Source organism: Aegilops tauschii, chromosome 1, assembly GCF_002575655.3.
Source record: "Aegilops tauschii subsp. strangulata cultivar AL8/78 chromosome 1, Aet v6.0, whole genome shotgun sequence".
Taxonomy (NCBI): domain Eukaryota; kingdom Viridiplantae; phylum Streptophyta; class Magnoliopsida; order Poales; family Poaceae; genus Aegilops; species Aegilops tauschii.
Window position 1 is genome coordinate 334044442 of NC_053035.3, and position 71192 is coordinate 334115633.

General features: G+C 45.9%; 5 protein-coding genes across 6 annotated transcripts; 3 read left to right on the forward strand and 2 right to left on the reverse strand.

The window, feature by feature from the left end:
* Positions 1-3561: 3561 nt before the first annotated feature.
* On the forward strand, positions 3562-4860 carry LOC109746762 (uncharacterized). The gene has a single exon (XM_020305871.4). The coding sequence runs from the start codon at positions 3964-3966 to the stop codon at positions 4633-4635; it is 672 nt and encodes a 223-aa protein (XP_020161460.2). The 5' UTR covers positions 3562-3963; the 3' UTR covers positions 4636-4860.
* A 4919-nt stretch (positions 4861-9779) lies between these two features.
* Positions 9780-11261, forward strand: LOC109746757 (small ribosomal subunit protein eS4-like). The gene is made up of 3 exons (XM_045232219.2): positions 9780-9954; positions 10067-10164; positions 10650-11261. Exons 1-3 carry the CDS (start codon positions 9831-9833, stop codon positions 11067-11069), a joined length of 642 nt encoding a protein of 213 aa, XP_045088154.2. The 5' UTR covers positions 9780-9830; the 3' UTR covers positions 11070-11261.
* An 8374-nt stretch (positions 11262-19635) lies between these two features.
* LOC109746761 (uncharacterized) lies at positions 19636-21160 on the reverse strand. Its single transcript, XM_020305870.4, has 3 exons — positions 20992-21160; positions 20824-20899; positions 19636-20708 (listed from the first exon to the last, which is right to left on the reverse strand). The coding sequence occupies exons 1-3, from the start codon at positions 21016-21018 to the stop codon at positions 19882-19884; spliced, it is 930 nt and encodes a 309-aa protein (XP_020161459.1). The 5' UTR covers positions 21019-21160; the 3' UTR covers positions 19636-19881.
* Positions 21161-24268: 3108 nt separating this feature from the next.
* On the forward strand, positions 24269-27981 carry LOC109746760 (protein FLX-like 3). 2 transcript variants are annotated; one of them, XM_020305868.4, is made up of 4 exons: positions 24269-24670; positions 26713-27238; positions 27379-27512; positions 27590-27981. In XM_020305868.4, the coding sequence occupies exons 2-4, from the start codon at positions 26721-26723 to the stop codon at positions 27730-27732; spliced, it is 795 nt and encodes a 264-aa protein (XP_020161457.1). In that variant the 5' UTR covers positions 24269-24670; positions 26713-26720; the 3' UTR covers positions 27733-27981. The 2 variants fall into 2 exon arrangements, with proteins under 2 accessions (XP_020161457.1, XP_020161458.1); XM_020305869.4 differs by having other exon boundaries at positions 27597-27981.
* Positions 27982-30420: 2439 nt separating this feature from the next.
* On the reverse strand, positions 30421-30843 carry LOC109746754 (uncharacterized mitochondrial protein AtMg00820-like). Its single transcript, XM_020305862.1, has one exon. It carries the CDS (start codon positions 30841-30843, stop codon positions 30421-30423), a length of 423 nt encoding a protein of 140 aa, XP_020161451.1.
* Positions 30844-71192: the final 40349 nt, after the last annotated feature.

Below are 71192 nucleotides of genomic sequence, written 5' to 3' on the forward strand. Positions count from 1 at the left end.
AGACCACGGCTATCTTCTTGGGACTCGACTCATTAACGACCTCCGCCAACGTTTGGAAAAATATCTTCCGCTAGCACTATTGGGGTTGTTGGCACCAGTGGCCAGACCAAGTTAACCAAACGGTCCAAACCCACTGAAGAAGCTGGCGACCTGCCTGCCCCAGACCCTCAAGTGGCCTCGCCATTGCAGTGTGATGCACGCCGGCAAGGCATGGTACCCTACCCACGCACTCACAAAGTCACAAGTGTATGTGTTAGAGTTAAATACATTGTGGGTGCCTAAACTTGTCTTGTGCGGTCAGTTTAGTATCTAAAGTTATAAAATACACGAAAGTGGTGCTCAAACTTGTCCTGTCGTGCAAATACGGTGCCTCCTACCGTATCTGGGCATTAAGAATGCCCACGTGGCGTGCCAGCATGGCAGCGGCCCGCATGTAAGTGACTAGGAGCAATTTTTTACAGCCAACCCCCTCAGATTTTATTTAACTACACATAATTGTATCGCATACGGATGTGGGTCTTAGCATGTCAACGCAGGCGAGCGGATGAAAAGATAAGAAAGAAAAAAAACATGCCTATAGGGATTGGAGCACTGGACCACACGAGCACACACGCATCATATTTACCACCTCATCAACAACGGCCGTATGTGTAAATAACAGATACAACTCATTTTATAATAATAATACTGTGTGAAATAATAAAGACATAATAATAAGAAAGAAGAAGGAAATTAGAAGTTCGCAGGAGCTCATGTGCCAGCCTTTTAAGCTGGCCAGTAAACCAATCAAGGTTTTTTTTTTGACAAATTTAGAGAAACGCCATCCTGTATACAATATGAATTACCAATTTTTTTGTGGTGTATATAAACATTTGTACTATTGTTTTTCTCAATACTGAATCTGGTGTGTGTGTGGTATGCATCTGTGCATACGTCAATAACACTTTATTTGTTTGGTGCACCTAAATTCTTCACTTGTTACCGTATGTAACAATCTCATTAACGTATAAACCATATTTACCCCATTAGAGCATCTATAGTTGGAATTGTCCTACGGTTTTTGTACCATTGATTTTTTCCCTTAGGTTTGTCCAGGTGAGACCTTGGAAGGTCGTGGTTCGAACAATACTGTTCACCCGAGGACCTCTTGGTGCTACCAACGCGTGTGTGTGAGCTAACCAACAGATAAGACACCACTTGATGCCTTAATGAGATAATTTAATGAGGGATATTTAGAAAATATGCCGTTGCATCTCAAAAAAAAATGTTCAAGATGTTTTTGAAAAAATGTTTCACATTTATTATAAATTTGTAAACATGTTTTTGAAAGACTTTTGACATGCATTCAAAAAATTGACAACAAAAAATTTCAACGTGTATTGAAAAAATTATTGTGTACAACTATTTTTACATTTCTACAAACACTTTTAACATGTTTTAGTACATTTCTAGAATTACTATTATTACACAATAATTTTTAATACACATTGAACAGTTATATTGTCAATTTTTTGTGATTGTGTGTTTTAAAAATACAATGAAGATAGGCAATAATTGTCCGTGCTTGTGGTCTTGCATGAAGATACATAAATCAACACAAAAAAATAATATACATTGAACAGTAAATCCACATAAATTGTAGAAAAAATTCATTTTTACCTCTTCAAACTACACAATAATGAAAATAGAATAGATTATCAAAAAAGGAATATAGAATAAAGAATTTTTTTTAATATAGAATATTGAATTAAAATACACAATATTTGCCTACTGATAATTATTGTATTTTTATATGGTAAAATTTCCATATCATGAAAACTAAGCAGGAACTTGAAAAAAGAACATGAAGAAAATGTGTCCAGGGATTGCATGCACAACGATATGCGGAATTGGTCTATATATGTTTCTGGCTAATACTACGATGCATTTTTTAGATTGGCCTGGTGGCCATCTCGTGCCTACGTTATGCCCTAAGCAGTAGTTCCAGGATCCCCGTCCCTGCAATTTATTTTAGTGATTTCTCACTCTTTCATACTGGCACATGGGACTCGCATTTCTAATTTGAGAAGCCTTACTATGTATTCAAATAAAACATGAGGTGTTTTCCGTAAAAACAAAGTCAATCGTCTACTTGCATACGGTAGCCCATACGGCCGCATACGGGCGGAGGCACCGTATATGCGCAGGAGGACAAGTTACAGCACCACTTTTTTGTATTATGCAAGTTTAGATACCAAACTAACGGCGACGGACAAGTTAAGGCACCAGTGTGCCCTCCATTCTAAAATATAGTGCGCCCGCGCTTCCCGAGGTCGAACTTTGACCATAAATTTAACGAACGAGACCGACTGCGGCGGGTGAAAAAATTACATAATTAAAAACTTCTTTCGAATACGGTTTCACTGATATAATTTTTGCTTCCGCCGCAATCGGTCTTGGTAGTTAAATTTACAGTCAAAGTTGAAGCACGGAGATAGAGGAAGCACTACATTGTGAAATGGAGGGAGTACTACCCTACAAAACGGAGCAAACAACTCCACTTCTTGCAAGTCGTCATCTGCTCTTGCGGTGCTGACATCATTGCCAAACCGTCAGCAGGAGCATTATTCGTTAGCACTGGAAGTAATATAATTGTTCCAATATTCGTGTCGCCCGCTCCATCGGGTCGCGACGGAGACAGGCCGGAGAGGCGTTGCGTGCGTCATCTTGCGTCGTCTGCAGCTACGTCATGGATGATGGCGCCCGATGAGCTCGTCGGACCTTTCGAGTGATCCCCGCTTTGCCCCACCACCGACCGGCGCTGCCTTTGCACTGTGTGACCAGGCCACCAGGGCCATCCAAGCAGGGGTACTTTCGTAAGGTGGCGGCGATCACTAATCACTAAAGAACACAAGATTAGAAGAGGACCTCAATCTCAATGAGTCGCCGCGGTGTCTGGTTCTTAAACAGAGAGCACTTGATGACGTGCGATGCCCTTGGCCATAATTAATCCACTAGATTACATTAGAGAACTCGAGGAGTACTAGTGGCATGGCCATTATTTTAATTTTTTGAATAATAGTATAGGACGGTGCTGCAGCTAGTGCTGGCAGGGCGCACGTCCTCGTCCCTCCATTATTTCAGGAAGACCCAGGCTACCTGGTCAGGGCCCAACACATAAAGTTTTAACAGTGTTACACTTTGACCACGGTTACTCGGTATCCATAAACCTGTCAGACACCACAGTGGATCGAATTTTTCATTGCCTAGATACTAGAGTAGAAAACTTGCGCTCTGCGGCTCTGCTCTATTCCTGTTTTGTTTATTCTGATGATGCGTTTTCTCTTCGTCCATGATTTGTAAGGACGTTGCTGATGCTTTACGTATGCGTCGTGGCAGTGCAATGAATCACAAAAGGTCGAAGTGCATCATTGCCCCAAGGCTTCAATTTTAAGATCGCAATCTAACATAAATGCCACGCGTAGTATTGAAGACAGAAGCAATGATCGCAATCTAACATAAATGCCACGCAATCTAACATAAGGTTTCGTTACTCAGTTCGATAATTCTGAGTAATCTGAAATTCTATAAACCGAGCTGTGGTGTTGCCTAAAATGCAGCATAAAATGTGCACATTTTTTTCTCGAGTTAAAATGTGCACATTTTAGCACGTACTACTACAGTACAGTATATGTGTGTCATCCCGAATTGTCTGACGAGCTCACGGACGAAGCAAACAGAATACATAATTTTGAATGATTATGCCCCCCATCTCGCAAAAAAAAATGATTATGCCCCGCAAAAAGAAAAAGAAAAACTTTGAATGATTACGACCATGTGTTCAGAATCTGAACGCTTGCGCTCCAAAATTCCGTTTACATAAGGTAAATACCGGCATTTAGACATAATCAAAAAACTTGTATAAATATGGAGTATTGACAATTTTTAGCACGAATCACGGCAACCCCTATAAATTCACTCGCCATGCCTCAGACGTTACTCCGCAGCATCAAGCAGCTAGCCATATCTCGTCTCTCTCGTCTCACTCCTCTGTTTCTTTCCCGTCGACCACAGAGTGACATTGAGGTTGCAATCCAGCTAGAAGGCCATCCTACAGTCTGCAGCATTGCCATGGACGCCACAAAGACAGCAGCCAAGGCTGTGGCGGCAGGAAACGGCGACGGAGACGCCGCTCCGTCCGCCGCACCGAAGCCGGTGCCTCGGCAGGAGGAGCCGCTGCCAGGAGACGCGGCCGACCCGGCGCCTGCGAAGGCAACGACGAGCGCTACTGTCGCGGAGAGCGGCGTGGAGGACGAGCAGGTGGAGAGGTTCTACGCGCTGCTGGCCAACATCCGGGCCATGAGGGGCATGAACGAGAGCGGGAGCGACGATGCCGGCGCGAGCTCGGAGGGTGCCAGCGAGGTCTGCGGCGGCGGGAGGAAGCGCGCGCGCTGGGCAGAGCCGCCTTGGAGGCCGGCGTTCAGGATGGAGGACTTCGAGGACGCCAGCGCGTCCAAGAAGGACATGAAGGACGACGGTGCCGCCAGCCATCGGCGCCCGGGCAAGGAGACCAAGGACGAGGATGGCGGGAAGGAGGACGACGTGGCACGGAATGGCCGTGGAGTCGTCACGCCGTCCCCAGAGAGGAAAGTTTGACTCTCTATCGCCTTGTCGCTGATACTGGCTGCGCGCGAAACACGTGTGGTCACGTGTTCTCCGTGGGCGCGTCGTCGGTGGGTCACGGAGGAAAGCTCCATATGCTTGCGCTTATGCCATGTCCAGCGACACATTTTAAGCGTCTTACCTGCTGTTGAAAATAATTTTATAAATGTTCAAGCCCACGGGTACATGGACACATGTGCGTTTCTTCCCGGAATAAAACTTGCCCTGGTTCATCAGCAAAGCTAAAATCTTTATACTGCACGCAGAAAAGATGTACCCACGCTAAGGAATCCGATGCCACTGCAGGGCAATGCCGCTAGAGGTTATATCTGCGGTCTTTCTTCACTGGATCAGAGTGTAATTCGTTTTCGTGTACCTGACGAATCGTATGAATATCATGGCTTCGGCGAGTTAGATGCTATGATGATACGAACTTTTGGACGGTTGGATCTCTGATCCTATGGCATCTGTGCAATTTTTGTATTTATGCGTAATTTCCAAACTCTCTGAAGGCTTTTCTGTAAAAAAAACGACATTCTGGGGGCCGTTGGATCTAAGATCTAGGAGGTCATATGACCGTATCATCTATGGTGCGGGAAGTAACGGATCATCGCAAGTGGCACCGCTCGGTACAGCATCTCCAAACGCAATCACCAAACGGACGCCCCAAACGTCCACGGACATCTAGCCAAGCGAAGGCCATCCAACCGTGTTTTACAACTTTCCTACTTTCAAATGATGAAAACACAAATTGTGAATGAAATTTAAGCTAAGTATGATATATTACATTACATGCAAACTAACAAAATTAATGAGTTTGATATATATTACATGCAAACTATCCAAAATTAAACTAAACTAAACTAATTTGAAACTAAGTAGCGGGCAGTGACCTATTAGACATGGCATCCGAGGCCACATGGACCGTCAGCGCCGCCGTCGTTGTCATTGTTGCTGTTGACGCCCAGGATGCCACAGGTACGCACTCACGCGTCAGGCTCCAGCCTCTGTGTTGCTTCTCGTGTCCACCGCCGCCTTGCGCAGCCCCTGCTCCTTCGGAGCTCACGCTCTGACTAGACGCCGCCAAGGAGGAGGACGCATGCGCTGATCCGCAGTTGCGTGCATTGGTCTCCTTGGTGGTCTTGGACCGATCCAAGGCCCACGCCACCACGAGCCCCTCGTCGGAGAGAACTCAGGGGTGGGGCCATTGGGTCTTGGCGAAGGAGGTCGAGCGCACTGTAGGCGCTGCTCCGTTGGAGTGAGGGCTTTGGAGCCCCCGGACAATGAGAGGGATGTGTCGCGTGACCAGCCGCAGCCAATGTAGTACTCGAGGCGGGTGCGCGAATTCGGTGGGGATAGTGGCTCCTCCTTCCAGACGATGGGTTAAGCGTTGCTTGGTGCCTGGCTAGCGACGCTGCAGGGACGACAACTCCTCTAGATGCAGCATCCGGTCGGGATGTCGTGGTTCGACGGTGGGGGCGTTGGCAGCTAGCTCGGAGCGTTGCGGATAGCTGCCAAGCATAAGCACAAAGGAGCATGAAAGCATAAGCACAAAGGAGCATGAGGATGGCGTCACGCCACGTCCTAAGGGACCTGGGCTCCACGACGACGACCCATGAGGGTAATGACACAAAGTGCCACTGCCGCTAAGTCCGAATGGACGAACATCGGTTTTCACCTGGAGCCTTGGCATGGGGAGGAGAATCGCGACGACGTCCTTAAGAGGACGACAACACACGCGACCGTCACCGCCAAAGTGAAGAGCTTTGGCTCTATAACTTTCCCGTGCCAATGCGAAGCACCTAGGTCATCGATCCCTACTAGACGCCACCCTGATATCCAGGACGCCAACTTGCTCACCACCGCCAACTGCCGACCCACGATCATTGCAAGAGATGCCCAAACCTGGTGGAGGGACAACCCAACCTTAGGCCATAGGCACAACCGGTCTGGCCAGGCCTTGGACCGTTGCCGGTCCCCATATGACCATGCTGGGTCAAGAGAACGAACCTCTAGCCTCTTTGAAATAATACATGCCTATTTAAACCAAGATAAAATCACAAGTTTCGGAAACTAAAACTCAAAACTTGGTGTGCCCTCATGCGGAATCCGACAATTTTGTGGATCACTAAGCAATCATATGGTCGGAGAGGGCTGGGTAGGTGCGTGCCCCTGCGAATTTCCAATCCAAAGATGCACCTTTTAGCCCTTTCCTCATGCCATCAACCTTGGTGAATTCTTCAAAAAACCGAGGAAACGGTCGTGTGGGCCATAATTCACTCCCTACTTATGAAATATACGCACTGAGTTAAATAGCCTTCGAGGACAATATTACATACTATTGAAATTTAAGCACAAATGTATTAGATCAAGCACTTGTGATGAGCTTTAACACTACTCTTTACTAGCAAAATGCCCATGTGTTGCAACTGAATCAACTTTATTCTAGTGATTCACTATACGCCCTCCATTTTTATATACAAGACCACAAACTCATATTACAGGTACCAAGGTAAAATTTAATGCATACTTTGCAAGTCAATCTTTTTTTCGTTTATTGGAATCATTAATACGCAACATGCATGCAAGAAAACTGAGTGGAGGGACTAGCTAGTGTCATTATGACGGCATGCATACAAGTATTAAACAAGTTGCTAGTACGAGGAAATATCATTAATTTCTTTCCTCGATTACTGTTTGTGGCCTTGTATAGATGCAAAACGTATATCCCATAGTGGCCTTCTATAAGTAAATGGAGGAAGTAAGAGAATTTTGTTTCTTTTTTTTGCGGGGATTTTTATTCGGTTGAGATTGAGATATGTTGTGGGAGGGAATCCATAGGCAAAGGTAAGGATTATATGATGTGATTGAGATTGTGTATGCACAACTATGTGAGTTGACTTTGTTGTTTGTTTGCAAGGGATTTCTTGCTATTGATGATTTATCTAATTTATGTTGATATCTTTGCAAGGGATTTCTTTCCCCACAAACAAGGTGGTGTGTGGTCGGTTTAAAAAAAATAAGTTAATGGGTTTACAGCGTTGTTTGAAAAAAAACTGAGGGAGGAGGCATGTATCAATGGGAGTTGTGGGGACAATGGAAGCGAAACCAACAAACTCCCTTTAATAGTAGATACTATCATCTTCAGTGCACTTCCCATCATAAATAAATGTTTTATTATATCCAGATCAAGCAAATATTTATCACAAATTTTTAAAACCATTCAAATTATGTATACAACTCATTCATTATACATTGGGGGAAAGCTTAAAAAGTCCATTCATTGATCATAATTTTTTTCTTGGTAGCTTACCAAGTAGACAACCAGTTTCTCAAATCTCAAAAAAAAAGAGAGAGCGGACAACCTGATTGAAAGATCTACTCAAATGATAAGTGATACACGTGTGGCATAAAGTAACATCACCCTAACATTTTTTACACTAAAGTTGTCATTCGGAAAAAATAAAAACTAAAACTTGTCATCCAAACAGAAAGTTGTCATGTTTCATAACTAAACTTGTCATCCTCGGGCAACTAAGCTTGTCATAAAAAAATGTCAAGGCGGAATTGCTTCGCGCCACACGTGTGTATCATACAGCGAAATCTGCTATAGCGGGCTGATTAGGACTCGTTGTACTTACACTGACTAACTGTTCAGATTCAGGATTCTTAGAAAAAAAATAGGTGCTCAGTTTCATTGGGCTGCGACCCAGCCAACAGCCCAAAAGCTCCGGATCCTAATTTGCAGTCGCCCCACTAGCAACGCATCCGACGGCAGCCACGTTCGAGCGAGGCCATAAAACCCCCTGGCCAGTTCGGCTGCCGCCATCGCATTTTCTAGGGTATATCTCCGCCTCGATCGCTCCTCCGCCACCTCGGCGCTCCGTCGTCTTCTCACGTGAGCGTGCGAGAAGCCACAGGAACCGAGAAAAATGGTCAGACCCTAACTCCGATTCGTCTATGTGCTCTCCAATTGGTAGTGAAAATTTGTCTTTGGTGCTTTGCTCTGCATGGCCTCTGTTCTTGTTCGATTAGCCTAGTTGACCTGCAATATGTAATTTGCATTGCCCATGTCTTGATCCGATCGGTTGCTTATTTTTTGTTTGAGGCTGTAGAGCACACCTTCGTTTTTAACTAAGGTGGCATTCTTCTTGAGACAAATCTTCCTGTCATTTTGATCTGCATGTAGAGTGAAGTGCGGTCATTCCTGTCAACACGATACGTCGATCGACGACCACTTGGTGTAGTGCATTTTATACGCATGGTTCTTGTGATGAGGTGTTATTTATGTGTTCTCGCACCATCATAGCCATTTTTAATTCAAAACGTTAATTGTGTGATACACAAGACTAGTCACTGGATCATATTTTTGTTTTTGCTAGGGAGCTATCTTAATGTAGCTCTAGAAACAGCGCGTACCGCATAGTGGAATATCCTTTTTGTCGATTTCTAGTTATGACGGATGCAAGTTGGATGAGTATTGAGATTTATTTGTTTCTGCTTGTCCATGCCAATGGGCACTGTTTTTCTTCTTCTGAAAGTTTGATTGCTCTAGTAAATTGCTAAAGGAATTTAGCCAATTAGGATGTTGGGATGGTTTAACAGCCATTTTCGTTCAGTTTCTGTATTATTAATGTGACGCTTCCACGCTATCGGGAATAATACACCACTGCTCTAGAGGTAAAGCTTACATCATTTGTGAAGTTATCGCCCATTCTGTTGTCCAATCTCTGGTATGGTCTGTAGAAGTAGGACAAAGGTATTAAGTTTTTTTTCAGTAAAGCAAAACCTTTATTAGCTAGATTGTTCTACTTGTGCTGATGGTTTTCTATGCCATTGAGTCACATAATGAAATAATTAGTCCACACATAGATAGAAGCACAAGGAAGTAAGGATCAATTTGTAAAGAAATCACTGGGTATACATTTTCCTTTTCTTTCTGTCGACAGGCGAGGGGTCTGAAGAAGCATGTGAAGAGGCTCAATGCCCCTAAACATTGGATGGTTGAAAAGCTTGGTGGAGCATTTGTAAGCATATTTGATAACTCTAAATATGCTGTTCAAATTTTAAAGAATAACGGGATATGCACGTGCTATATTTGCTCAGTACTTATGATAATTTCTTTTGAGCAGGCACCTAAGCCGTCTTCTGGTCCCCACAAAGCTAGGGAGTGCTTGCCATTGATCCTTATGCTCAGGAACAGGCTGAAGTATGCTCTGACCTATAGTGAAGTTGTTTCGATCATGATGCAGCGACATATTATGGTTGATGGGAAGGTTAGGACTGACAAGACATATCCTGCTGGATTCATGGGTAATTTTTCTTGCTTGCTTGTGATTGATCCAGATTTTCAATACGCACTAGTAATTCATTTCTTGTTTATGAGATGTTGCATACTCTGTTATTAACTTACTCTGTTCTGCAGATGTTGTGTCAATTCCGAAGACAGGGGAGAACTTCCGCCTTCTTTACGACACCAAGGGTCGCTTCCGTCTCCACAGCATCAAGGATGAGGAGGCTAAGGTAAAAGCACCTGTACAATTGTTCAGAATACGAGCTGTTCTTGCTCTGTATGCTTCTCTGTGATATGGTATTTTTACATCAATCGGTATGCTTGTGTGATATGCTAAATTCACCACCGTAATTTTTCATGTTCTGTGTGTTTCTTTGATGCAACTAAGGAACTTGAAGCCAGATTGTTAGAAGTCCAACCCATTCAAAAAAATCAAAAGACTTGTATACCGATTAAGTTGCTTCCCTAAAGCCCACTCTCGTTTTGATTTTTCTAGTTACTTGTTCGTACTGTTTTCTGTCCAAAATTCCCAATGCAGTTACATATGTACACTTTGCTCAGGTTGTTTTCTGTTTTGCTTTTCAAAAACTAAACTCATTAAATGGTAAAAAGAACATATTCCTAGTGATGATTATCTTGTGGCTTGAGAATTACTCCGTATATCACTTTTTGCCGGAACCCTTTTCTGTTGTTGAGTTTGTAATCTGTTTTGCAGTTCAAGCTCTGCAAGGTTAGGACTGTGCAATGTGGGCAGAAGGGTGTCCCTTCCCTCAACACCTACGACGGCCGCACCATCCGCTACCCTGACCCTGCCATCAAACCCAACGACACCATCAAGATTGACCTGGAGACCAATAAGATTGTGGATTTCATCAAGTTTGAGGTCGGGAATTTTGTGATGGTGACCGGAGGCAGGAACACCGGGCGCATCGGGGTGATCAAGAGCAGGGAGAGGCACGAGGGCAGCTTCGAGACCATCCACGTCGAGGATGCCCTCGGCCATCAGTTCGCCACCCGCCTGGCCAACGTCTTCAGCATTGGCAAGGATAGGAAGTCGTGGGTCTCTCTTCCCAAGGGCAAGGGCATCAAGCTCACCATCATTGAAGAGGCAAGGAAGCGCATTGCTGCGGCTTGATTTCAGAACCCTCCTGGAATAAATAAATGGATTAGTTGTGACTTGTGAGGAGTCATTTAGAATGTTAGATGTTCCTATTGGAGACGAGCCATGTTTTAGTTCTGCGTTTGACATTCGTTGAACTGTTCTAGTTGTTGCGTTACTTTGAGCACTGAAAGTAATTGATAAAAATAAATTGTTTTGCCGATCTTTTAGCAAATGAGGCTATGTTTTAATTAGTTCTCGCGCAGGAAATCTAAGATACCTTGCAATGTTTTTTTATCTACATTATAAGAACATTTGCTGTACCATTCCATTTGCATGTGGACTTCGAGGTGGTACTTATTTTTTGTTGCACATAGTCCTATAGAGGCGACAAGACATGCTTGACATGCTTGTTGTTGTTGGATTGACGGTGGTGCGACAGTGACGGGAGGTGATGCGGTATTGGACGTCTTTGTCTTTCAGTATCTCCTTCAGCAGTATTCGGCTACCAAGAGTCGGTAGGGAATGATGATCGTGTCCTTGCCGAAGGTGGTGGATCAAAACTCGATTTTGGGAATGAAAATCCCGAGACCGGCCTATGGCTGGACTCCTCACCACCGGCGCATGTGCGGTGTTTCCTTCTTGAAGGCTTAGCCTAGGGGTTGCGTACTTTTTGTCTTTACCTAGGTGAAGCTACGAACGTGAGGCATGTGGGTTTTCTTTTTTGGGTCGAATTTGTTCTGAAATTTATTTCTTAAATAATACTAATAGAATACCTGTGCGTTGCCACGGGCCTTCTAATATTTTTGTTGGTTGCATATTGAAGCATAATGCATTTCAAATTTCACATGCGTAGAAAAGATTTCCAGTAACAGTCGACAATTATACTTGATGCAATGTATTTTCATTTTCCCACTTCACTTGCATCTCCATTATTTCTTTTTAGTTGCAATGTATTAGAAATGTAATTTGACAACATATACATGAAGAGCATAAAATCATATACTTCCTCCATTCCTAAATATAAGTTTTTTTAGAGATTCCAATACGGACTATATGCGGAGCATAATGAGCGAATCTACACTCTAAAATATGTCTATATTAGGGATGAAAACGGCGCGAAAACGGATGGAACTGGGTGCTACCATATTTGTTTTCATATTTTTTTGCAGAAGCGGAAACGAATACAGAAACCTCGGAAATGAATACAGAAACAGATACTACCGGAAACAAACACGGAGCGAATACAGAGCGGACACGGAAACAAAACGGTGTGTTGACCGGAACTTAAAGCCCCCTTAAATCATGGAGAAATACAGACAAAAAAAAACTAAATGATGGAATTGTTAACACGGCTACAAAATAATATGGTTAAGTTGGTAACATAGGCTAGTATTGTAGTAGTACATGAAAAATTTCATATAGGGTCTAGCTGAGTATGTGTGTGGTAGTAAAAGTTGGTACTCTAATCATACATTCTACTCATTGTGTCATTGCGTGTTGTTTGATAGTTGGGCTGCAAAGCAGTCATGGGCCTATAGTTGAAACAGAAATTCCATATTAACGAAAACGGAAAGTTCCATTTCCACGTGGGTTCCGCCGGAAAACATCATTTCGTTTTTGTTTTCGTTTCCGCATAAAAAATTTCATTTCCATTTTCATTTTGCAAATTTCCATTTCCATTTTCATATTTTCTCTCCGCTTCCATTTTTCCTCTGGAAAAGCGGAAACTTTCCACTCCATTTTCATCCCTAGTATATATACATCCGTATGTAGTTCGTATAGAAATCTCTATAAAGACTTATATTTAGAAACGAAGGGAGTACAAAATAACCCAACACACTCTTGTAACGAATAAATTATTGTTATCTAGAATATAAATATAATGATGATAAAATAATTGCATGTATCTTGAATATGAAAATAAAATAGATAAATATACTTGTCTGTGCTCGTGTGCATCTTTTGATGCATAGACCAGGGTTATACTCCTTTTCGAAAAAAAGAAAAAGAGGTTAAGTACTGAAAAAGACGCAACGTTCATTATGTGGAAGTTTCACATACCTTATGTTATGTAGTTCTCCCGCATAAAATCTATGCTACCCACCAATGTTTGTTGATCCACATTATTTAGAACATTTGCTATACCATTCCATTGACATGTGGACTTTGAGGCGGGAATTTTATTTTAGCCCATATACGTGATCTTATTGATAGAAGATTTGGAAGTGATTATGAACTACATATATGTAATGTTTTGTGCTTGAGTTTAGGTACGTGTGCATCTTTACAACATCTAAAAAATTATAGCAATGTTATAACATGTGATGTTGTGCAACTTCTAAGCATCATGCAAAAAATATGAAAAGGGGTCAAATGTATCTGGATAAGAAGTGAAAATATTCAACTTAACTTTTTAACATGACATATTTTCTCCTATTTTTGGGTGATTTATTATGGACCGTTATTTGTTTTGAGATTTTTCTCACAAGTATATAGACCATAGATTCAACAATCCACTCTTGCACGCACATTTTCTTTTCCATCTGTAAAGTCCTCTTTCGTTCCCAATATTCCAAAACCACCTCAATTAGTATGAAAAATGTAGGATTAGTTTGTCATGACATATTGAATCCTATAAAAACTTAAAAAAAAAATACATGAATCTATAAAAAAATGGTTGCATCGTAGGTTAACGCAATTCCTATATCAAATTTCTTTGAACCAAAGGCTCTAAATTTCCTACATGGCAAACAAATGCATAAGCCAATGTAACCCCTTTCTATCTATTTTTTGTGGGTGGGTTGTTGCTACATGTGTTCATTACTAAAACTGAGAAAAGAAAACCTCCCAGAATCACCCAATATTCCAACAATTTGAGTTGTTGCCGTATACGATACGATCGAGGGTGGTAACAAGTGTCCACCCCCCCCCCCCCCGCGTCGTCTCCTCCGAGGAGACCCGAGGGAAACCCTAACCGCCGCCCCCTCCTTCCCTTCCGCCGGCTCCAGAGGTGTGCGTCGATGTGCGCTCGACACCGAGGAATGTGGCGGCGGGGGATCCGGCGGCTCCATGTACCGTGGAGGGCCTCGGCATCCGGGGCGGCGGCCCCGGGTGGACAGCGCGGGGTGGCCCTTGCGACGGGCCATTCCTGCTGGAGCTGGTGAAGCGCCTCCCTCGGTCTCGAGGGTGACGAGGAGGCGTCGGCCCCCGGTCACTGGTGTGCAGCCTTCCCCTCGCGGTTGCCACCGCCAGATGCAACCCACCCTCTCTGCCCCGATCTGCTCCTTCCATTGCCGGTTTCGGGTCCCAGTGGCTTAGGCCGTTCTTCCCGAGCGCCGGTAGCGCGGATCTCGTCGAGCGGGGTTGGATCCGGGGAAAACCCTGGCCGGCGCTGCAGCCACACCATAGGCGACGCCCTGGGCGCCATTGAAAGAACATGCGGTGCCCCCATGTTTGGTTTTGGTAATTGATGACAATCTCTATGGACTAATGGTTGCCTTGAGTTATATTTGAAGGATTTGTCCATAGGCATTTCTTGAAGTCCATGTGTTGGTTTCAAGGAGTTTATGTGGTGACCAAGGTGTTATTAAGGAATTATCCAAAGATTGGTCATGTGAGAGTTGAGCTTATTGCAAGCATGTCTTGAAGAAGAAGATTGTGTGATCATTCATGTTTACCTTCAAGACATCATCCAAATGAAGAGAGTTGGAAAGAGTCAAGGTTGATCAAGACTAAGTCAAGAGTGAATCAAGTTGATCAACACACAAAGCGCACAAGATGTACCGAGGGATCAAGCGATCCCATGGTATGGTAAGCATTGTCAATTACGCTTTGTGTACTAACCCATGGTCTTAGTGAGAGTTCTTTGTGGGGTTACGTTGCGGTGTGCAAGTTCAAGTGAAGCGGGCAAGTTCAAGTAAAGCATCACGAAGAGATCAAATGCTTGAAGCCATTGTGGTGAAAATGTACTTGTGAAGATGTGCGGAAGGGTGGCTCACCCATAGTGGAGTATGGGGGAGCAATCAACTAGTCTTCATCGAGCCAACGCAATCAAGAAAGGTGGTCCATCTTTAGGGAATCAAGATCGTCATCATCTAGCTCAAGTGGACCATGTGCAAGGCAAAGGTTTGCTCTTGATAGGTTTTCTATTTTTACCGGTCTCATGATGGTAGTTGGGAGACCGGGTTATAGGATCGATTGCCGTACTATCAAGGGGGGCTCTCGATGAGTAGCTTGATTGTATCGTTCATAGAGAGCTCAAACCATTGCATCCTTGCATCATCTTTATTGGTTCTTGTTTGGTTCTTCTCTTTGTGAGTTTTGGAGCTTATGGTCATCTTGATGACAAGCTCGAGTTCATCGAAAACGGAGTTCACTCACATCTTCTATGATGTTTTCGATGTTGGAGGTTATGTCGGTTCTTCTCGGTTGGAGGTTTCACTCCTCTATTTGTTGGCATACCTCCCCTGCCTCTTCTTACTATAACCAGTCGTTGTTTTGATGCTACTCGTCTTCCTCTATCCAATAAGCTTGAGTTTGCTCAATTCGGAGCTCATATGAAGAAGTTTTGGCAGTTCTGTTTTTCTCCCTGCGGTAGTACCGCGGTGGCAGCGGTGGTACCGCTTGTAGCGTCAAGCGGTAGTACCGCTCCAGTACCGCTCTACTACCGCCTCGATTTTGGGTCTGCTCTTTTCGTGTCGGGTTCAGCGGTAGTCGCGCTGCAGTAAGGCACGGTAGTTCCGCCTATAAGCGGTAGTACCGCTCCGGTCGAGCGGTAGTACCGCTGGGGTGAGCGGTAGTACCGCCCCAAGGTTCATGTTTTGTTGATCCGTTTCCCTGCTTCTTCCGCCCGAGTTGTAGTACCGCTCGTGTGCGGGCTGAGCACATAACGGTTGGATTTTCCCCCTCCTATAAAAGGGGGTCTTCTTCCCCAATGAACCTTATCCTTTGAGCTCGTGTTCTTCCCCCATTGTTGACCTTCTTCGAGCTTGCTAACTCTCAATCCCTCCATGGATTCTTGCTAGTTTTTGAGGGAAAAGAGAGAGGAGATCTAGATCCACATTTCCACCAATCACTTTCTCCTCTATGTGAGGGGAACCCCTTGGATCTAGATCTTGGAGTTCTTGGTGTTCTCCTTCTTGTTCTTCCTCTCTTTTTCCTCCCTAGCATTAGTTGCTTCGGTGGGATTTGAGAGAGAAGGACTTGGGCACTCCGTGTGCCCTTGCCATTGCATTTGGTGCATCGGTTTGAGTTCTCCACGGTGATACGTGGAAGTTACAAGTTGAGGAGCTTATTACTCTTGGGTGCTTGGTGCCCTTGAGCTTGTTCCTCTTGGGTGCTTGGGCGCCCTAGACGGTTGGTGGTGTTTGGAGCTCAATCATTGTGGTGTAAGGCTCCGGGCAAGCGTCGGGGTCTCCAATTAGGTTGTGGAGATCGCCCCGAGCAATTTGATGGGTTCCGGTGACCGCCCCCAAGGGTTGCCAAAGTGTACGGGTTCGGTGACCGCCCCCAAGGGTTGCCATTTGTACGGGTTCGGTGACCGCCCTCAAGGGTCCCTTAGTGGAATCACGGCATCTTGCATTGTGCGAGGGCGTGAGGAGATTACGGTGGCCCTAGTGGCTTCTTGGGGAGCATTGTGCCTCCACACCGCTCCAAACGGAGATTAGCATCCGCAAGGGTGTGAACTTCGGGATACATCGTCGTCTCCGCGTGCCTCGGTTATCTCTTACCCGAGCCCTTTACTTATGCACTTTACCTTGTGATAGCCATATTGTTTCTTGTCATATATCTTGCTATCACCTAAGTAGTTTTTCTTGCTTAGCATAAGTTGTTGGTGCACATAGGTGAGCCTAGTTGTTGTAGGTTTTGTGCTTGACAAATTAACCGCTAGGTTTATTCCGCATTTGTTCAAGCCTCAACCGTAATTATTTTAAAGCGCCTATTCACCCCCCCTCTAGGCGACATTCACGATCTTTCAGCCGTTCCCCTGCTTGGAGGCCGTGGTGTGGATCCTTCTCCCCCTCCTTCCGTCCCCTGTTAGGTGAAAGCCTAGGTCCCATGATTCGGGCGGCGATGACACATCCGTGTCGTGTTCCTTCTTGGAGGCGCAGTCCGGGGATCGCAGTGGCGGCGAAAGAGTCTGGTTGTGGATGTGATGGTGGCGGGTGACAGCTAGGCTCTGCGCTTCAATACCTTTTCTTCAGTTGCTCATCGTTGTTACCCTTGTTTGCTGTGACTGTGGCCGACAGCTCTTGCCCTTCGGTGTGGCTTAACCGCGGACGATGACGGTGCTCGGAGTGGTGTGTTCTGAGCTTGCGGGTCTGCTCCTAGTTTCTTCTCCATACGCAGCTTGGACGTCTTCCATCTGGGTTCTAGGGTGAACCGAGTTGCCGGCTGCCGGTGCGGCATCCTTCGAACCAGGATGAGAGGGCAGGGGTCCTTTGCAGTGGCAGTTCCAGAGGAGGTTCGGTCCATTACTGTCTTTGAGTTTGGCTACGATCACGAAGCTTGCGCGGTGGTGCATCCTCTCGAGTCCGTAGTTAGTCCTGTTGGTGTAGGTCGTCCTGTAGGGTGATGGCCGCAGCATGGCGTGGCCTCTGCTTGCTATTGCTGCCGCCTTTGAGTGTGTTTCGCTTTGCTCCTTGTATCATCCGCTTTGCTTCTATTTGCTTTTTCTTGTAAGTTGGTGATCTTGTAATCCTGGCCGGTTGATAGCTTTGTTAATTCAAAGCCGGGCTCTTCTTGAGCCTTGGTTCTAAAAAAAAAAGTCACCCAATTATGTGTACATCCTGAATCTCAGATCCAACGGTCAGTATGGGAACATGTGAGCTGCCGAAGCACTTGATACTGGCTAGGTCCACTCTATTTTCTGCTTTGGACGTGTCTTCTCGTGGGCTCAGCATAAATGCATAGTAGCTTCTACTACTCGGTAGGAGGCTTGGCTTCCTGCCGAGAGAGCCGCTACGGCTACCTGTTGTCCATGGGTGACCATACATGCGCTGACCTGCGCCGCTGCCCGGCCCTGATTCCTCTTCCGTTAGCCGGCTGTAGCAATGCCATGCCGCTGGGCTGATAGCCTAGCCTGCCATCGGCTTGACATGACAAGACTCCTGTAAGCTAAGCAGCCGGCCATAGCTGCACTTGCTCGCGCGATTGGAGGAGCAATGTCTCTCCCTCCCCTGTGGGCTATGGCCGGCCCTACCGTGCTACACGATCGTAGGTGATGTATCGATTCCAGGAGGGTGAAATGAAATCACGGGAGTGATTATCCGCTGAAATCACGATCTGGTGAGGCTTAATTCAGGTTGTGACAGACAGTCGCTTGTTGAAGCTAACACCATTTCCCAGTCTTCCTTAAGATCCCTCTAACTCCAAGGCTCTATCATGAGGAAAAAGGAGTAGCAAACAGACCTGTTGCCTGATCTTATAGGAGCTCAGTGAAACAGGCATGCCCCTACTATGTCCAGGATTAGGCATTCAGACTATGACAACTCCTAGTTTCGATCTAACATTTCTTTCGAGAAAGCAAAGGCTGAATTTCTGAGCTCTACAGTCCTACTCCATTTACTCGCTTCCCAGTTCTGTTCATGTGGACCCACCATTAAACTCACTGCCGTCTCACCACAGCCTCGGATCCCCCATGTCCTTGAGACGCCACCATTATAACTGTCAGAGTGTGCAGCCCATACCATGCTGCTAGTTCTACTGCCTGTTTGTTACCACAAGAGACAAAGCTCATGCTCGGCTGCTCAAGCTGCTTGTTGCACTTTGCTCGAACATGGATTTCTCACATTTGTCGCCTCTATCCTAACAAGCTGTACTAGCAGCAGTAGATGTCTTGAGCTGTGGATGCAAAATCTCTGCTTGAGCATGGTGGCCTTTGGGCTCTGGTGGTCATGGTCGTCGTGCTGCACCATGCCCCAGGCCAAAGCTGGTCTTCCCATGCACTGCCCTCTGCAGCATTATAAATGCACTTTGCCATGTTGGCTTCAGCATATCCTGCCGTGCCAAAAGGTGAATCTAGTGTTGCTTTTGCTGGGTGGTTGCTCTGGTGAGGCCATTCAATGAGGAAGAGGACACTGTCAACTCTAGCCTTCTCTTGTTGCCCTTTTCTGAAGTCATGAAAAATGTATTAAGAAGGGACAAGTCAGGGTAAATCACAAATGGTGAAATTTTATGATTATGATCAGGTTAATGCATGGAAAGTATTGTCTCGATTCGGTGGCAATCAGAAGCAACATGTTCACTACGGTCTTTCCAGTCCTGTCAATCCACATCATGCAGGTTTCTTACGTGACATAAAACACTGATTCAGTTAAGTCAGTCTCTTTTTCTTTTTGGAGTTGGCAGTTAAGTCGGTCTTGACATGAACATGTTGTTGACCAAAACTGTGATTGCCAAATCATCACATTCCAACCAACCCTCATGCAATCGGATCACGGAGCTCATGACAAACTACCCTTCCTTGAACGGACTTGTTGGCAGTATTTAATTTTTTGGCAAGTTTGGGAGAAATTCAGGATTCATGCCAAGGCAGTCATCTCACTACAATTGGCAAATAATTTACATCTAGATGCAACAAGGAAATGAGAAGAGGAAAAGAGAAACCTGATTAATTAAAGGCACTGATGGCCAGGTTGCCTTGACAATTTTACAAAGTTGGGTCATCACAAGCACAAGAAATGTCACCTTACAAACTGCTTCGAGCCTGGACGTGTGATGAACATCAGAACCTCGTGATGTTTCTACTAGTAGTAGCACAATCTACTAACTATCCTTAGATAGACTCGACTAACTGCAATTAACTTGACGGTAAATTAAGGTTAAGCCAATTCTTACAGCTCCCTCACATCACGCGGCAGGAGTTGGCATTGTCGTCGCTGAAAAGATCGGCGTAGGAGTAGCGCGCCGGCGATGCCGCACCCGTCTGCGGCGCCCAAGGCGACGGCTGTGAGTAGTGGCAGCACGGCGGGTACGTGTACGGGAGCTCCTGCGGCGGCAGGGACCTCGCGCCTGGCGCTGCCGTCGCCGGCGCGGCGGCGTAGTAAGCCGCGCTCGCGCTCGGCCGCGCCATGCTGTAGCTCAGGACGTGCACCGGGGGCGGCTGCTGCTGCTGCAGGTGTGGTGGTGAGTGGCAAGTGTGGCTGCCTTGGTCCGATGCTGCCGCCACCACCACCGTGGCGATGGCATCTACCGGTTTCTCCTCCTGCCGCAGCTGCTTCCGCTTCCTCTCGGGGCCGTTGGATTGCTCCGCCGTGGGCTCCTTGCTGCGATGGCTGACAGCGTCGTTGCCGTCGGCGTCCGCATTGGTGCTCGCCGGGTCGTCTTGAGCCGGCTTCGCGGTCTCGCGGACGACTTTGTTGGGATCTTCTTCATGGGTGGCCTTGGAGTTGCTCTTGTCTGCGGCGTTTGTCCCCTCGTCGCCGGACGCCGGCTTGTGGGCGGTGCCAGTGCCACCGGGCTTGTCTGGCTGGATGGCGTCGTTCTTGGTTTCTCCGTGTCTCTGGGTTCCTACGGCCAGTTGCTGCTGCTGCTGCTGCTGCTGCTCCGGCCACAGCTGGGCGTTCTTGCCCGACCTGCGGAGCCTCTTCAGCAGGGCGTCGGCGCTGACGTTGCCGGTGACGGCGACCGTCACCTTGTTGCTCCGGGCGTCGATGTCGCATCTGTACACGCCTTCAGAAAAAGGCGAATCTATGGAATGAGAGGAAAATCCCTTTCACAGGAGCAAGCAAAATAGATGGACAAGTGAAGACAGCAGAGTGAAAATGTTGGAGAACCGACGACACACCATCGACGCCCTGCAGCACTTTCTTCACCTTCTTCTTGCATCCCTCGCAGTGGATGGACACCCGGAGCACCAGAGTCTGCACGCCAAGAAATCAAGGAGGCCTGGAGGGTAAGACTCGAGTAACAGCACGGCGAGCGAGAGTGACAGTGCTGGGTTTGGGGGAGGTACCTTGCACTGCAGAGGTTCTGTTGCCATGAGGAGGACGGTCTGTTCGGTGAGGAGCGAAGGAAGGTGGAGGGGAAGAGGGAGAAAGGGGAAGTAACGCCGGATTGTTGGGAGTGAGGGTTTGATTGATGCTGCCTCTGCGGTTGGGTTCGGGAGATATATCGGCCGTGTTTGGTCACTTGCAGATGGAGTGAAATGCATGAACGGAAGAACCCATCACATATGACAGGTGGGGCCCGCTCGTTGTGCGTTGACTAGTCCTCCGCCATCACCACCATCCCTCCCCTCGGGCAGCCATCCCATCCTCTCTCTCACTTCCCCGCCGCGCTCCCTCCTCCTCGACTCCCGTCATGGCTTCGTCTCCGTCGTGACGCCCTGCTGCCATGTCCCGCACGGCCCGCCGCTCGCTAGCACCCCATCCGCCTTGCCCCACTCTATAGGGATCAGGGCTCAAGCCAGGCACGCACCGCGAGCCCTTGCGGCCGGCCGACCAGCAAGCCGCACCAGAGCGAGCACTGCGACTCGTGCACCGCGCATCGGAACCGGATCCTCTAACATTCACAAAAAAAGTCACCATGCTACAGTGCTAGTCTAGTGTAAATTCAAGAAGAAAAGTTAGGGACTGTTAGCAGATTGTTTACTGTTGATACGTATAATAGATGTTTGTATGTAGTTACTATAAATGTACATAGTAGATCATCAATTTATAAATTAATTTAAGTAATTTTAGCTTAATCATACGGATAGAAAGAAGTTATGGTATTGTAACTTCTCTAACATTCCTTGTGAATGTTAGAGGATCCGGTTCCCCGCGCATCGCCACTTCTCGGCCGCCTCTTACTTGACGGCTTCGACCACACATCTTTGCGGCAACCGGTACCAATCCGTGTGCAAGAACCGGCTTCGACCACAAATCCTGTGACGCGTGCAGGAGCTACGGCAGTGGGCAAGCCATGGAAGGCTAGGGCGAAGTCGCGGGGGGCTCGTGTGCGGCGGAGGAATCGCTGCTCTGGACACCGTGGTGAGCTCCTGCCGGTGTGCGTGAGTGACGTGTGCTTGTGTGCGCGCTGCCTTCCTGTGCTCTATTCGTGTTTTTGGGGTGCATGCTGTGATGGGTATGGGGAGGCGACGAGCTGCTCGTCTGTGGTAGCTCGGTGACATGGTGACGGAAGCTAGCTGTGCGGCTCGGCACGGAACCAGAAGTGCGGTCGGGCCCGACGGGAGCTGATACATCCCTGGAGGACAAGATGAAGTGCGGGAGCCTCGCCTCAACTCGCCATTGAAGCTCGCTCTAGCGGCAGAACTTCAACGTCTCCCTGTCTGTCGACCTCTAGCGGCAAGCTTTTGTCGACGGAAGGTGACGAGGAGGACGCGCTCGCGTGCATGCCGTGTTAGTCTAAGAGGAAGCTCTAGGTGCTCGGGCGGCTCCATAAGGAACACTGCCGGACTCTGGCGAAGGCCGCCGCCCCCAACTGCCCCTCCCAACGCACACAAAATTGTATGTAACACATTAATGCATAACAGAGGAGCACACACACATGGCGTTTTTTGCCAAGTCAACTCTTGACAAGTGGGACCCACCTGTCAAAGTGTTCAAAGCGCTCTAATTCGTCGGTTAGTGGTTTATGCAAAAAAATACTTATCATAAACATTGTGTTTTTTGCGAAAAAAGAGTCATAGAACTATTCTTTCTACGAATCTGTCCCTCCAAGTGGCCGCGCGGGGCCCATAGGGCATGTCTCCGCCTCTCTCTGGCACTCTTGGTCCTATATTACCCTAAAACTTCTAAAAATAATTGATTTTTCGCTGCCATCTTCGAGGAAGAAACAAAGAGGGGTACTTTTCACTCTCGTATGGCTAATCTGTCGGGATGCTTCCCCTCCGGGTGGGGGAAATCAAAGCCATCGACATCACTAGCACTCCGTTCATGGGGAACATCATCGCCGAACACCATCTCCATCATCGCCTCCATACACCCCTACTTCCCAATCTATAAAACCATTACCTCGGATTTGTTGTTGAGATCACTTCCTTGTGTTATTTGATGTTTGGTTGTTGATGCTTAGTGATTTATTGGTGAAAATTTGCATGTTTATATTGTTATTCATATCATTACCCCACTGATCATGATCAAATATGATGTGTTGTTGAGTTGTTCGTGGCATTCTTGAGGACTTGGGAGAAACTTTGTTACTTGTAACATATCACATTAAGTAAAGTTCAATGTTGTGGTATTATGTTGTGGTGTAATTCTTCACTGGTGATGTGCAAACATCTATCGCATGTCAAGTCACCTTTATGGGCCTTAGGAGAGCATTATGTGATATGTTTTCTTAGGATGAGTGGTTGGTGGGACAAATATTATCATGTCCTGAGTTTGTGAACTGTTACATGCTCCCTCATCCCAAAATAAGTGTTGGTGATTTAGTACAACTTTGTACTAAAATTATACTACATCAGCAACACTTATTTTGAGACAGATGGGGTATGTATTTTGTTGAAGTGAAAAAGTGCAATTATGCCCTTAATTATATTTTGATGTTGATGACAATATACATATAGAGGACTAGCAACTTCAGATTGCGATCATGGCTCACTTTCGCGCGGTAGGGATCGTAGCATTTTTGGTCATGAAACCAATCATGCACACTTTGTCAAAATGGCGTGCCCTTTCCTCCGCGCCATGAAACAGATCCATACTAGTGACCAACCATGCTTCACATATCAATTCATCTTCCTTGTTCGAATAGGCGGTTCCTCTCTTATTCTTTAGACCGACACCCTGCGGCCAGTCGTTGTCCGACTCAAAATATGGCTGCTTAGTGTACACCTGCGGAGTGTCCGACAGCTGGGTGCCCAGTGGTGACTCTTGCTTTGGTTGTGAGTCATGCACTTGACCATCTTCATTCTCGCCTTTATTGTGGATAATGTTCATCATCACCTTGTCATTTTTCGTTGATTTTGTATGGATCTAGGGGATGAAATATGAAAGACTCAGATGCAGAGAAGGAAATTTTGAGATGTGAGCTGTTACTGTTGGACGCATCCGCGAGCATTTAAGGGATTTTGATTTGCCGAATCCGACTGTATATGCTCTTAGATGGCTAAGAGTGTTCTTACCACCCTGAACATTTAAGTACAATCGATTTGGGTGATCCCGTTGGAGTTGGCTTTAAAATCGAGCCGAGCTGAACGGGCTGGTGGCTCTGTTCGGCCCCGCTCCTCAAAATCGAGCCGAGCCTGACTCAACTTTAAAGAAAACGAGAACGGAAAGGAAAGCGAGCCTCGGGCTCGGGTCGCTCTGAGCTCGTGCTCGGCTCGGCCAGCTCACATGCCTAGCCACAAAACAAGCCGAATGCAGCCCCCAACGCGTTTCTCTCTCTCTCATACTCTGCGCCCGTCCCTATCCCGACCCCCGCCGCCGCGCCCGCGCGCCCTTGCGCGGCTTCCGGCCGCCGCCGTTTCTGCCACTTCGCGGTCCTCCGCCGCTCCATCGCAGGGCGGGCGCGACTTCCCCTGCTAGCCACCGCTTCCCGACTGCTCCTCCCCTCTGATCCTCCACCGACAGCCGCTGGTAACGTTGCCGCTGGGGGTGCCGCAGCCACCGGCGTCTCGCTCCAGGCGATCGATTAAGCTCGGGTTCTGCTGGTTGCCATACTACTCTCCCTACGGCAGATATAGCGTAAGTTGTTTCCCGTAAGTTGCTGTTTTGTGATGATGCAGTGCTACGCTCTGTATCAATTTGGTTGATGGTAAATAGTAGTACAAGTAGTTTTTGTTCAGCGATAATTAAAATTCTGCAAGAAAACAATTGTGTACTCTAGTCTTGATATGTTTGATATCTTGTAGCGGTCAGGTTGTTGCAGTCCAGAACCTTAACTTTATGTTATAGAGATAACATGTACAGAGATCAACAAGGCCAGAACATACAAGGATCATAGACTAATCTAAGGTGGGAGAAAAGCAATCCACCTGAGCAACCTGTCTATGAACCTAAGCTTAGCCCTATGCACCACGAGAGATATGTCATGGACAAAATTGCAATGCGAAGTTGCCAAAGACGCCTGAATATGTTTGTAGATCTTGGCATTGTGGATTAGCCAAATATGCCAGCATGCAAGGAAAAGCCTGTTTCTGTTGTGATAAGAGAACTCCATGTGGTTTTTGATATCTTTAGAGAATCATAGTGGTTTGGTGATAAACTGATAACCAATGCTAATCATGCGTATTGCTTTGTTGTGATAATTGGTTGATGTTCTTTAGCAATCTGCTCTTGCGATGCTGTGATAATTATGTATTAGGGTCACTTGTTTTGGGGCTTTGCCAAGAGAGCTCAAACCCCCCAAAATGCAGAGCCTCTTATCATTAGAAAATATTTTCCCCACCACCCAGAAAATTGTTGAAACCAGGAAACTGCTCGGACCCAGTCTTCCAAGCTTCTCGCCTCATCAATTGAAATTACCTCCGTGGCTCCGTATGCCACCGTGTGCCTCCCTGTTCCCAAAACCCGACCCTGCATGGTTATCTCGTTGTTCTCTCACAACATCATGGGTCTCCTACGCTAGGAGATCGACGCTGCCAAATGCATCCACCTCGTCTCGCTACAGGCTAGCTCGACGTCGACCCATGTGTTGCCGCTTTCCAGCTCGTCCTCCACCTCCAGTTAGGTGCTGCTTAGCTCGACCTCGGCCTCTAGCTCACTGCCGACCAGCTCGACCGCAGGAAAAAGTTGGTCGAGGGCATGTCTTCTCCTTTATAGCATTACATGATTGTTTTTGTACCTGGGAATCGTACTCATGCTCGAGTTAAGCTATTTTTGTTAGAACTTACAAGAATGGCTGTCATCTACTTTTTTTTTGCATTCGTTCATTTAATTATAGTTTGAAGTCATCTGAATTTGAATTTGGGGGATGTGCCATCACTGCCATGTGATGTATCTGATTCGCATATGACTGTTAATGCAGCCTATTGTGCAATCGAAAAGCATGTGTGATGCGCGCAACTTATTGCTTATGTCAAAATAGGACACAACTGAAATTCTGTTATGTTGAAATTTTATTTTATTTTGCTTCTGCGGTTAAATAATGGAAAAAACGAAATTATCTAACAAAAAGATGTGATTAAAGTTCAGGGACATTGTAGACTTTACATTAGTTAACACAGAAAAGAAGCCTGAATTCTGTAAGCCGAAAAGAAAATGAAAAACAGTTTTTCAGAGCTTCCCCCTACTGGAGCTTATTTCCACCACAATCCATAAGCCTGTTTCTGGAGATGCTTAAGCTCAAAAGAAGTAATCAATGCTGTTCTTCTGAGGTTGTGTGCAATGAGGGTTATGTTTCCTTAAATGTTTACTAATGATGCATTCTTCATAGGCAAAGGCTAACCGTCTTGTACATAGATGCTAAAATATCAATGAAGTTAATGGCAATCTTACTACCAAGTTGACAACGATTCATAATTTGAAACTGAGACAGGCGCTGGCTGAGCGACTGTGTGTGTCAGTTGTCTCATTTATGGCAACACACTTGTGTGTCCCATGTTGTTTTTGGAAAAATAAATAAATCAGGAAACAAATATAGGACAAATACATAGTGGCACACGTCATGTTTCAACAATCGCCAAACAAAACAATGAGGAAACCAACCACTTATGTGGTTCTAAAAGTCATTTCTGACACGTGAGTTTCTTATTCTCTTGTCTTAACATTCCGGTTATTCTTTACAGGGCTATAAATGGCAGGGAAGCACCGCATAAGTCGCCAGTACTATGAGGAACCACGAGGATTTTGTGATGGTCCTCCTCGACTTGCACGAGAAAGGTCTATCTCACCACGTCGCTTTGAGGGAGAGCTGTCTAGCCGCCGTGATGAGATACGCAGAATCCGTGATGACAACCAACATCTGGTGGATGAAATTGTTGGACTCAGGCAAGCAATGTCTCATTTGAAAGAAGATCTCTATTCCTCAAGTCAGGCTATACCTAAGCTCCGCGCAGAGAAAGAACTTGAATCGAGGGAGCTGACTCAGAGGAACCTGAAGCTGGAAGCTGAGCTACGCTCTTTAGAACCCCATAGGCAACATGCCTTGCAGCTACGATCTGAAGCAGGCACGCTGCAGTCTTTGAGGCAAGAGTTGACTGAAAAGGTGCAGGGTCTAACAAAGGAGGTTGAGCATCAGAACTCTGAAAAGCAGCGCATACCTGCCATGGTAGCTGAACGAGATGGTCTGCGACAGGAACTAATTCGTACCAGGTATTGAACCATTCTGGTTTGAGTTTCTGGTTTAGTAGATGCAGCCTGCTGTTTTTTTGTCAATCTAAGTTGGTGGCTCAGATGAGGAATTTAATTTTGTATTTTAGTGTAAGAGTAGCTAATTATTAATATCACTGCAGGGCCGCTCTTGATTATGAAAAGAATGCAAAGGCAGAGCTGATGGCACAGGTGCAGGCAGTGGAAAAGGACCTTGTAACTATGGCTCAGGAGTCTGAGAAGCTTAGGGCTGAGATTGAGAAGAGAAGGCCTCCTGGTAGGTTTTGTTTCCTCACTTGCATCCAAGTCATCGAAATCTGTTGTGGTTAACCTATATCATACTCATAATATTAGGTTTCAGCGGCCATGGAGCTTACGGACCACCTATGACAACTCCTGGGATGGGCTTGCAAGACATCTACGACAGCGGCTATTCTTACAGAGAGAAACGCTACGGTGCTGGGCCATGGGACCCCCCTGGCTATCCGCACCCATGATTTGGGCTTTTGATCCTTGTCAGAGTTCATCACCGTCAGTACTTGCGACAAAGTTCCTATCTTAGCACTGAAACTTGTGGTGACTGGTGTTTTCGTGGCGGATTTGAGTTTTGCTATAGCTTTGTTGGCAAATGCCACAGCATTGTACCAGCGCTGCTTATATTGCACCATTCTTCAGAAAATCATAACCGTTGTAGAAGGCAATTGATCACATCATAGAAGGGAATATATAATTTGAACTCTAGAAAATTGCAACAGGGTGTGAAGCCTTCTGAAGGCAGATTGCTCTTTCTTGACCGGTTTGATGCGGTTGCTACTCTTTTGGTTTGGGTCGAGCTCTTGCAAGCTTCTATTGCATGAGGTGAAATATTATCACCTGCCAAAAATGAGGACTGATGCCTAGTCGTGCTTCCTGCATTGCTGCTTTGCTCATGTTGAAGGTGGTGAAAAGAATAACAGCAACCCCCTTTGTCATGTCCCGTCTTATTTTTGAATTTTTATTTTATTTTGAGTAGTACTCCAGCCATCCCAATTTACATGTCATTTTTGTATTTCGTGATTTTTAATTGACCATTTTGACCGAACTATGAATGTCATGTGTTATAAAAATGTTTCCATTAGGCATTTTTGTGGTACATAACTCATGTTTTATTGGTCGAATTGATTGTCAAACTTGAACCGGAACACGAACCCATATAAACTTCCGACGGAAGTAGTGCAGAGCAACATTATGTTCTAACATAAAAGCAGTTAAGTACTTCCTCCGTAAAGAAATATAAGAGAAGTGATCAGAGGGAGTACTCGTCAACTAGTCAGCCTGTGCGGATCAACATTCTGTTCTAACATAAAAGTGTCATTTTATTTGAATGCTAAGTTTGAGAGTTTTTATCTATTTTTTTGCCTGGGTGTGTTCCCTAAAAGAGTGGAGATGGGGATACTGTGCTTTTGACGTTTCTTATATGTCAAAATCTGAATTATATTACACATGTACATGTAAATTTTCATGCAAAAAAGGATAAATTGTGTGGCTTGTGTGGGGAAAATGACGCCTCGAAAATTGCCTTTTTAGAGCACTGAGCCAAAATGCTGCCTCTCCCATTGCTCGGGGGGTTGAGGATTTCATGATTTGAATTCAAGAACTGTACCAAGTAAGTGTGTAGCGCAGCGCAACTTTATTATTATTTTTGTGTACGAAGTTTTTATTAGGCTTGACACTAACATGTCCTTTTTGGACATGGAGTTTCTGCGTGTAGAATTTCATGATGAAATAATGTTCGTGGAGCTCAGGGCAAAAATAACAAAATCGATGCTCTAGGAAGTCTTGGTTGCACAACTTTTTTTTTAAAGCTTGATGCGCACTATGACTGTTTCTTTCTGTTAGTTGGAAGGAGGAGATTGCATGCATCAATAGTTCATTGATCGTGTGCATGACGCACATATATAGGTACAGGGTGGACCGGCCTCTACTTGTCTCCCAAGATGTACAAATATACGAGGGGGAGACAGAGAGATACAACAGTATAAATACAGACCCAAGTCCTATACACATGCGGTGGACAACGTACGCTCAACACCCCCTCGCAGTCGAAGCGTCGCCGGAGACACAGAGACTGGACCGAAACTCCTCAAAGACTGGGGTTGGTAGTCCCTTAGTCATAACATCGGCAAATTGCTGAGTGGTAGGAACGTGCAAAACACGAACCTTCCCAAAGGGCCACCTGCTCGCAAACGAAGTGAATATCGAGCTCAATATGCTTCGTACGGCGATGATGGACGGGGTTGGCGGAGAGGTAGACGGCGGAGACGTTGTCGCAGTAGACGATCGTGGCCTTAGGGACCACACAAAGCAACTCCTGGAGCAGCTGACGGAGCCAAGAGCACTCAGCAACGGCATTAGCTACTGCCCGATACTCCGCCTCGGTACTCGAGCGGGAGACTGAGGGCCAGTCGGCGTCGGAGTAGGCGACCATGTCGATAAAGGAGGATGCCGTCAGAGTGAGTCCCAGGGTCATAGTGTCGCGTATGTACCGAATAATACGCTTCACCAGAGTCCAGTGGGAGTCACGCGGGGGGTGCATGTGAAGGCACACCTGCTGGACTGCATACTGCAAGTTAGGCCGAGTGAGGGTGAGGTACTGCAGGGCGCCGACCATGGAGCGGTAGAACGCGGCCTCAGGCGCAGGGGAACCCTCCAAAGCAGAGACCTTCGGCGTGGGGCGGGCTTGCAGTTAAGCATACCCGCACGGTCAAGAAGCTCATGAGCGTACTTCTGCTAATGCAGAAAGAACCCATCGGCACGACGAACAACCTCAATGCCAAGGAAGTAGTGCAGCGCTCCTAGATCCTTGAGGCCAAACTCATCACGAAGATGAGTCGTGAGCTGCTGAAGAAGCCCAGGCGAGGATGCCGTGAGGATGATGTCATCAACATAGAGCAGCAGGTACGCAGTAGCAGTGCCCCGATGATAGATGAAGAGAGAAGCGTCGGAGCGGGTGGTGCGGAACCCAAGTTGCTGCAAGAACCCAGCCATACGCTGTTACCACGCTCGGGGGGCCTGCTTCAGTCCATAGAGAGACCGAGAGAGCAAGCACACGTGGTCGGGATGCTCGGCGTCACGAAGCCGGTCGGCTGCTCACAGAAGACCCGTTCCGTGAGGTGGCCGTGCAGAAAGGCGTTGGAAACGTCCAACTAATGCACGGGCCAGGCACGGGAGATCGCCAGCTGCAACACCGTGCAGATCGTGCCTGGTTTAACGACCGGGGCGAAGGTGTCGGTGAAGTCCATGCCGGCGCGCTGGCGGAAGCCGCGCACCACCCAGCGAGCCTTGTAGCGCTCGGGAGAACCGTCGGCGTGGGTCTTGTGGCAAAACACCCATTTTCCACTGATGACGTTGGCACGAGGGGGCCACGGAACAAGATGCCACGTGCGGTTGCGCTGCAACGCATTGAACTCCTCGCGCATCGCGGCGAGCCAATGTGGATCACAAAGGGCCGCGCGTGCGGACGAGGGGATGGGTGACGATGGAGAGGACGAGGTCGACACCACGCGCGCATACTCGTCGGCGGCGTAGTGCGTGCTGTGTCGGTGGATACCGGCGCGAGATCGAGTCATCATGCCAGCAGGGGACGGGTCGACCGCGGCGGGGGCGGGTCGACCACGGTGGGAGCAACGGACGAGGGTGGTGAAGGGTCCGTCACGGCCGGTGCAGCGCCCGCCGCAGGAGGAGCCGGGTCCCCCGAGAAACCGCCCAAGGGGCCGGGGGCAGGGCGGCCGCGCCCATAGGGGCCGCTCCCGTGGAGGCCGACGCAGAGGGGCCCGCGCCTGCGCCCGTGGGGGCCGCGGTGAGCCGCGCCGGGGCCGCGCCAGTGGTGGCCGCAGGGGGCCGCGTCGGGGCCATAGGAGGCCACGCCGGGGGCCACGCCGGGGCCATGTCCAGAGCAGCCACACCCGAAGGGGCTGCATGAGGGCGCGTGGTGGCTGAGGTGGAGGCGCCGCGTCCGCTGCAGGTACCTGGTGAAAAGGAAATACCCGTTCATCAAAGTACACGTGCCGGGAGGTGTACACACAGTGGGAGACAGGGTCATAGCACCGGTAACCTTTGGTGTTAGGAGGATATCCTAGAAAAATACAGGCTACGGATCGAGGAGCAAGTTTGTGTGGTGCGGTAGAGGCGGGACTAGGATAGCAAAGGCAACCAAAGATGAGGAGACCATCGTAGGATGGGGGGAACCGAAGAGAAGATGGTGTGGAGTGTAGTTCCAACGGGGACGACACGGCCTAATGTTAAGAAGGAGGGTGGCGGTGGTGAGTGCATCGGGCCAAAACCGAGGGGGGACGTTGGAGTGAAACAACAACGTTCAGGCGCAGTCGCTCAGAGTGCGAAGAGTGTGCTCGGCGCGGCCGTTTTGCTGGGATGTGTAGGGGCATGTTAGGGGAAAGGTGGTGCCGTAGGATGCGAGAAGTTGGCGAGTCACTACTGTAGGTTGCTGCTAACGCGACACTACGATCAGAGACCCTTCGATGAAACTGTGTGCGATGCAATAATCGCAAACGGTGGTGTAAAAGAACCGTAAAAAAGGTGCAAAACGTTTGTGATGCCGGATGCATCAAACACGGTTCTGATTTTAATTGCGTGTGCGATGCAGGGCATATGGTTCAGTTCAACGAACTGTTTGCGATGAGGCGGAACAAAAGAAACGGGCAGCTAGATGAAGACGTGGGCGATATACAACATACAGTTCACTCGGATGAACTGTTTGTGATGAGGAGGAACAATAGAAACGGGCAGCTAGATAAAGGTGTGTGCGATTGAGGGCATACGCTTCAGAAGGATTAACTGTTTGCGATTAGGCAACAGAACAAAAACGGGTCAGCCAGATCAAAGTGTCTGCGATTGATGGCATACACTTCACACGAATGAACTGTTTGCGATTAGCCACAACAAACAGAAACAGTTAGATAGATCAACGTGTGTGCGCTATACGGGCACACACATTTTAATTAAAAGAAGCATGCGCGATGGTAATAACGAGCGCGCATGGTTGTTGGAACAAGACGTGTGCTGGCATTGCCTATTGCGGTGCACCCTATGGTGCAAACGCCACGTACGCGGCTGAGAAGGCGTGCCCACGTTACGCCTTCCAGGAATAGTGCCGCACTTATAACCATCAATAAATTTTGAGCCTGCATCCCGTCACATTCCAAATTACTGCCACGCTATATTTAATAGCAAACCTGTTCATACCGATCAAAACCTAAACGGTTTCACACTTAGGAGTGTATTAGTACTCGTTTATAAATACTACTACTCCAAGATGACTGCACATTCCTCCTCAACTCCTCATCCACAAAAGCAAACAAGTCATTCATCATCGTTCCCTTGCGTCTGCCATGGCCAGCGTGAGTTCTGGGTCGCCACCAGAGAGATGCGAGCATGGAAGCGGAAGCACGAGAGATGTCCCGCCTCGCCGCGAAAGCAGCCGGCATGTCCCACCGCACGGCCGTAGCAGCATAGAGGTCCCGCCGCGCCGTCGATGTAGCAGACTAGTCCGGCCGCGCCACGGAAACAGAAGAGATGTCCTGCCGCGCCGCGAATGCAGTGGAGATGTCCCCCGCGCTGCGGCGGCCTGGGAAAATGTCTCGCGGGCAGGCGAGGACTCTTACAGGCGCATGCATGCGATCGTCCATAGCCAGATGGATCAGATCTCCGGCTGGCGAGGTTGCAGGACGACATGAAAGCCTCTTTTGAACAGGCTACCAGCGTCATCCGGCAACTAAATGAGAGCAATGCGAAGCTCCTGGCTGAGTGCGACCTGCTGAGGGCGAAGATCGTCGGAAGTGCGGAGCAGCAGGAGGAGACGACTGCCTTGTTGAAGAGGACCGGCGTCATCGTCGAGAAACTTATGGACGAGAATGCCATGCTGCGCATCGAGCGCAGAAGGCTGGTGGAGGAATCCGTGGATGCTCTCAAGCAGCATCTTGAGGACAAGAAAGAGCTCATCGCGGCTCGCCACGGAGACTAGTTCCCGCGGCCTGCAGCAACGCGTCAAGGAAGTAGAGATCAACGAGCCAGATCGTTGTCTTCCTTCTTCTTTTGCCCTTGTGTATTTCGGGCATTGCCGCATGTGGCTTTTTTTAATTATGTTCCTAAATATGCAAGACAATTATTATCCACTGACATCGTCCTTATATTCATCATGCTTGCTATAAGTCGCAGTCGATGCTATATAGGTCCGTCGGATCTTACATCAAGATCCGTGCACTTTATTTTTAGATTTTCATTTTTCTCTCTTAAATCTCAGTCCAGTGAGACATATAGCCATGTCATAGAACAGGGGCTCGGGCACCATTAATGGAGACGTTGGGAGGAAGGTGCGCGGCGGGTAGTGGTCAAAGGGCTCTCCTCTCGATGAGCACGCGCAGAGGTCTAATCGCACGCCTCCCATACTCAAATAGCTACCCCGCACGACACCTCCTAGCCAATAAAAAAGGAGACGCGTGGCAGCACGTACTTGGTAAGTAGAACGCCCACGGTTTCAATAATACTTGTGTTTCTGATTTGTAACGTGACAACACTTGTTCTAAAATAACTTTGTTGATTGTTAATGTGTGCGCCTTCGCAAATCGGACAGAAAAATTACCACAGCATGTTGGTGCCATGTCATGACACCATGCCAAATTTCATGATTTTCAAGCGTGTTTTGAATTTACAGGAATTAAAAAACCAAGTTTCTCAATCTTCCCGGCCGAGCCACGACGCCCAGATGTTTGAATTTCATTCTCATTTCTTGTATGGGACCTAGAAATTCACCCAAAAACACACATGTGATTTTTCAACCAATTTTGGTGCACTGGAGCATGTGCTTGTAATTCAAATTTGAATTATTCACATTAAATGCCCGAAAACTCAATTAATGTATAAAAAGGGCCAAGCGAATCCGGAATAATTTCAAAATTTAGCACGATACTTCTATTTGGTCTAATCTGCCTGTGTAAACAAATTAAGGCGGTAGAAGGCAGTGTACGTATGTCGTTTCGCACACGGAGGTGACATGTTCCCTCTCGAAACCACGAGCCTTCTTGAGAGAAGCTCCGGTTTGCAAGAAGCTTACACCAAAGCTTGTCCCAATTTGGCCAAAAAAATTACCGCAGCATGTTGGTGCCATGTCATGACACCATGCCAAGTTTCATGATTTTCAGGCGTGTTTTGGATTTACAGGAATTAAAAAACCAAATTTCTCAATCTTTCCGGCCGAGCCACGACGCCCAGATATTTGAATTTCATTCCCATTTCTTGCATGGGACCTAAAAATTCACCCAAGGACACACATGTGATTTTTCAACCAATTTTGGTGCACTGGAGCATGTGCTTGTAATTCAAATTTGAATTATTCACATTAAATGCCCGAAAACTCAATTAATGTATAAAAAGGGCCAAGCGAATCCGGAATAATTTCAAAATTTAGCACGATACTTCTATTTGGTCTAATCTGCCTGTGTAAAAAAATTAAGGCGGGAGAAGGCAGTGTACGTATGTCGTTTCGGACACGGAGGTGGCATGTTCCCTCTCGGAACCACGAGCCTTCCTGAGAGAAGCTCTGGTTTGCAAAAAGCTTACACCAAAGCTTGTCCCAATTCGGCCAAAAAAATTACCACAGCATGTTGGTGCCATGTCATGACACCGTGCGAAGTTTCATAATTTTCAGGCGTGTTTTGGATTTGCGGGAATTAAAAAACCAAGTTTCTCAATCTTTCCGGCTGAGCCACGATGCCCAGATGTTTGAATTTCATTCCCATTTCTTGCATGGGACCTAGAAATTCACCCGAGGACACACATGTGATTTTTCAACCAACTTTGGTGCGGTGGAGCATGTGCTTGTAGTTCAAATTTGAATTATGCATATTAAATGTCCAGAAACTCAATTAATGTATAGAAAAGGCCAAACGAACTCGGAATAATTCCAAAATTTAGCACGATACTTCTGTTTGGTCTAATCTGTCTGTGTAAAAATAATTAAGGCGGGAGAAGGCAGTGTACGTATGTCGTTTCGCACACGGAGGTGACACGTTACCTCTCGGAACCACGAGCCTTCTTGAGAGAAGCTCCGGTTTGCAAGAAGCTTACACCAAAGCTTGTCCCAATTTGGCGAAAAAAATTACCGCAGCATGTTGGTGCCATGTCATGACACCATGCTCAGTTTCATGATTTTCAGGCGTGTTTTGGATTTACAGGAATTAAAAAACCAAGTTTCTCAATCTTTCCGGCCGAGCCACGACGCCCAGATGTTTGAATTTCATTCCCATTTCTTGCATGGGACCTATAAATTCACCCAAAGACACATGTGATTTTTCAACAAACTTTGGTGCACTGGAGCATGTGCTTTTAGTTCAAATTTGAATTATGCACATTAAATGCCGAGAAACTCAATTAATGCATAAAAATGATAAAATGAACCCGGAATAATTCCAAATTTAAACACGACACTCATGTACTAGTTGCATGTTCACTGTACGTAAATGTTCTAGCTATTCAAACACCATCTTTTCCCTCCGTAACACTATTTTGTCTTTCAAAACATGATGAAAAAATCAGGTATACTACAAACAGTTTACTAGAAAGAATCGTGTGGGATGCGATATAAAATATCTTGACGCACCGTCTTGTCTGGCTTACGCAGGAAGCTTCGTCGTCTACAGGCCACCGCCCCCGCTTGAACCACACTTGCGCGCCAATTTCTCGCGGCACCGAGCGAATTTTTTTTGCCACCGCGGAAATATCTATGTCCCCGCCCCCTCCCTCCCACCAAAAGCCACATTTCCACTGTTCCTCGCTTTCCAAGTTCAAACCTTCACTGCTGCTTACTGGCAGCTCATCCTCCTCGCCGGCAACCCTTCTTGCAGCGCCGCCTCCTCGCCGGCTACCCTTCTTCTTGCAGCGCCGCCTCCTCGCCGGCAACCCTTCTTCTTGCTGCGCGACCTCCTCATTGCCGACCCTTCTTCTTGCTGCGCGGCCTTGTCGATATGGTCAGGTAATCCACACCCCACCCACACCATCCTCCTCCTTTCCCGTCCCACATGCCCCGACCGACGGCGCTACACCTTCCGCTGAAATCACTGTCCCCCTCCTCCAATTAACCGCCGCCCACGGCCATTTTGAATGCAGTATAACGTGGAGCTCAGTAGCATGCAGCCGCATGCGCGCACGAGGTCGCTATGGCTGCCATGTGTGCCGACCGCCAGATCTTGGAGGAGCACCTCGTCTTCGAGGCCATCGTCGACACCGCCACGCGGTTGTCTACTTTAAAATATAGTTCGTGCTGTTTTCTCGAGGCCACCGCCAGTGCCTTCTAGTGATTTGTCCTCTATAATGTTAATATGCAATCTGATGTTCACTTAATAGTTTGGTCCTCTGAAATGTAATGTTTAGTTAACACTTTGGTCCAACAATTGCTACATTTCGTAGTACTGTTCTCAAGCATTCTTTGTTTTGTTAACTGTCTTATCTTCTAGTACATGTTTCTATTCTGCAATGTCGTGCTCAGTTAACTATTTTGGTTCATTTGGTCTGCCGTCCATTTAACTGTTTGGTTCAGTTCTGCAATTTTATTTTCATTTGCTGTGGGTACAATTTTGTATTGTTATGCATGTGAAATAAATCGAATTTGGCTGTACTCAATACATATTCTACTGATAGTATGGCAACTCTCAGTTAACCTGATCAAGATCTTCCTTATGCGTGTTGCAGGGAAACAGTGGGAGACACTGCAGTTTACCATCGAGGTTTGTTCAAGCATGGTCCTTTGGCTAATAGCACATTATTGTGCAGTTGCAGGAATCATTCTAATATTTAGGTTTCTTACAATTTGTTCTTGCACATGTAGGTCCTGCTGTTAGAGGCTTAGACCCACTATTTGACCCATTTTGCATATGGGGAAATGAGATGTCCATGAATATCAGTCAAGTCAAGAAACTTAGAAAGATTGTTAGGATGAAGAAACTTGTGAAAAATAACAGCAAGATCTTTGTTTGCACAATGAAGAAGACATCAGTCAACTATAGGATGGTACTAACTCTCTTACCTTGTTTTTACCTCTTGCGCCATTTCAAAATTTATAACAGCGATTTATGAATATCTTTGTTTTCAGTACTTTTTAAAGCAGTTCACCGATGATTACCTCTTAAACCACCTGCATGGTCAAGAGGCGAGGAAGGTATTCATGCAACACCCACGGTACAATATTGAAGTCTTGCCGAAGAGGACGAAGGTTGGGCGGGCAATTATCCATAGCCACTGGCCTAAAGTTGCAAGGACATTCAACATCACTAAAGGCTCAATATTTGCCTTCCGCTTCTGCAGTATCCTAGATGAGATTCATCTGCCTATTTACCGTGTATGATGCTACTTTCTAAAGGTTTTTGATGTTGCATGTGAAACTTGGTGCTGTTGTGTAATGGCGTAACTGAGTGCCGAAGCTATCTGATGTAATTCGATTATGAAATCCTGGTTGCTGTTATACATATATGAAATATCTGGTGTGTTTTATAAGAAATATCAATTTGATTAGTACAAGGATTATCAATAATAGGCTAATTACCCTGCTTATTGGGGTTTTCTATTGGAGACGGTTACTCAGACATCATCGTGGGCGATGAACTCAAACAATCCGCACGGTTTCTAGAAAGTAGGCGTGTTCGATCAACTAACAATCACACACGGCTTCCGGCAGAGAACTGTTTGCGTTAGGCCACCTTGCACAAACGTTTCCACACAAAGAACTATGTGTGATATACATACGAACGGAAATGATTTTCTGGGATTCACCGTGTGGGATGTACATACGAACGGAAACAATTGGGTTTCGATGCCCCGCCAGATCGCACACGAGCTCATTTTGCCCCAGCATGCGAGCCAGGAGGGCCTATCCCCGACGGTTTCTGGGCCGTGTGGGAAGGATCCCCCTATCGCCCACACTCACTTGGCGACGGTTCCAAATGCCATCGCGGAAAGGGGTTAAAAACCGTTTGTATAGCACGTCGCTATACCAGTGAGTGTTAGAATTGTCAAACTCTTTTCCGTTGTCAGTCTGGAGGGTGAGAATTGGGCGCCCGAACTGGGTGGTGATGTAGGAGTAAAAGGCCGTTAGGGTGGCGAGGACATCGGACTTGCGGCGGAGCGGAGACGTCCATGCAAAGTGAGAAAAATCATCAAGTAAAATAAGATAATATAGGAAGCCCGTGTTGCTCGCAACGGGAGATGTCCATACATCACTATGAAGTAATTGAAATGGAAAAGTAGAAATAGCGTTTGACGCTCTAAAGGGTCGACGAACATGTTTACCGAGACGGCAAGCATGACAAGTGTGCTCCTTGAATTTATTACATGAAAATGAAAAACTCTTGAGAATCTGACGAAGGACGGTGGAGTTGGGATAACCCAAACGTGCATGCCAAAGATCGACACCGACGGAGAGGGCAACCGGGGAGGCGGTGGTGGCGGCGGTGGAGACGGAGTGCACCGAGTACAAGTCATCGGGGTTGTCACATCAGTGGAGAACCATCCGTGTACGGGCGTCCTTGCTACCTCTTGAGCACTGCGTTGGTTTTTCCCTTGAAGAGGAAAGGGTGATGCAGCAAAGTAGCGTAAGTATTTCCCTCAATTTTGGAGAACCAAGGTATCAATCCAGTAGGAGACTACACGCAAATCCCTCGTACCTGCACAAACAAATAAGAACCTTGGAACCAACGCGACAAAGGGGTTGTTAATCCCTTCAAGACCACTTGCAAAAGTGAGATCTGATAAGGATAATAAGATAAATATTTTTGGTATTTTTGTTGTATAGATTGAAAAAGTAAAGATTGCAAAATAAACGGCGTGAGAAATAGAAAGTTGACGGGAGATTAATATTATGGAAAATAGACCCCGGGGCCATAGGTTTCACTAGTGGCTTCTCTCAAGATAGCATAAGTATTACGGTGGGTGAACAAATTACTGTCGAGCAGTTGATAGAAAAGTGCATAGTTATGAGAATATCTAGGCATGATCATGTATATAGGCATCACGTCCGCGACAAGTAGACCGAAACGATTCTGCATCTACCACTATTACTCCACACATCGACCGCTATCCAGCATGCATCTAGAGTATTAAGTTCATAAGAACAGAGTAACGCATTAAGTAAGATGACATGATGTAGAGGGATAAACTCAAGCAATATGATATAAACCCCATCTTTTTATCCTCGATGGCAACAATACAATACGTGTCGTTTCCCCTTCTGTCACTGGGATCGAGCAAAGATTGAACCCAAAGCTTAGCACTTCTCCCATTGCAAGAAATATCAATCTAGTAGGCCAAACCAAACTGATAATTCAAAGAGACTTGAAAAGATATTAAATCATACATAAGAGAATTCAGAGGAGATTCAAATATTGTTCATAGATAATCTTGATCATAAACCCACAATTCATCGGATCTCGACAAACACACCGCAAAAAGAATTACATCGAATAGATCTCCAAGAAGATCGAGGAGAACTTTGTATTGAGATCCAAAGAGAGAGAAGAAGCCATCTAGCTAATAACTATGGACCCGAAGGTCTGTGGTAAACTACTCACACATCATCGAAGAGGCCATGGTGTTGATGTAGAAGCCCTCCATGATCAATTCCCCCTCCGGCGAAGCGCCGGAAAAGGCCCCAAGATGGGATCTCACGGGTACAGAAGGTTGCGGCGGTGGAAATAGGGTTTCGTGGTGCTCCTGGATGTTTTCGGGGTATACGGATATATATAGGAGTAAGAAGTAGGTCGGTGGAGCTGCGGGGGGGGGGGGGGGCATGGGGGTGGGGGGCCCGCCTAGGGGGGCAGGCGCGCCTCCCTGCCTCGTGGCCTCCTTGCTTCTTTCTTGGCGTCCACTCCAAGTCCCCTGGATCACGTTTGGTCCAAAAATAACTCTCCCGAAGGTTTCATTCCGTTTGGACTCCGTTTGATATTCCTTTTCTGCGAAACACTGAAATAGGCAAAAAAAACAACAATTTGCACTGGGCCTTCGGTTAATAGGTTAGTCCCAAAAATAATATAAAAGTGCTTAGTAAAGCCCATTAAACATCCAAAACAGATAATATAATAGCATGGAACAATCAAAAATTATAGATACGTTGGAGACGTATCAAGCATCCCCAAGCTTAATTCCTGCTCGTCCTCGAGTAGGTAAATGATAAAAACAAATTTTTTGATGTGGAATGCTACCTAGCATATTTCTCAATGTAATTTCTTTATTGTGGCATGAATGTTCAGATCCGAAAGATTCAAGACAAAAGTTTAATATTGACATAAAAATAACAATACTTCAAACATACTAACAAAGCAATCATGTCTTCTCAAAATAACATGGCCAAAGAAAGTTATCCCTACAAAATCATATAGTCTGGCTATGCTCTATCTTCATCACACAAAGTATTTAATCATGCACAACCCCGATGACAAGCGAAGCAATTGTTTCATACTTTTGATGTTGTCAAACTTTTTCAATCTTCACGCAATATATGAGCGTGAGCCATGGACATAGCACTATATGTGGAATAGAATGATGGTTGTGGAGAAGACAAAAAAGGAGAAGATAGTCTCACATCAACTAGGCATATTAACGGGCTATGGAGATTCCAATCAATAGATATCAATGTGAGTGAGTAGGGATTGCCATGCAACGGATGCACTAGAGCTATAAGTGTATGAAAGCTCAACAAAAGAAACTAAGTGGGGGTGCATCCAACTCGCTTGCTCACGAAGACCTAGGGCATGTTGAGGAAGCCCATCATTGGAATATACAAGCCAAGTTCTATAATATAAAATTCCCACTAGTATATGAAAGTGATAACATAGGAGACTCTCTATCATGAAGATCATGGTGCTACTTTGAAGCACAAGTGTGGTAAAAGGATAGTAACATTGTCCCTTCTCTCTTTTTCTCGCATTTCTTTTATTTTTTTATTTGGGCCTTTTTCTATTTTTTATGGCCTCTTTTTTTCGTCCGGAGTCTCATTCCGACTTGTGGGGGAATCATAGTCTCCATCATCCTTTCCTCACTTGGGACAATGCTCTAATAATGATGATCATCACACTTTTATTTACTTACAACTCAAGAATTACAACTCAATACTTAGAACAAATTACGACTCTATGTGAATATCTCCGGCGGTGTACCGGGATATGCAATGAATCAAGAGTGACATGTATGAAAGAATTATAAAGGTGGCTTTGCCACAAATACGATGTCAACTACATGATCATGCAAAGCAATATGACAATGATGGAACGTGTCATAATAAACGGAACGGTGGTAAGTTGCATGGCAATATATCTCGGAATGGCTATGGAAATGCCATAATAGGTAGGTATGGTGGCTGTTTTGAGGAAGGTATATGGTTGGTGTATGATACCGGCGAAAGGTGCGCGGTAGTAGAGAGGCTAGCAATGGTGGAAGGGTGAGAGTGCGTATAATCCATGGACTCAACATTAGTCATAAAGAACTCACATACTTATTGCAAAAATATATTAGTTATCGAAACGAAGTATTACGCGCATGCTCCTAGGGGGATATATTGGTAGGAAAAGACCATCGCTCGTCCCCGACCGCCACTCATAAGGAAGACAATCAATAAATAAATCATGCTCCGACTTCATCACATAACGGTTCACCATACGTGCATGCTACGGGAATCACAAACTTTAACACAAGTATTTCTCAAATTCACAAGTACTCAACTAGCATGACTCTAATATCACCATCTTCATATCTCGAAACAATCATAAAGAATCAAACTTCTCATAGTATTCAATGCATTTTATGTGATAGTTTTTATTATACCTATCTTGGATGTTCATCATATTAGGACTAATTTTATAGCCAAAGCAAACTACCATGCTGTTCTAAAAGACTCTCAAAATAATATAAGTGAAGCATGAGAGATCAATAATTTCTATAAAATAAAACCACTACCATGCTCTAAAAAGATATGAGCGAAGCACTAGAGCAAAATTATCTAGCTCAAAAGATATAAGTGAAGCACATAGAGTATTCTAATAAATTCCGATTCATGTGTGTCTCTCCCAAAAGGTGTGTACAGCAAGGATGATTGTGTTAAACTAAAAAGCAAAGACCCAAATCCTACAAGACGCTCCAAGCAAAACACATATCATGTGGTGAATAAAAATATAGCATCAAGTAAAGTTACCGATAGACGAAGACGAAAGAGGGGATGCCTTCCAGGGCATCCCCAAGCTTAGGCTTTTGGTTGTCCTTGAATTTTACCATGAGGTGCCTTGGGCATCCCCAAGCTTAGGCTCTTGCCACTCCTTATTCCATAATCCATCAAATCTTTACCCAAAACTTGAAAACTTCAACACACAAAACTCAACAGAAAATCTCATGAGCTATGTTAGCGAAAGAAATCAAACCACCACTTAAAGGTACTGTAGTGAACTCATTATTTATTTATATTGGTGTTAAACCTACTGTATTCCAACTTCTCTATGGTTCATACCCTCCGATACTAGCCATAGATTTATCAAAATAAGCAAACAACACACGAAAAACAGAATCTGTCAAAAACAGAACAGTCTGTAGTAATCTGTATCAAACGCAAACTTTCTGTAACTCAAATTTTTTACCGAAATAGGACGAACTATATAATTTGTTCATTGATCTACTCCAATTGGAATCAGTATTTTATCACGTTCTAGTGATTTTTAACAATTGTTTTCGTGAGCAGAAGCTTTCTGACTTTTTCAGCAAGATCAAATAACTATCATCCAAGAAGATCCTATAGGTTTTACTTGGCACAAACATTAATTAAAACATAAAACCACATCTAACCAGAGGATAGTTCAAATATTTATTACTAAACATAACCAAAAATCAAGAAACAAAAATAAAATTGGGTTGCCTCCCAACAAGCGCTATCGTTTAACGTCCCTAGCTAGGCATAAAGGCAAGAATAGATCTAGGTATTATCATCTTTGGTATGCAATCCGTAAGTGGCTCTCATAATAGATTCATAAGGTAATTTAATTTTCTTTCTAGGAAAGTGTTCCGTGCCTTTACTTAATGTAAATTGGAATCTAATATTCCCTTCTTTCATATCAATAATTGCACCAATCGTTCTAAGGAAAGGTCTACCAAGAATAATAGGACATGTAGGATTGCAATCTATATCAAGAACAATAAAATCTACGGGCACATAATTCCTATTTGTAACAAAAAGAACATCATTAATCCTTCCCATAGGTTTCTTAATGGTGGAATCCGCAAGATGCAAGTTTAAAGAACAATCATCAAATTCACGGAAACCTAACACATCACACAAAGTTTTTGGAATCGTGGAAACACTAGCACCCAAATCACACAAAGCATAGCATTCATGATCTTTGATCTTAATTTTAATAGTAGTTTCCCATTCATCATAAAGTTTTCTAGGGATAGAAACTTCTAATTCAAGCTTTTCCTCATAAGATTGCATTAAAGCATCAACGATATGTTTGGTAAAAGCTTTATTTTGACTATAAGCATGAGGGAATTTAACACGGATTGCAACAAGGAAATACAATCTATTAAAGAAAAATTATCATAATTAAATTCCTTGAAATCCAAAATAGTGGGTTCATTGCTATGTAAAGTTTTGACCTCTTCAATCCCACTTTTACCAATTTTTGCATCAAGATCTAAAAACTCCGAATCATTGGGACGCCTTCTAACTAAAGTTGACTCATCTCCAGTCCCATCATTATCAAGATTCATGCAAAACAAATATTCATAGGAGACACATCAATCACTTTTAGATCTTCATCCTTATTATCATAAAAACTAGAAGAACACGCTTTCACAAAGCAATCTTTTTTAGCACGCATCCTAGCAGTTCTTTCTTTGTACTCATCAAAGAAAATTCTCATGGCTTTGAGAGACTCATTGATATCATGCTTAGGTGGAATAGATATAAGTTTCAAAGAATCAACATCAAAAGAAATTCTATCCACGTTCCTAGCCAACTCATCAATCTTAAGCAATTTTTCGTCAAGCAAAGCATTGAAATTCTTTTGCGAAATCATAAATTCTTTAACACTAGTCTCAGAATCAGAGGGTATCTTATTAAAATTTCCATAAGAGTTGTTGTGGGAATTACCATAATTATTAGTGGAATTACTAGGAAACGACCTAGTATTAAAGTTTCCTCTATAAGCGTTGTTACCAAAATTGTTCCTACCAACAAAATCCACATCCATAGATTCATTGTTATTCTCAATCAAAGTGGACAAAGGCATATCATTAGGATCAGAAGGAACACTCTTATTAGCAAATAATTTCATAAGTTCATCCATCTTTCCACTCAAAACATTAATCTCTTCAATTGCATGAACCTTTTTACTAGTAGATCTTTCGGTGTGCCATTGAGAATAATTAACCATAATATTATCTAGGAGTTTAGTAGCTTCTCCTAAAGTGATTTCCATAAAAGTGCCTCCCGCGGCCGAATCTAAAAGATTTCTAGAAGCAAAGTTCAATCCGGCATAATTTTTTTATATAATCATCCATAAATTCAAACCATGTGTAGGGCAATTACGTATCATTAATTTCATCCTCTCCCAAGCTTGTGCAACATGTTCATGATCAAGTTGCTTAAAATTCATAATATCATTTCTAAGAGAGATGATCTTAGCGAGAGGAAAATACTTAGAGATAAAAGCATCTTTGCACTTATTCCAAGAATCAATACTATTTTTTGGGAAAAGACGAAAACCAAGTTTTAGCACGACCTCTAAGCGAAAACGGAAATAGCTTCAATTTAACAATATCATTATCCACGCCTTTCTTCTTTTGCATATCACACAAATCAACAAAGTTGTTTAGATGGGTCGCGACATCTTCACTAGGAAGGCCAGAGAATTGATCTTTCATGACAAGATTCAGCAAAGCAGCATTAATTTCACAAGATTCAGCATCGGTAATAGGAGCAATCAAAGTGCTAAGGTAATCATTGTTGTTGGTATTGGAAAAGTCACACAATTTAGTGTTGTCTTGAGCCATAGTGACAAACAATCCAACACGCAAGCACACAAGGAGCAATCGAAAAAGAGGCGAATGGAAAAGGAGGGCGAATAAAACAGCAAAGGTGAAGTGGGGGAGAGGAAAACGAGAGGCACATGGCAAATAATGTAATGCGAGGGATAAGAGTTTGTGATGGGTACTTGGTGTGTCTTGACTTGTGCATAGACTCCCCGGCAACGGTGCCATAAATCCTTCTTGCTACCTCTTGATCACTACGTTGGTTTTTCCCTTGAAGAGGAAAGGGTGATGCAGCAGAGTAGCGTAAGTATTTCCCCCAGTTTTTGAGAACCAAGGTATCAAACCAGTAGGAGACTACACGCAAATCCCTCGTACCTGCACAAACAAATAAGAACCTTGCAACCGACGCGACAAAGGGGTTGTCAATCCCTTCACGGCCACTTGCAAAAGTGAGATCTGATAGAGATAATAAGATAAATATTTTTGGTATTTTTGTTGTATAGATTGAAAAGTAAAGATTGCAAAATAAACTGCGGCAGAAATAGCTAGTTGACGGGAGATTAATATGATGGAAAATAGACCCGGGGGCCATAGGTTTCACTAGTGGCTTCTCTCAAGATAGCATAAGTATTACGGTGGGTGAACAAATTACTGTCGAGCAATTGATAGAAAAGTGCATAGTTATGAGAATATCTAGGCATGATCATGTATATAAGCATCACGTCCGCGACAAGTAGACCTAAACGATTCTGCATCTACCACTATTACTCCACACATCGACCGCTATCCAGCATAAATCTATAGTATTAAGTTCATAAGAACAGAGTAACGCATTAAGTAAGATGACATGATGTAGAGGGATAAACTCGAGCAATATGATATAAACCCCATCTTTTTATCCTCGATGGCAACAATACAATACGTGTCGTTTCCCCTTCTGTCACTGGGATCGAGCAACGCAAGATTGAACCCAAAGCTAAGCACTTCTCCCATTGCAAGAAATATCAATCTAGTAGGCCAAACCAAACTGATAATTCGAAGAGACTTGCAAAGATATTAAATCATACATAAAAGAATTCAGAGGAGATTGAAATATTGTTCATAGATAATCTTGATCATAAACCCATAATTCATTGGATCTCGACAAACACACCGCAAAAAGAATTACATCGAATATATCTCCAAGAAGATCGAGGAGAACTTTGTATTGAGATCCAAAGAGAGAGAAGAAGCCATCTAGCTAATAACTATGGACCCGAAGGTCTGTGGTAAACTACTCACACATCATCGGAGAGGCCATGGTGTTGATGTAGAAGCCCTCCGTGATCGATTCCCCCTCCGGTGAAGCGCCGGAAAAGGCCCCAAGATGGGATCTCACGGGTACATAAGGTTGCGGCGGTGGAAATAGGGTTTCGTGGTGCTCCTGGATGTTTTCGGGGTATATGGATATAGGAGGAAGAAGTAGGTCGGTGGAGCTGTGGGGGGGGCACGAGGGTGGGGGCGCGCCCAGGGGGGCAGGCGTGCCTCCCTGCCTCGTGGCATCGTCGCTTCTTTCTTGATGTCCACTCCAAGTCCCCTAGATCACGTTTGTTCCAAAAATAACTCTCCCGAAGGTTTCATTCCGTTTGGACTCCGTTTGGTATACCTTTTCTGCGAAACACTGAAATAGGCAAAAAAACAGCAATTTGCACTGGGCCTTCGGTTAGTAGGTTAGTCCCAAAAATAATATAAAAGTGCTTAGTAAATCCCATTAAAAAAGATAGTAAAATAGCATGGAACAATCAAAAATTATAGATACGTTGGAGACATATCAGTCCTTCACAGAGAGACCAAGATCATCAAATTCAACATTGAGAGGATTGTCATGTGCAAGACGACGAACGGAGACAAGATTTTTAACGAGGTCAGGTGAGACAAGAACATTAGTCATATTAATAGGCATGGAATTAGAGGGAAAGAAACTATGACCGACATGAGTAATGGGCATGGAGGAACCGTCGCCGAGGATGATGCGGTTCGAGGTGGTGACCGGAAAGGAGGAAGCAAGGTTACCGGGGTGCGACGTCATGTGGGTGGTAGCCCCCGTGTCCATGTACCAATCACCGCCAACTCTGTAGGTAGAGGGGGACGGCGCTGAGTGCAGCGCGGTGAGGAGTGCAGGATCCCACGGGGCCAGCGGGAGGGAGTAGCCCCCGGGCTGCGCCGGCGCGGGGGGTGGCACGTAGCCGCTCGACTGCGGGTAGCCGGCGTGCTGCTGGTAGCTGCTACCTCTTGAGCTTGCATTGGTTTTTCCCTTGAAGAGGAAAGGGTGATGAAGCAAAGGGGCGGAAGTATTTCCGTCAGTTTTGAGAACCACGGTATCAATCCAGTAGGAGACTACGCAACAAGCCACCGAATACCTGCACAAATAAACACCTACTTGCAACCAACGCGGTAATGGGGTTGTCAATCCCTTCATGGTTATTTGCAAAGTGAGATCTGATAGAGATGGATAAATGGTAAAGTAATATTTTTGGTTTATGGAACGGAAAGTAAAGATTGCAAAGTAAAGGAAATAGGAAACTAGAATTGTAGATCGGAAATTTATATGATGTAAAATAGACCCGGGGGCCATAGGTTTCACTAGAGGCTTCTCTCAAGATAGGAATTATTATGGTGGGAGAACAAATTACTGCCGAGCAATTGATAGAAAAGCGCAAGGTTATGACGATATCTAAGGCAATGATCATGAATATAGGCATCACGTCCATGTCAAGTAGACCGAAACGATTCTGCATCTACTACTATTAGCCCACACATCGACCGTTATCCAGCATGCATCTAGAGTATTAAGTTCATAAAGAACGGAGTAACGCATTAGGCAAGATGACATGATGTAGAGCAATTAACTCAAGCAATATGATGAAAACCCCATCTTTTTATCCTCAATGGCAACAATACAATACGTGCCTTGCTGCCCCTACTGTCACTGGGAAAGGACACCGCAAGATTGAACCCAAAGCTAAGCACTTCTCCCATTGCAAGAAAAACCAATCTAGTTGGCCAAACCAAATCGATAGTTCGAAGAGACTTGCAAAGCTATCAAATCATGCATATAAGAATTCAGAGGAGATTCAAATAATATTCATAGATAAACTTATCATAAATCCACAATTCATCGGATCTCGGCAAACACACCTCAAAGAACATCGAGGAGAACTTTGTATTGAGAATCAAAGAGAGAGAAGAAGCCATCTAGCTACCGGCTATGGACCCGTAGGTCTGAAGTAAACTACTCACACATCATCGGAGAGGCAATGGTGTTGATGTAGAAGCCCTCTGTGATTGATTCGCCCTCCGGCAGGATGCCGAAAAGGCCCCAAGATGGGATCTCATGGGTACAGAAGGTTGCGGCGGCGGAAAAGTGGTTTCGTGGCTCCCCTGGATGTTTTTGGGGTATAAGACTATATATAGGCGAAAGAATTAGGTCAGAGGGGCTACGAGGAGCCCACAAGGTTGGGGGGCGCGCCCTCCACCCTTGTGACTGCCTCGCGGCTCCTCTGACTTGTACTTCAAGTCTCCTGGGTGCCTTCTGGTCCAATAAAAATCATGGCGAAAGTTTTATTCCGTTTCGACACCGTTTGGTATTCCTTTTCTGCGAAACTCCAAAACAAGGAAAAAACAGAAACTGCCACTGCGCTCTAGGTTAATAGGTTAGTCCCAAAAATCATATAAAATAGCATATTAATGCATATAAAACATCCAAAACAGATAATATAATAGCATGGAACAATAAAAGATTATGGATACGTTGGAGACGTATCAAGCATCCCCAAGCTTAATTCCTGCTCGTCCTCGAGTAGGTAAATGATAAAAACAGAATTTTTGATGTGGAATGCTACCTATCATATTTATCCATGTAATTCTCTTTATTGCGGCATGAATGTTCAGATCCGTAACATTCAAAACAAAAGTTTAATATTGAAATAAAAATAATAATACTTCAAGCATACTAACAAAATAATTATGTCTTCTCAAAATAACATGGCCAAAGAAAGCTTATCCCTACAAAATCATATAGTCTGGCTATGCTCCATCTTCATCACACAAAATATTTAAATCATGCACAACCCCGATGACAAGCCAAGCAATTGTTTCATACTTTTGATGTTCTCAAACTTTTTCAACTTTCACGCAATACATGAGCGTGAGCCATGGACATAGCACTATAGGTGGAATAGACGATGGTTGTGGGGAAGACAAAAAGAAGGAGATTGCCCCACATCAACTAGGCGTATCAACATGCTATGGAGATGCCCGTTAATAGATATCAATGTGAGTGAGTAGGGATTGCCATGCAACAGATGCACTAGAGCTATAAGTTTATGAAAGCTCAAAAAGAAACTAAGTGGGTGTGCATCCAACTCGCTTGCTCACGAAGACCTAGGGCAATTTGAGGAAGCCCATCATTGGAATATACAAGCCAAGTTCTATAATGAAAAATTCCCACTAGTATATGAAAGAGATATCATATGAGACTCTCTATCATGAAGATCATGGTGCTACTTTGAAGCACAAGTGTGGTAAAAAGGATAGTAACATTGTCCCTTCTCTCTTTTCTCTCATTTTTTATTTGGGCCTTCTCTTATTTTTTGGCATCTTTTTTTTCGTCTGGAGTCTCATCCCGACTTGTGGGGGAATCATACTCTCCATCATCCTTTCCTCACATGGGACAATGCTCTAATAATGAAGATTATCACACTTTTATTTACTTACAACTTAAGAATTACAACTCGATACTTAGAACAAAATATGACTCTATGTGAATGCCTCCGGCGGTGTACCGGGATGTGTAATGAATCAAGAGCGACATTTATAAAAAATGATGAACGGTGGCTTTGCCACAAATACGATGTCAAGTACATGATCATGCAAAGCAATATGACAACGATGGAGCGTGTCATAATAAACGGAACAGTGGAAAGTTGCATGGCAATATCTCTCGGAATGGCTATGGAAATGCCATAATAGGTTGGTATGGTGGCTATTTTGAGGAAGGATGTGGTGCGTTTATGGTACCGGCGAAAGTTGCGCAGTACTAGAGAGTCTAGCAATGGTGCAGAGGTGAGAGTGCGTATAATCCATGGACTCAACATTAGTCATAAAGAACTCACATACTTATTGCAAAAATCTATTAGTCATCAAAACAAAATACTACGCGCATGCTCCTAGGGGGATAGATTGGTAGGAAAAGACCATTGCTCGTCCCCGACCGCCACTCATAAGGAAGACAATCAAAAAATGAATCATGCTCCGACTTCATCACATAACGGTTCACCATACGTGCATGCTACGGGACTCACAAACTTTAACACAAGTATTTCTCAAATTCACAACTACTTACTAGCATGACTCTAATATCACCGTCCTCATGTCTCAAAACAATCATAAAGAATCAAACTTCTCATAGTATTTAATGCACTATATATGAAAGTTTTTATTATATCCTGTCGGGGGAAATCGACACCTATGGAATCACTGGGATCCCTTCTACGTTGGCGGGCGCGGGGTTGTGCAAAGAGCGGGTCTGACAGGAAGCACACAGATTGTTTACCTAGGTTCGGGTCACGGAGATGCGTAATACCCTAGTCCTGCTTTGGTGGATGTATTTGAGTGTTCTTGTGTTCTTGAGCTAGCTACGGGGTGTAACTTGCCCAAAAGATCCGAATCCTCCTCCTAGACGCCTCGGGCCTCCTTTTATAGACAAAAGGGGTTGCCACAGTGGCACACAGGAGGTGGAAAGGTGTACAGTAGATGAGTCTATCCTCTGGCACCGTCGGATAAATGCATTTAATGCGCTGCTGACGTGCCCCTCTCGCTTTATCGGGGACGGCAAGGAAGCACGTCCCAGCTGTCGCCGCCTCGCCTGGCTCCGACACGCGTCCGAGCTGACGAGGCGTCGTGGCGCCACGTTGGCTGGCTGTTGGGCTGGCGCGGTGGTGGAGCCTTCATGAAGATCTGCATGTCACCACGCAGGTGCTTGCTGGGTCGGTGTAGAGGCTGCTCATCACCACGCAGGTGCCTGCCCAACTGGTTGGGCTAGCAGCTGCATGGGAACGGCGGTGGGGCCTTGGCAGGCATGGGCCTGGCTGCGGCCCCGCTAGTGTCCTCGGCAAGGGTCTTGCCGTGGCGTCGTGGTTGTCCCCGGCAAGGATCTCACCGGGGGTCGTCGTCTTCTGGTCCTCATATGATCTCGTGTGTTTATGATCTTGACAAAGATCTGCATGCCACCATGGAGGTGCCTCCCGAGCCTTGGTTCCAATGTAGTTGTTGGCGGTGTTTTGAACTCTTGGGCTCAAGGGTGGCTCGCTCTGCTGGTGTTGGGCAAGTTGCCCCGGCAAGGCTCTTGCCGGGGCTGCGGAGGCCGCCCCGGCAAGGGCCTTACCGGGGGAGTCCACCTCGCCCCGTTGCTCTTTAGTGTTTCTCGTCTTGGCGTTGCCTTGATCGTCTTGTGCTCCGGCTTCCCTCCGGCTCCCCTCCTCTGCCCTGCTAAGTGTGGCCGCGGGCGCGGCTCTGACTGCCCGTGCACAAGTAAAGGGGTCAAAAGGAGAGCCCCTACTTTTGTACACCGACAGGATCCCTCGGGCCCGGGCCACACATAAGCGCGACGCGTTGTTGGGCTAGGCCCAGAGCGGTGCGCGGGCAGGTGGGGCGGATTATACCGTAGTAACTTTTCGTCCACTGCGCTTCCCCATGACCCGCGTTGAACACGCGACATGGAGGGTCGTGCGTGACGTGGGGGGTCATGCGTGGGGCGTTCTCCACACGTATGCGTCACATCGCAGTTAATGGGGAAAGAGGCGGCCCGCGCTTTCCTCGTAAAAAGGAATAACCGCGGGCGTGCTGCTCATTTACCCCTGCGCCTTCTCCAATCTTGGAACCGTCATCCCCTTCTTCCTCCCTCTCAAGCTCTTTCTCCCACTCGCCGCCGCCGTGCCTTTGTCCTCCTCAACCGCCATGGTGCCCAAAACTAGCAGAGGCAAGGGGGAGGCCAAGGACGCCGGGGAGAAGGAGCCGCCAGAGAGCGAGTTGGCGGTGCTGCGGACACAGCACGCCTACTTTCCGTCGACGGTCAACGCGGTCGAACTCCGAGACTACTTCAAACACCTATGGGGGTGCAAGACGGGGGGCGAGACGACGGGGAATCCGGCCACGCGTGTCATCCCCGCCGCTTTCGCCGAAGCCGACCCGAATCGGTACCCATTTTTTGTCGATTACTTCTCCTGCGGGCTCTGTCCCCCTTTCTCCGATTTCTTCAATGATGTCATGCACACCTATGGCTTCCGCCTTCTGGATTTTACTCCAAATGTTGTGGCGTGCACGGCCCTTTTTGCTCATCTCTGTGATGGCTTCGCCGGAGTGCATCCCAACACGGCGCTCTTCCGCCACTACTTCTTCCCTCGCATCCAAAAGGTAGGCGCCATTTCTGGTTGTGTCGCTCGGATCCCAAGGACCCAGGAGAAAAAGACATATCCGGAAGGCGCCCAGAAGGAGAGGTGGGAGGAGTGGCAGGGCCGATGGTGCTGGATTGAAGAGGAGGATCCGCAGAATTTTTGCCGGGTCCGCCACGCGCCGCCGGTCCGAAGAAACGACTGGAGTGATGTCGACGCAAATGACAAGAAGCTCACGGTCGCCACCACCAGGATTCTTCATCTCACCTAGGCCGGGCTCACCCTTGAGATGATTGGGGCGGATTTCATCCGCCGCCGAATTGCTCCACTACACAACAAGGGGAGGCCGGCCTGGCTCTTCACGAATGCGGTCGACATCATGAGGCTTCGCTCCGGCTTGGACCACAACCTCACGGTGATGGGGCACGCCCACTTTTGTCAGCGGCTCTTCCAGCTCGACGTGAACAGCGACGGCAAGGTCGAGCGGTCCGGCTAGGCCGCGAAGGCTGGCAAGGTCGCCAAGGGGCCCTTGTTTGGGTTGCCGGCGGGGGTGGTCCCGCTGAGCAACAACTCGCGCCGAAACGACATCATCGCCATGATGCCGGAGTTCAACGCGCACAGCCTCGTCCCAAATTAGGCCGAGCCACCGGCGGATCAGGTGCAGGAGTTTTTTGACACCTTGGAGGAGAAGTACGTTCGCGCCGAACCGCGGCTCGTCCAGGACACCACCCAGGCGGAGCTGGACTATATCACCGCCAGGGCGGCGGAGGCGGAGCTCGCCAAGGAGGCCGGCAGCGCCGGCGGCGTGGAGGAAAAGGCTGCGGCGGCTGCGGAGGAAAAGGAGCTTGCCCGGTGGGCGGAGTCCGCTGGGGAGGCCAGCAGCGCCGGCACCGGGGCCCCTCTCATTGAGGATGTGGTCGAGGAGTCGTCGTCGGAGGAGGCTGAGACTGTCGACCCCCCGGCCACGGGGAGAGGGCGATTCCTGCAGCGGGCCAGCTCTGGCGAGCCGGTCCGGCCCGGCAGGGCTGCACAACCGCAGCAGACCCAGGAGGGGTCCGTGCGCCAGACAAGGGCCGCGGCGGCGAGGAAGTTGGTGAAGGCCGCGGTGGCAAAGAAGAAAGCAACTGCCTCTTCTTCGTCCAAGCGTGTCTAGACTCCACCTTCTTCCCCTCCTTCGGCAGATGTCGACGCGGAGGTCGTCTTCAACTTTGGGTCCCTCAGCCCGAGGAGGAGGAGGAAGGCAGCAGAAGAGGAGGTGGAGGATGAGTAAGTATCTTGTTCCTTTTTGTCATCTCCGTCTCCTCAATCTGTGCCGCTTATCTTGATCTATTCTCATCTTTGTAGGGATGCAGAGACGCTGGCTCAGAGGGTGAAGAGGGCCAGGTCCTCGACGGGCGGTCAGCCCCCGGCGGGCACTTCGAGGGCGCCGCTGGTGGTAGTGAGCAGCCCGGACAGCAGCCCCCGGCACAGCCCCCAGCGTAAGTTCATCACTCACCCCTCGTCAACGTGTGTTGGGGGTACGATCCCTCGGCGCTGACCTTGTCGTGGTTGCAGGAGGAGGACGACAGCAGGAGGAGGCACTGAGGGCTAACCCCAACACACCGCCCCCATCGACCACGCTGCCCCGAGGGGCGTCCCCGGCAAGGGCGCCAAGCACCGAGCCCATGCACACGGAGGAGGAGGAGGCAAACTCGGGCGCTGGTGGCTTCGCCTCAGCGCCAGATGTTGGCGGGGAGGGGGCCTCTTCTTCCCAGCCCGGCATGGGTAAGTCACTCGCCTTCCGCCCATGATCTTTTTCTCTTTGAATCTTGGTCTTGGCTTCGTCTCATGCCCTTCTTGATATCCAGACCCTCCCTCGGCGGACCGGGAGGACATAGACACCGTCATCGAGGATGTCGCCAAGGATGCCGCGGCGGAGGCCGAGAAGATCGCCACCGAGGAGGCCGCCAAGGGGTCTGCCGAGGAGCCCGGCAAGGCTACTACCGAGGAGGCCGGCAAGGGGCTTGCCGGGGAGGCCGGCAAGGCCGCTGCCGAGGAGGAGGTGGTTGACGACCAACCTTCCTCCTTCGCTGCCTCTGGCTCGGGCAAGTACCTGAAGGTGAGCGACGACCTTTTCGTCCACCTCCCAGGGACGACGAGCACCAGGGCGCCCAACAAGGGAGAGGTGTTCGACGAAGAGGTGCTTGCTGCCGCCGGGCTGGAAGTTGTTGATGAGCCAAGCGCCGATGGCGGCGGTTCCCAGGAAGAGCGGCTCCTCCAGGCCATGGGCGCCAGCTTCCGGAAGCTCCAGGCGCTCCACCGCGCCCGCCTAGACAAGGCCAAGTCCAGGATGGCAGTGGTGGACAAGGCGGAGGCGGATCTGGAGGGGCGTGTCGCCGAGATGCAGGCTTGGTTCCGCCAGGCCCGCGAGGAGCTGAAGACCGCCTAGGACGAGCTGGCCAAGCGCAAGGTGGAGCTCGCCATGAAGCAGGCCGACATCGAGAAGGCCCAGGAGACGGCGAAGAACCAGACCGCCAAGGATGAGGCCGCTCGATCCCAGCACCAGGCTGTGCTGAACACCCAGGAGGAGGACCTTGCCGCGCGTGAGGAGAAGCTCGCCGCAACGCTCCACGACAAGGACGAAGACATGGAGAAACTCGTCGTGCAGCGGACCCAGGAGCTGGAGCAGAGGCACAAGGAGGCACTCAATGCACAGGCTCTGGTTCACGCCGGCAAGGTGAAAGAGCTGGAGGTGGAGCGGGACGGGCTGAAGGATCAGGCCCTGAAGCTGGCCAAGGAGAAGGACACGCTCAACGGTGCCCTGGTGGAGGTGCAGGGCGCAGTCCTCGGCAAGGCTGAGCAACTCTCCAAGGCCCACGACTCCATCAAAGACCTGAAGCTGAAGCTGGAGGGCCTTGAGGAGACGCTTTCGGAGGCCAAGGCCCGGGAGGAGACCCTGGCCAAGGATCTGGAGGCCGAGAAGCAGCTGCGGAAGAACGAAACTGCCAACCACAAGGACTTTGTGGAGGGCGAGAACCACTGGATCGGCCGCCTCGAAGACGTCTCCGGCAGGATCACCACGCAGCTGGCTACCATGGGGATGCCAAATGTGAGGTACACCCCGGAGCGCAACGTGAGTCCCAACGCCAAGCTGATCCTATTCTTCGAGGGTGTCTTCGGGGCCCTAGAGCAGCTCCACTCCAATCGGGTGGCCTCTCTGGCGATGAGGCACGGAGGCTTTGCCGGGGTGCCATGACCAAGGTCCTCACCAAGGTGGCGCACTGGAATCCCAACCTCGACTTCGACGCCGCGCTGGAGAGCTTGCCGGAGGATGCGGATCTCATGGTGCTCAAGGAGCGTATCAAGCCCATCATCAGCCGCATCGATGGAATTCAGAGGATAGAGGGCCAGCGTCGGGACTAGGCACCCCGTTTCTCACCGCCGCTGCAGGTTCATGACCAAGACAATTTCTATCTTTAGTTAGAACCGCAGCAACAATTGATGTAATATAACTCTGTAGCACTTTTGAGACGATGCATGTTATTTTCCTGTTCAATCCCCCCTTTGTATGTCCACCCTACGTTAATCGGGTAGGCTTGCCGGCGCGTAAACCCAGGCCATGGCGCCTTGAGGACGGATCCCCAGTGGCCTGCCGGGTGTGCTTGCTGCCAGGCGAACCACCTTACCGCTCTCAACACGGCAGCTCGAACTGTCGAGCTTGACTCGAGTCATAATCGAGAGCGTTGCCAATTGCGGAAGGCTACCCTGCCGTTCTTGACGCGGCCGCTTGGGCTGTTGAGCGGACTCGAATAGAGCAAAGGCGTTGCCAATAGCGGAAGGGCCCCTTTGCGTGAAGGTTTTCCATACATAGGGCAGGACCTTCGAGGACAATAACCTTATATAAAAGAAGAGATTGTTTAAAGTTTCGCACGACTTAGCTTTTCTGTCGTTGCATGGGCGTCCACCGCATCTGCAGATGGTGCCGTCAAGCTCGGTCGTCTTCTTCCTTGGAAAGGCGGCCGCCATGAAGCCGCTGCTCCGATCAGACCAGATTTCCACAACTGCGCCCCCTACCTGGTGCGCCAAAGATGTCGGGGGAAATCGACACCTATGGAATCACTGGGATCCCTTCTACGGTTGGCGGGCGCGGGGTTGTGCAAAGAGCGGGTCTGACAGGAAGCACACGGATCGTTTAGCCAGGTTCGGGCCGCGGAGATGCGTAATACCCTAGTCCTGCTTTGGTGGATGTATTTGAGTGTTCTTGTGTTCTTGAGCTAGCTACGGGGTGTAACTTGCCCAAAAGATCCGAATCCTCCTCCTAGACGCCTCAGGCCTCCTTTTATAGACAAAAGGGGTTGCCACAGTGGCACACAGGAGGTGGAAAGGTGTACAGTATATGAGTCTATCCTATGGCACCGTCGGACAAACGCATTTAATGCGCTGCTGACGTGCCCCTCTCGCTTTATCGGGGACGGCAAGGAAGCACGTCCCAGCTGTCGCTGCCTCGCCTGGCTTCGACACGCGTCCGAGCTGACCAGGCGTCCTGGCGCCACGTTGGCTGGCTGCTGGGCTGGCGCGGTGGTGGAGCCTTCATGAAGATCTGCATGTCACCACGCAGGTGCTTGCTGGGTCGGTGTAGAGGCCGCTCGTCGCCACGCAGGTGCCTGCCCAGCTGGTTGGGCTAGCAGCTGCATGGGGACGGTGGTGGGGCCTCGGCAGGCGTGGGCCTGGCTGCGACCCCGCTGGTGTCCTCGGCAAGGGTCTTGCCGGGGCCCCGGCAAGGGTCTTGCCATGGCGTCGTGGTTGTCCCCGGCAAGAATCTCACTGGGGGTCGTGGTCTTCTGGTCCTCATCTGATCTCGTGTGTTTATGATCTTGACAAAGATCTGCATGCCACCGCGGAGGTGCCTCCCGAGCCTTGGTTCCAATGTAATTGTTGGCGGTGTTTGGAAATCGTGGGCTCAAGGGTGGCTCGCACTGCTGGTGTTGGGCAAGCTGCCCGGGCAAGGCTCTTGCCGGGGCTGCGGAGGCCGCCCCGGCAAGGGCCTTGCCGGGGGAGTCCACCTCGCCCCTTTGCTCTTTAGTGTTTCTTGTCTTGGCGTTGCCTTGATCCTCTTGTGCTCTGGCTTCCCTCCGGCTCCCCTCCTCTGCCCTGCTAAGTGTGGCCGCGGGCGCGCCTCTGACTGCCCGTGCACAAGTAAAGGGGTCAAAAGGAGAGCCCCTACTTTTGTACACCGACATATCCCTCCTGGATGCCTATCATATTAGGACTAATTTTATAACCAAAGCAAATTACCATGCTGTTTAGAGACTCTCAAAATAATATAAGTGAAGTACGAGAGTTCATCAATTTTTATAAAATTAAACCACCGCTGTGCTCTAAAAGATATAAGTGAAGCAGTAGAGTAAATTTTGCCTAGCTTAAAAGATATAAGTGAAGCACATAGAGCAATTCTAATAAATCACGACTCATGCGTGTCTCTCTCAAATGGTGTGTACAACAAGGATGATTTTTTCAAACTAAAAAGTAAAGACTCAAATCATACAAGACGCTCCAAACAAAACACATATCATGTGGTGAATAAAAATATAGCCTCAAGTAAATTTACCGATAGACGAAGACGAAAGAGGGGATGCCTTCCCGGGGCATACCCAAGCTTAGGCTTGTTGAAATCCTTGAATATTACGTTGGGGTGCCTTGGGCATCCCCAAGCTTAGGCTCTTTCCACTCCTTATTCCATAGTCCATCAAATCCTCACCCAAAACTTGAAAATTTCACAACACAAAACTACAACAGAAAATCTCGTAAGCTCCGTTAGTATAAGAAAATAAATCACCACTTTAGGTACTGTTGTGAACTCATTCTTTATTTGTATTGGTGTAATATCTACTATATTCCAACTTTCCATGGTTCATACCCCCCGATACTAGCCATAGATGCATCAAAATAAGCAAACAACACGCGAAAAACAGAATCTGTCAAAAACAGAACAATGTGTAGCAATCTGGATAGTTCGAATACTTCTGTAACTCTAAAAATTCTGAGAAAATAGGACGTCCTAGATAATTTGTTTTTAATCTTCTGCAAAAAGAATCAACTAAAAATCACTCTCCAGCTAAAAATAAGAATTTTTTTCGTGAGCGCAAAGTTTCTGTTTTTCAGCAAGATCAAATTAACTATCATTGTAGGCTATCCCATAGGTCTTACTTGGCACAAACACTAATTAAAAACACAAAACCACATCTAACCAGAGGCTAGATGATTTATTCAAAGCAAAACAGGATCTAAAAAGCAAGAACAAAAATAAAATTGAGTTGCCTCCCAACAAGCGCTATTGTTTAACGCCCTTAGCTAGGCATAAAAACATGAATAGATCTAAGTGTTGTCATCTTTGGCATGCAATCCATAAGTGGCTCTCATAATAGAGTCACAAGTGTTGGGGAACGTAGTATTTCAAAAAAAATCCTACGATCACGCAAGATCTATCTAGGAGAAGCATAGCAACGAGCGGGGAGAGTGTGTTCACATACGCTCATAGATCGAAAGCGGAAGTGTTTTATCAACGCGGTTGATGTAGTCGTACGCCTTCACGATCCGACCGATCTTAGCACCGAACGTACGGCACCTCCGTGTTCAGCACATGTTCAGCTCGATGACGTCCCTCGTACTCTTGATACAGTTGAGGCCGAGGGAGAGTTCCGTCAGCACGACGGCGTGGCGACGGTGATGATGAAGTTACCGGCGTAGGGCTTCGCCTAAGCACTACGACGAAATAACCGAGGTGTGTTTCTGTGGAGGGGGGCACCGCACACGGCTAAAAGATCAACTTATATGTTCTAGGGTGCCCCCCTCCCCATGTATATAAAGGAGGGAGGGAGGAGGAGGCCGGCCAAGGGTGGCGCGCCCAAGGGGGGAGTCCTACTCCAAGTAGGATTCGCCCCCCCTTCCTATTCCCACAAGGAGAAGGGAGAAGGAGGAGGAGGAGAGAAGAAAAGGGGGGGGCTGCCCCCCCAACCCTAGTCCAATTCGGTTTGGGCTAGGGGGCGCGCGCCACTCCTTGGCCTGCCTCCTCTCTTCCACTACTAGGCCCATGAGGCCCAATAACTTCCCTGAGGGGGAGGGCTCCGATAACCCCCGGTACTCCGAAACTTATCCGAAACGACCCGAACCTTTCCGGTGTCCGAATGTAGCCTTCCAAATATGAATCTTTATGTCTCGAACATTTCAAGACTCCTCGTCACATCCGTGATCTCATCTGGGACTCCGAACAACCTTCAGTCATCAAATCACATAAACTCACAATACAAATCGTCATCGAACGTTAAGCGTGCGGACCCTACGGGTTCGAGAACTATGTAGACATGACCGAGACACATCTCCGGTCAATAACCAATAGCGGAACCTGGATGCTCATATTGGTTCCTACATATTCTACGAAGATCTTTATCGGTCAAACCGCATAACAACATACGCTGTTCCCTTTGTCATCGATATTTTACTTGCCCGAGATTCTATCGTTGGTATCCTCATACCTAGTTCAATCTCGTTACTGGCAAGTCTCTTTACTCATTCCATAATGCATCATCCCGCAACTAACTCATTAGTCACATTGCTTGCAAGGCTTATAGTGATGTGCATTACCGAGAGGGCCCAGAGATACCTCTTCGATACACGGAGTGACAAATCCTAATCTCGATCTATGCCAACCCAACAAATACCATCGGAGACACCTGTAGAGCATCTTTATAATCACCCAGTTACGTTGTGACGTTTGATAGCACACAAAGTGTTCCTCCGGTATTCGGGAGTTGCATAATCACATAGTCAGAGGAGTATGTATAAGTCATGAAGAAAGCAATAGCAATAAAACTTAACGATCATTATGCTAAGCTAACGGATAGGTCTTGTCCATCACATCATTCTCTAATGATGTGATCCCGTTCATCAAATGACAACACATGTCTATGGTTAGGAAACTTAACCATCTTTGATTAACGAGCTAGTCTAGTAGAGGCATACTAGGGACACTCTGTTTTGTCTATGTATTCACACATGTACTAAGTTTCCGGTTAATACAATTCTAGCATGAATAATAAACATTTATCATGATATAAGGAAATATAAATAACCACTTTATTATTGCCTCTAGGGCATATTTCCTTCAGTCTCCCACTTGCACTAGAGTCAATAATCTAGTTCACATCGCCATGTGATTTAACACCAATAGTTCACATCTTTATGTGATTAACACCCATAGTTCACATCTCCATGTGACCAACACTCAAAGGGTTTACTAGAGTCAATAATCTAGTTCACATCGCTATGTGATTAACACCCAAGAGTAATAAGGTGTGATCATGTTTTGCCTGTGAGAGAAGTTTTAGTCTCCGGGTCTGCCACATTCAGATCCGTATATGTATTTTGCAAATTTCTATGTCTACAATGCTCTGCACGGAGCTACTCTAGCTAAATGCTCCCATTTTCAATATGTATCTAGATCGAGACTCAAAGTCATCCAGATCGGTGTCAAAGCGTGCATCGACGTAACTCTTTACGACAAACTCTTTATCACCTCCATAACCAAGAAATATTTTCCTTATTCCACTAAGGATAATTTTGACCGCTGTCCAGTGATCCACTCCTGGATCACTATTGTACCCTCTTGCCAAACTCATGGTGAGGTTCACAATAGGTCTGATACACAGCATAGCAGACTTCATAGAACCTATGACTGAGGCATAGGGAATTAATTTTCATTCTCTTTCTATTTTCTGCTGTGGTCGGGTTTTGAGTCTTTACTCAACTTCACACCTTGCAACACAGGCAAGAACTCCTTCTTTGACTGTTCCATTTTGAACTAGTTTTTTCAATGAATACATACCTTGACAAGATTTTGAACTACTTCAAAATCTTGTCAAGGTATGTATTCATTGAAAAAACTTATCAAGCGTCTTGTTCTATCTCTATAGATCTTGATGCTCAATATGTAAGCAGCTTCACTGAGGTCTTTCTTTGAAAAACTCCTTTCAAACACTCCTTTATGCTTTCCAGGAAAAATTCTACATTATTTCCGATCAACAATATGTCATTCACATATACTTATCAGAGATGCAGTAGTGCTCCCACTCACTTTCTTGTAAATACAGGCTTCATCGCAAGTCTGTATAAAACCATATGCTTTGATCACCTTATCAAAGTATATATTCCAACTCCGAGATGCTTGCACCAGTCCATAGATGGATCGCTGGAGCTTGGACACTTTGTTAGCACCTTTAGGATTGACAAAACCTTCTTGTTGCATCATATACAACTCTTCTTTAAGAAATCCATTAAGGAATGTAGTTTTTGACATCCATTTGCCAGATTTAATGAAATGTGGCAATTGGTAACATGATTCGGACAGACTTTAAGCATCGATACGAGTAAGAAAATCTCATCGTAGTCAACATCTTGAACTTGTCAAAAACCCTTTTTGACAAGTCGAGCTTTGTAGATAGTAACACTACTATCAGCGTCCGTCTTCCTCTTGAAGATCCATTTTATTCTCTATGGCGTGCCGATCATCGGGCAAGTCAACCAAAGTCCACACTTTGTTCTCATACATGGATCCCATCTCAGATTCCATGGCCTCAAGCCATTTCGCGGAATCTGGGCTCATCATCGCTTCCTCATAGTTCGTAGGTTCGTCATGGTCAAGTAACATGACCTCCAGAACAGGATTACCGTACCACTCTGGTGCGGATCTTACTCTGGTTGACCTACGAGGTTCGGTAGTAACTTGACCTGAAGTTTCATGATCATCATCATTAGCTTCCTCGCTAATAGGTGTAGGAATCACTGGAACTGATTTCTGTGATGAACTACTTTCCAATAAGGGAACACGTACAATTACCTCATCAAGCTCTACTTTCCTCCCACTCACTTCTTTCGAGAGAAACTCCTTCTCTAGAAAGGATCCATTCTAAGCAATGAATGTCTTGCTTTTGGATCTGTGATAGAAGGTGTACTCAACAGTCTCCCTTGGGTATCCTATGAAGACGCATTTCTCCGATTTGGGTTCGAGCTTATCATGTTAAAGCATTTTCACATAAGCATCGCAGCCCCAAACTTTAAGAAATGACAGCTTAGGTTTCTTGCCAAACCATAGTTCATACGGTGTCATCTCGACGGATTTAGATGGTGCCCTATTTAACGTGAATGCAACTGTCTCTAATGCATAACCCCAAAATGATAGCGGTAAATCAGTAAGAGACATCATAGATCGCACCATATCTAATAAAGTGCGGTTACGGCGTTCGGACACACCATTACGCTTTGGTGTTCTGGGTGGCGTGAGTTGCGAAACTATTCCGCATTGTTTCAAATGAAGACCAAACTCGTAACTCAAATATTCACCTCCACGACCAGATCGTAGAAATTTTATTTTCTTGTTACGAAGATTTTCCACTTCAGTCTGAAATTCTTTGATGTTTTCAAATGTATCAGACTTATGTTTCATTAAGTAGATATACCCATATCTGCTCAAATCATCTATGAAGGTTAGAAAATAACGATACCCGCCGCAAGCGTCAACACTCATTGGACCGCATACATCAGTATGTATTATTTCCAACAAGTTTGTTGCTCGCTCCATTGTTCCGGAGAACGTAGTCTTAGTCATCTTGCCCATGAGGCATGGTTCGCAAGCATCAAGTGATTCCAAAATCCCATCAGCATGGAGTTTCTTCATGCGCTTTACACCAATATGACCTAAACGGCAGTGCCACAAATAAGTTGCACTATCATTATTAACTTTGCATCTTTTGGCTTCAATATTATGAATATGTGTATCACTACGATCGAGATTCAATAAACCATTTATATTGAGTGTATGACCATAGAAGGTTTTATTCATGTAAATAGAACAATAATTATTATTTGACTTGAATGAATTGCCGTATTGCAATAAACATGATGCAATCATATTCATGCTCAATGCAAACACCAAATAACATTTATTTTAAGTTCAACACTAATCCCAAAGGTAAAGGGAGTGTGCGATGGTGATCTTATCAACCTTGAAATCACTTCCAACACACATAATCACCTCGCCCTTAACTAGTCTCTGTTTATTTTGCAACTCCCCTTTCGAGTTACTACTCTTAGCAACTGAACCAGTATCAAATACCGAGGGGTTGCTATAAACACTAGTAAAGTACACATCAATAACATGTATATCAAATATACCTTTGTTCACTTTGCCATCCCTCTTATCCGCCAAGTATTAGGGGTAGTTCCTCTTCCAGTGACCATTCCCTTTGCAGTAGAAGCACTCAGTTTCAGGCTTAGGTCTAGCTTTGGGCTTCTTCACGGGAGTGGCAACTTGCTTGCCATTCTTTCTTGAAGTTCCCTTTCTTTCCCTTTGCCCCTTTTCTTGAAACTAGTGGTCTTGTCAACCATCAACATTTGATGCTTTTCTTGATTTCTACCTTCGTCGATTTCAGCATCACGAAGAGCTCGGGAATCGTTTTCGTCATGCCTTGCATATTATAGTTCATCACGAAGTTCCAGTAACTTGGTGATAGTGACTAGAGAACTCTGTCAATCACTATTTTATCTCGAAGATTAACTCCCACTTGATTCAAGCGATTGTAGTACTCAGACAATTTGAGCACATGCTCATTGGTTGAGCTATTCTCCTCCATCTTGTAGGCAAAGTACTTGTCAGAGGTCTCATACCTCTCGACTCGGGCATGAGTCTAAAATACCAATTTCAGCTCTTGGAACATCTTATATGCTCCGTGGCGTTCAAAACATTTTTGAAGTCCCGGTTCTAATCCGTAAAGCATGGCGCACTAAACTATCAAGTAGTTATCATACCGAGCTTGCCAAACATTCATAACGTCTGCATCTACTCCTGCAATAGGTCCGTCACCTAGTGGTGCATCAAGGACATAATACTTCTGTGCAGCAATGAGGATAATCCTCGGATTACGGACCTAGTCCGTATCATTGCTACTATCATCTTTCAACTTAGTTTTCTCTAGGAACATATCAAAAATAAAATAGGGGAGCTAGACGCGAGCTATTGATCTACAACATAGATATGCAAAAACTATCAGGACTAAGTTCATGATAAATTAAAGTTCAATTAATCATATTACTTAAGAACTCCCACTTAGATAGACATCCCTCTAGTCATCTAAATGATCACATGATCCATATCAACTAAACCATGTCCGATCATCACGTGAGATGGAGTAGCTTTCAATGGTGAACATCACTATGTTGATGGTATCTACTATATGATTCACGTTCGACCTTTCGGTCTCAGTGTTCCCAGGCCATATCTGCATATGCTAGGCTCGTTAAGTTTAACCCGAGTATTCTGCGTGTGCAAAACTGGCTTGCACCCGTTGTATGTCAATGTAGAGCTTATCACACCCGATCATCACGTGGTGTCTCGGCTCGATGAACTGTAGCAACGGTGCATACTCAGGGAGAACACTTATACCTTGAAATTTTAGTGAGGGATCATCTTATAATGCTATCGCCGTACTAAGCAAAATAAGATGCATAAAGGATAAACATCAGATGCAATCAAAATATGTGACATGATATGGGCATCATCATCTTGTGCCTTTGATCTCCATCTCTAAAGCACCGTCATGATCTCCATCGTCACCGGCTTGACACCTTGATCTCCATCGCAGCATCGTTGTCGTCTCGCCAACTATTGCTTCTACGACTATCGCTACCGCTTAGTGATAAAGTAAAGAAATTACATGACGATTGCATTTCATACAATAAAGCGACAACCATAAGGCTCCTGCCAGCTGCCGATAACGGTTACAAAACATGATCATCTCATACAACAATTTATGTCTCATCACGTCTTGACCATATCACATCACAACATGCCCTGCAGAAACAAGTTAGACGTCCTCTACTTTGTTGTTGCAAGTATTGCGTGGCTGCTATGGGCTTCTAGCAAGAACCGTTCTTACCTACGCATCAAACCACAATGATTTTTCGTCAAGTGTGTTGTTTTAACCTTCAACAAGGACCGTGCATAGTCAAACTCGATTCAAGTAAAGTTGGAGAAACTGACACCCGCTAGCCACCTGTGTGCGAAGCACGTCGGTAGAACCAGTCTCATGAACGCGGTCATGTAATGTCGGTCCGGGCCACTTCATCCAACAATACCGCCGAATCAAAGTAAGACGTTGCTGGTAAGCAGTATGACTATTATCGCCCACAACTCTTTGTGTTCTACTCATGCATATAATATCCACGCATAGACCTGGCTCTGATACCAATGTTGGGGAACGTAGTATTTAAAAAAGATTCCTACGATCATGCAAGATCTATCTAGGAGAAGCACAGAAACGAGCGGGGAGAGTGTGTCCACGTACCCTCATAGACCGAAAGCGGAAGCGTTTTACCAACGTGGTTGATGTAGTCGTACGTCTTCACAATCCGACCGATCTTAGCACCGAACGTACGGGACCTCTGTGTTCAGCACACGTTAAGCTTGATGACGTCCCTTGTACTCTTGATCCATTTGAGGCCGAGGGAGAGTTCCGTCAGCACGACGGCATGGCGACGGTGATGATGAAGTTACCGGCGCAGGGCTTCGCCTAAGCACTACGACGTTATGACCGACGTATGTTTCTGTGGATGGGGGCACCGCACACGGCTAAAAGATCAACTTCTGTGTTCTAGGGTGCCCCCCTCCCCATGTATATAAAGGAGGGAGGGAGGTGGAGGCCGGCCAAGGGTGGCGCGCCCAAGGGGGGGAGTCCTACTCGAAGTAGGATTCACCCCCCCTTTCCTATTCCCACAAGCAGAAGGGGGGAAGGAGGAGGAGGAGAGAAGGAAAGGGGGGCCGCCCCCCAACCCTAGTCCAATTCGGTTTGGGCTAGGGGGTGCGCGCCACTCCTTGGCCTACCTCCTCTCTTCCACTACTAGGCCCATGAGGCCCAATAACTCCCCGGGGGGGTTCCGGTAACCCCCGGTACTCCGAAACTTATCTAAAACGACCCGAACCATTCCAGTGTCCGAATGTAGCCTTCCAATATACGAATCTTTATGTCTCGACCATTTCGAGACTCCTCGTCACGTCCGTGATCTCATCGGGGACTCCGAACAACCTTCTGTCTTCAAATCACATAAACTCATAATACAAATTGTCATCGATCGTTAAGCGTGCGGACCCTACGGGTTCGAGAACTATGTAGACTGGACCGAGACACATCTCTGGTCAATAACCAATAGCGGAACCTGGATGCTCATATTGGCTCCTACATATTCTACGAAGATCTTTATCGGTCAAACCGCATAACAACATACGTTGTTCCCTTTATCGGTATTTTACTTGCCCGAGATTCGATCGTCGGTATCCTCATACCTAGTTCAATCTCGTTACCGGAAAGTCTCTTTACTCGTTCCATAATGCATCATCCCGCAAATAACTCATTAGTCACATTGCTTGCAAGGCTTATAGTGATGTGCATTACCGAGAGGGCCCAGTGATACCTCTCCGATACACGGAGTGACAAATCCTAATCTCGATATATGCCAACTCAACAAACACCTTCGGAGACACCTATAGAGCATCTTTATAATCACCCAGTTACGTTGTGATGTTTGATAGCACACAAAGTGTTCCTCCGGTATTCGGGAGTTGCATAATCTCATAGTCAGAGGAATATGTATAAGTCATGAAGAAAGCAATAGCAATAAAACTTAACGATCATTATGCTAAGCTAACGGATGGGTCTTGTCCATCACATGATTCTCTAATGATGTGATCCTGTTCATCAAATGACAACACATGTCTATGGTTAGGAAACTTAACCATCTTTGATTAACGAGCTAGTCTAGTAGAGGCATACTAGGGACACTCTGTTTTGTCTATGTATTCACACATGTACTAAGTTTCCGGTTAATACAATTCTAGCATGAATAATAAACATTTATCATGATATAAGGAAATATAAATAGCAACTTTATTATTGCCTCTAGGGCATATTTCCTTCAATAAGGCAATTTAATTTTCTTTCTTGGAAAGTGTTCCGTGTCTTTCCTTAATGGAAATTGAAATCTAATGTTTCCTTCTTTCATATCAATAATTGCACCAATCGTTCTAAGGAAAGGTCTACCGAGAATAATAGGACATGTTCGATTGCAATATATATCAAGAACAATGAATCTACGGGCACATAATTCCTATTTGGAACAATAAGAACATCATTAATTCTTCCCATAGATTTCTTAATAATGGAATCCGCAAGATGCAAATTTAAAGAATAATCATCAAATTTACAGAAACCTAACACATCACACAAAGTTTTTTGGAATCGTGTAAACACTAGCACCCAAATCACACGAAGCATAGCATTCATAATATTTAATCTTAATCTTAATAGTAGGTTCCAACTCATCATAAAGTTTTCTAGGAATAGAAACTTCCAAATTAAGCTTTTCTTCAAAAGATTGCATCATAGCATCAAAGAAATGTTTAGTAAAAGCTTTGTTTTGATTATAAGCATGAGGGGAATTCAACATGGATTGCAACAAGGAAATACAATCTATTAAAGATCAATTATCGTAAATAAAGTCCTTGAAATCCAAAATAGTGGGTTCATTGCTATCTAAATTTTTGACCTCTTCAATCCCACTTTTATCAATTTTTGCATCACGATCTAAAAACTCTGAATCATTGGGACGCCTTCTAACTAAAGTTGACTCATCTCCAGTCCCATCTTTATCAAGATTTATATTAGAAAACAAAGATTCAATAGGAGTCACATCAATCACTTTTAGATCTTCATCATTATTTTCACGGAAACTAGAAGAACACGCTTTTATAAACCAATCTTTCTTAGCACGCATCTTAGCGATTCTTTCTTTGTATTCATCAATGGAAATTCTCACGGCTTTGAGAGACTCATTGATATCATGCTTAGGTGGGATAGATCTAAGTTTCAAAGAATCAACATCAAGAGAAATTCTATCCAATTTCCTAGCCAAATCATCAATCTTAAGCAATTTTTCTTCAATCAAAGCATTGAAATTCTTTTGCAAACTAATAAATTCTTTAACACTATTCTCAAATTCAGAGGGCATCTTATTATAATTTCCATAAGAATTGTTGTAGGAATTAGCATAATTATTAGAGGAATTACAAGGAAACGGCCTAGGATTAAAATTACCTCTATTCTCAAATTCAGAGGGCATCGTGTTATAATTTCCATAAGAATTGTTGTAGGAATTACCATAATTATTAGAGGAATTACTAGGAAACGGCCTAGGATTAAAATTACCTCTATACGCGTTATTACCAAAATTGTTCTTACCAACAAAATTCACATTCATAGATTATTTATTGTTTTCAATCGAAGTAGACAAAGGCATATCATTAGGATCAATAGGAGCACTCTTACTAGCAAACAATTTCATAAGCTCATCCATCTTTCCACTCAAAACATTTATCTCTTTAATTGCATGCACCTTTTTACTAGTGGGAGATCTTCCGGTATGCCATTGAGAATAATTAACCATAATATTATCTAGGAGTTTAGTAGCTTCTCCTAAAGTAATATTTCCATAAAAGTGCCTCCCGCGGCCGAATCTAAAAGATTTCTAGAAGCAAAATTCAATCTGGCATAGAATTTTTGTATAATCATCCACAAATTCAAACCATGAGTAGGGCAATTTCTAAGCATCAATTTCATCCTGTCCCAAGATTGTGCAACATGTTCATGATCAAGTTGCTTAAAATTCATAATATCGTTCCTAAGGGAGATGATCTTAGCGGGAGGAAAATACTTGGAAATAAAAGCATCTTTACACTTATTCCATGAATCAATACTATTTTTAGGCAAAGATGAAAACCAAGTTTTAGCACGATCCCTAAGCGCGAAAGGAAATAGCTTCAACTTAACAATATCATTATCCACTTATTTTTTCTTTTGCATATCGCACAAATCAACGAAATTATTAAGATGGGCTGCGGCATCTTCATTGGGAAGGCCGGAAAGTTGATCTTTCATAACAAGATTCAACAAAGCAGTATTAATCTCACAAGATTCCGCATTAGCATCGGGAGCAATCGGAGTACTAATAAAATCATTATTATTGGTGTTGGAAAAGTCACATAATTTAGTATTATCTTGAGCCATCGTGACAAAGTAAGCAATCCAACACACGAGCACACAAAAAGCAAGCGAAGAAGACAAACGAAAGAGGGGCGAAGAAAAGTCGAATCTTTTCAAAAATCGTTATAGAAGTGGGGAGAGGAAAACGAGAGGCGAATGGCGAATAATATAATGCGAGAGATGAGAGTTTATGATGGGTACTTGGTATGTCTTAGCTTGGTGTAGATCTCCCCGGGAACGGCGCTAGAAATCCTTCTTGCTACCTCTTGAGCTTGCATTGGTTTTTCCCTTGAAGAGGAAAGGGTGATGCAGCAAAGGGGCGGAAGTATTTCCCTCAGTTTTGAGAACCAAGGTATCAATCCAGTAGGAGACTATGCAACAAGCCACCAAATACCTGCACAAACAAACACCAACTTGCAACCAACGCGACAAAGGGATAGCCAATCCCTTCACGGTTATTCGCAAAGTGAGATCTGATAGAGATGGATAAACGGTAAAGTAATATTTTTGGTATTTTTGGTTTATGGAACGGAAAGTAAAGATTGCAAAGTAAAGGAAATAGGAAACTAGAATTGTAGATCAGAAACTTATATGATGTAAATAGACCCAGGGGCCATAGGTTTCACTAGAGGCTTCTCTTAAGATAGGAATTATTACGGTGGGTGAACAAATTACTGCCGAGCAATTGATAGAAAAGCGCAAGGTTATGACGATATCTAAGGCAATGATCATCAATATAGGCATCACGTCCGTGTCAAGTAGACCGAAACGATTCTGCATCTACTACTATTACTCCACACATCGACCGCTATCCAACATGCATCTAGAGTATTAAGTTCATAAAGAACGGAGTAACGTCCGTGTCAAGTAGACCGAAACTTCCAAATTAAGCTTTTCTTCAAAAGATTACATCATGGCATCAACGATATGTTTAGTAAAAGATTTGTTTTGATTATAAGCATGAGGGGAATTCAACATGGATTGAAACAAGGAAATACAATCTACTAAAGATCAATTATCATAATTAAAGTCCTTGAAATCCAAAATAGTGGGTTCATTGTTATCTAAAGTTTTGACCTCTTCAATCCCACTTTTATCAATTTTGCATCAAGATCTAAAAACTCCGAATCATTAGGACGCCTTCTAACTAAAGATGACTCATCTCCAGTCCCATCTTTATCAAGATTTATATTAGAAAGCAAAGATTCAATAGGAGTCACATCAATCACTTTTAGATCTTCATCATTATTTTCACGGAAACTAGAAGAACACGCTTTTATAAACCAATCTTTCTTAGCACGCATCTTAGCGGTACTTTCTTTGCATTCATCAATGGAAATTCTCACGGCTTTGAGA

What these genes read in the sequence shown, in the direction of transcription:
- LOC109746762 (XM_020305871.4), top strand. Translation starts at nt 3,964, where the DNA reads ATGCCTCAGACGTTACTCCGCAGCATCAAGCAGCTAGCCATATCTCGT.
- LOC109746754 (XM_020305862.1), bottom strand. Translation starts at nt 30,843, where the DNA reads ATGACTCGATCTCGCGCCGGTATCCACCGACACAGCACGCACTACGCC.
- LOC109746760 (XM_020305868.4), top strand. Translation starts at nt 26,721, where the DNA reads ATGGCAGGGAAGCACCGCATAAGTCGCCAGTACTATGAGGAACCACGA. An exon ending in CAGGAACTAATTCGTACCAG is followed by an intron (nt 27,239 to 27,378) that starts GTATTGAACCAT and finishes ATATCACTGCAG; the next exon opens with GGCCGCTCTTGATTATGAAA. An exon ending in TGAGAAGAGAAGGCCTCCTG is followed by an intron (nt 27,513 to 27,589) that starts GTAGGTTTTGTT and finishes TCATAATATTAG; the next exon opens with GTTTCAGCGGCCATGGAGCT.
- LOC109746761 (XM_020305870.4), bottom strand. Translation starts at nt 21,018, where the DNA reads ATGGCAACAGAACCTCTGCAGTGCAAG. An exon ending in CAGAACCTCTGCAGTGCAAG is followed by an intron (nt 20,900 to 20,991) that starts GTACCTCCCCCA and finishes CTTGGCGTGCAG; the next exon opens with ACTCTGGTGCTCCGGGTGTC. An exon ending in AGTGCTGCAGGGCGTCGATG is followed by an intron (nt 20,709 to 20,823) that starts GTGTGTCGTCGG and finishes CTTTTTCTGAAG; the next exon opens with GCGTGTACAGATGCGACATC.
- LOC109746757 (XM_045232219.2), top strand. Translation starts at nt 9,831, where the DNA reads ATGCTCAGGAACAGGCTGAAGTATGCTCTGACCTATAGTGAAGTTGTT. An exon ending in ATATCCTGCTGGATTCATGG is followed by an intron (nt 9,955 to 10,066) that starts GTAATTTTTCTT and finishes TCTGTTCTGCAG; the next exon opens with ATGTTGTGTCAATTCCGAAG. An exon ending in TCAAGGATGAGGAGGCTAAG is followed by an intron (nt 10,165 to 10,649) that starts GTAAAAGCACCT and finishes TCTGTTTTGCAG; the next exon opens with TTCAAGCTCTGCAAGGTTAG.